Source organism: Oncorhynchus tshawytscha, linkage group LG22, assembly GCF_018296145.1.
Source record: "Oncorhynchus tshawytscha isolate Ot180627B linkage group LG22, Otsh_v2.0, whole genome shotgun sequence".
Lineage (NCBI taxonomy): Eukaryota > Metazoa > Chordata > Actinopteri > Salmoniformes > Salmonidae > Oncorhynchus > Oncorhynchus tshawytscha.
The window spans coordinates 6,569,940-6,627,401 of record NC_056450.1 but is presented as its reverse complement, the minus strand read 5'-3'; the positions used below and the strand labels follow the sequence as shown (position 1 = coordinate 6,627,401).

General features: G+C 42.7%; 1 protein-coding gene across 6 annotated transcripts; it reads right to left on the bottom strand.

The window, feature by feature from the left end:
* Positions 1 to 8,659: 8,659 nt before the first annotated feature.
* LOC112221637 (solute carrier family 41 member 1) lies at positions 8,660 to 34,920 on the bottom strand. 6 transcript variants are annotated; one of them, XM_024383822.2, is made up of 11 exons: positions 34,791 to 34,920; positions 30,985 to 31,304; positions 26,057 to 26,164; positions 22,903 to 22,974; positions 22,442 to 22,586; positions 22,121 to 22,267; positions 14,514 to 14,658; positions 14,171 to 14,250; positions 10,627 to 10,761; positions 10,192 to 10,340; positions 8,660 to 10,009 (listed from the first exon to the last, which is right to left on the bottom strand). In XM_024383822.2, exons 2-11 carry the CDS (start codon positions 31,276 to 31,278, stop codon positions 9,836 to 9,838), a joined length of 1,449 nt encoding a protein of 482 aa, XP_024239590.1. In that variant the 5' UTR covers positions 31,279 to 31,304; positions 34,791 to 34,920; the 3' UTR covers positions 8,660 to 9,835. The 6 variants fall into 6 exon arrangements, with proteins under 6 accessions (XP_024239590.1, XP_024239593.1, XP_024239591.1 ...); XM_024383825.1 differs by lacking the exon at positions 34,791 to 34,920 and adding an exon at positions 34,709 to 34,786; XM_024383823.2 differs by lacking the exon at positions 34,791 to 34,920 and adding an exon at positions 34,029 to 34,273.
* Positions 34,921 to 57,462: the final 22,542 nt, after the last annotated feature.

Genomic DNA, 57,462 nt, shown 5'->3' with positions numbered 1-57,462 from the left:
TATCAGAGTGACCATCGGGTTCTTGGTCACCTCCCTGACCAAGGCCCTTCTCCCTTGATTGCTCAGTTTGGCCGGGAGGCCAACTCTAGGAAGAGTCTTGGTTGCTCCAAACTTCTTCTGTTTAAGTATGATGGAGGTCACTGTGTTCTTGGGAACCTTCAATGCTGCAGAAATGTGTTGGTACCCATCCCCAGATCTGTGCTTCGGCACAATCCTGTACAGATAATTGCTTGGTTTTTGCTCTGACATGCATTGTCAACTGTGGGACCTTATATAGACAGGGTGTGTGCCTTTCCAAATCATGTCCAATCAATTGAATTTACCACAGGTGGACTCCAATCAAGTTGTAGAAACTTCTCAAGGATGAACAATGCAAACAGGATGCATCTGATCTCAATTTAGAGTCTCATAGCAAAGGGTTGAGTCATGCGTCCTCTGAAACATGACCCGCCAAATCGTGCTTCTTAACACCTGCCCGCTAAACCCTGAAGCCAATTGCATCAATGTGTATTAGGAAACACTGTTAAACTGAAGACCGAGGTCAGCCTGTAGGCGCCTGGCCCACCACGAGGAGTCGCTAGAGAGCGATGAGCCAAGTGGGGGAGGGTGCCCCCCCTCCGGCCAAACACTCGCCTAACCCGGACGACGCTGGGTCAATTGTGCGCCACCATATGGGACTGCCGATCACGGCCGGTTGTGATACAGCCCGGGAGCGAACCCGGGTCTGTAGTGACGCCTCTAGCATTGCGATGCAGTGCCTTAGACTATTTTTAATACATTTGCAAAAAAATTAAATACCTGTTTTTGCTTTGTCATTATCGGGTATTGTGTGTAGATTTGATGAGGTAACGTTTAAAAAAAAATCAATTTTAGGGCTGTAACTTAATAACATTTGGAACAAGTCAAGGGGTCTGAATACTTGCATTGTATTTACCTTTATATTGCAAACAGCATTTATTTGCTGACTTGAAATAGAAATAGCCTCTCCTAAGAGTTTCAAGTTTTAAAGTGTATTTGTCACTTGCAATAGGAAAAGGCAGGTGTAAAACAGTACAGTTAAATGCTTACTTGTATGTAAGCTCTTTCCCAACAATGCAGTATTCAGTATGAAGGTGAGTGGAAATAATATAAAGGAATAATATACAGTATAAATATAAAGTAAGAAAACTCATGAGAAGTATGGAAAAACGACATAAAAAAAACATGAGAATGCAAGTCATATACAGGTTCAGTGCTAGTACCGTAATGACAATGTGCAGGGGTACTAAAGTAATTGAGGTACATGTAAACAGCGGTAAAAAGTGACTGATGGCAGGATAAATAATAATCAATATAGCAGCAGTGTTTTTAGGTGAGTGGGTGTGTAAGTGGTGATATGTGTGGCGTCTGTGAGCGTGTGTATGCGTCATGGAGTGCATGTCCGTGACTTATAGACAATGACACTGAAACGAAAGACTATTGTATCTTCAAGGTATAGCCAAAAACCCTGAAACAAAAGATAATATGTTGGGTAGAGTTGTGCATTCCGCAAGAGAGTTGTTCCGCAAGAGAGTTGTGCATTCCGCAAGAGAGTTGTGCATTCCGTTTGACAAAAACTTTGACATAAGGCGCTAAAGTCGAGTGTTTGTTGTGTACGCCAGTTACTAAAACAATGTAACTTGTTAGATAAGTTTCTACTGTGTATAAAGCCCCCCATTTAAACGAACATGCTCTAGCAATGTGAAATGTATTTTTAGAATAGCGATCGAAGTGTTGGTAGAGAATAATCATATAATTTAACCTCATTGGTTTGTTTCCTTGTTGAAGTGCTGGTGTGCATTACACATTTCTCAAATTAGTCTACGAGTCTTCATTTTTTTTATTGGTTGACGGGAATAAGCAGCCATGGAACAAGTTATTGAAGTGTGTGTTTATGTAAAACTGTTGTTTACGCGTTTATGGTAGAAATGTGTTTTGGGGCTATCATGATGGAACATTCCTAGCAGGAGGGAGTTCCTGGAAGGAGTACTTAGGTGCTCAGTTGGCCTTTGCCTGGGGGAGAGCAGGCTGGGCAGGTAACAGGTTGGCTAGAGTAGAGCCATACTTGAGTTTGGTTACAAGCAAAGAGTTGTTGCCAGAATAGTTTACACTGAGAATATCTTAGATTTATTCAAGTCTTTGTTAACCTCCTGTTTGTTATTTTCTGTGCAAAGTTTATTGGCCAATTAGTCCTGCACCTGTTACTATTGTAAATAAAATCCTCTAAGAGAGGGGAGCACCAGAACATCCTGTCTGTCTCCTCACTGTCCGATCTGGTTTCTGCTTCACATATGGTGGCAGTGGTGGGATCCCATGTCATGGACAGTGAAGAACTGACCACAACGCTACCAAACTGGTGCGACAAGAAGGAGGCCAACTACCTGTGGGGGTGGCTACACAATCAACACTACTGGGACGACTCCACTCTTCTGGTAGAGTAACTACAAGGCTGTTTCCCTGACGACTGGCAAAGGTGGGCGAAGCTGTATCCAGCAAAGACCCTGGAAGAAGGGTTCTTCAGAGCCCAATGGTTTTTGCTGACGCTGTTGAAGTTTGACCTTCCAGTTGATGAGCCCTGCAGCTGTCATCTACAGTGCATCACTACTGAAATTACTGCCTGCAGACTGACCACAACTGGGCCAGCTGGCCGAAGGCATGACCTTTCTACATGTGTGTTCCATCAGATGTGGGCTGAGACAGAGAGTCCATGATCCAGATGCAGGCCGAGCCCATCAGAGAGCTACTGGAGACTGGGGCTGGAGCCATGGGTGGTCCTGTTCCATCTGAGGGGATGCCGGCTACTGATATCGCTACTGCTGCCGTAGGTACAGAGGAGCTGCCCGTTGGTGAAGTGGCAGTGGAGGAATCTGGCCTATCAGGATCGGAGCCTGAGTCACCAGAGCAGTTTTCCAAATCTGAGGTCACAATGTTTCCTGATGCATATCCTGTGTGTTGGACACCTCTCCAGTGTTTTCTGGCCCTGAGATATGGCCTACTACACCGCTGCCTGCTGAGAGCTGTGCTGCTGCAACACATCTGGCCGAACCTTCCATGCCCCATGCTACCCTTACCCCTGAGCCCATACAGCAGACTGGGTACATTGTCGTGTATCACCTGCCACTGTGGGTGGTGCTATTTCCCTATGAAGATGGCCAACCTTTTCCGCTGTTCTTGATGCTGGTTCCCTAAAGTTGCTGGTCATTTAAAGGGTGTGGAACTGACTACTACTGTACTTACTGTACCTGCTTAAGACACTTGGTGATGTCCTTTCCCCGAATGACGCAGCTTGTGAAGATGGAAGGTATGTCATGGAGCGCATGTCAGTGACAATGACACTGAAATAAATGATTGGTTGGAGAAAGACTCTTTGTTGTATCTCTTCAAGGTATAGCCAATAATCCTCATGAGGGAACATTCCTAGTGGAAGGGAGTTCCTGGAAAGAGTACTTAGGTGCTCAGTTGTGTGTATGTTTGTGTATGTGCACGCGCGCGCGGGAAAGGGAGGACAGCCGTTGTTTAGCTATTCAATCGTCTTATTGCTTGGGGAAAGAAGCTTTCTTGGACCCTGTTGGTCAGAGACCTGATGTTCCGGTACCGCCTGTCGGTGGCAGGGAGATCAGTCTATGGCTGATGTGACTGATGTCTTTGGCAATTTTTTGTGCCTTCCTCAGTACCACCTGGTTTGAATGTCCTGAATGGCTGGAAGCTCACCCCCAGTGATGTGCTGGGCCGTCCGCACCACCCTTTGTAGGGCCTTGCGGTTGAGGGCGGTGCAGTTGCCATACCAGGCGGTGATGCAACCAGTCAAGATGCGCTCCGATGGTGCACCTGTAAAAGTTCTTCAGGATCTGAAGGGCCATGCCAAATCTCTTCAGCCCACCCCCTTTCCTGTAATCCATGATCAGCTTCTTAGTCTTGCTGACGTTGAGGGAAGAGATTGTTGTGCTGGCACCACATTGCCAGGTCTCTGACGTCCTCTGTAGGCTGTCTCGTCACCTTCGGGGGTCAGGCCCACCACTGTCGTGTCGTCAGCAAACCTGATGATGGCGTTGGAGTCGTGCGTGGCCATGCAGTCGTGGGTAAACGGAGTACAGGAGGGGGCTAAACACACACCCCTGGGGGGGGCCCCATGTTGAGGGTCAGCGTGGCGGAGGTGTTGTTGCCTTCCCTAACCACCTTGGGTCGGCCTGTCAAGAAGTCCAGGATCCAATTACAGAGGAAGGTGTTCAGTCCAAGGGGTCCCAATCTTAGGGATGAGTTTGGAGTGGACTATGGTATTGACCACTGAGCTGTAGTCAATGAACAACATTCTCACATAGGTATTCATCTTGTCTAGGTGTGAGAGGGCTGTGTGGAGTGCAATTGAGATTGTGTCATCCGTGGATCTGTCGAGGTGGTATATGCACATTTTAGTGGGTCCAGCGTGTCTGGAATGATGGAGTTGATGTGTGCCATGACCAGCCTTTCAAAGCACTTCATGATTACAGATGTGAGTGCGACAGTCATTGAGGCAGGTTACTTTAGAATGAATTTGCGAAGCTCCCTGAGTGTTAAGGAGCCACCATCGAGTTATGTACAGACAGCCTGTTTCAGACAAACACCCGTAGACTGTGAATAATGTCTGGAGAGAACAGAGGTCGCACTCAGTAGAGTTGCATCATTCATGAACTCCTCAGCTGGGAAATGACACAACATTTGACTGTTGTTGACAAGTGGTCTGTAAAACCTGGTATTTTCTGCTACCAATTTAGCCTACAGAGAAACGAGCAGGTAGTTACACTATTTATTATACCAGTATTACACAGTTGTCTTACTGTTTTACTGTACATGTTGTCTAATGTTAGAGCCCTCAATGTTCACTTTGCAAGTGGCAAATTGTATTTTATATTAACAATATCCACCATTCAATATAAATTATACTTTCACACACTAATTTCTCAACATCCAAGCACACAGTAGTAGAAAGTGATGACATCTTGTATTGTCATTACCGGTTATCAACCATCATAGGACCATCATAGGATCAACCATCATAGGATACCCTTTTCCATGTCCTTATTTTCCATTATGAAATACTGTTGTTCTGTGACAGAAATATATTTTGTGGCTATGAAACTATTGTGAAGGAATTAAAGTTTTCATTCATTGGAGAATATTTTGCACAGGCTTTAAAAACAACTTTATGTGCTCATTGTGTGTTACCAACAAACTGTGAATTTAATACCAATGTACACTAACTGATACAGACCAGTGGTCAGTTGTGTTAAACCAATGGGACTGACTGACTGGAGCACAGGGAGAGCTGAGAGAGAAAGATTACAGGTTATGCTGTCACATACTGTTCAGTGTTTTTTATTACAATGCGACTGACCAGAGCCACAGACCACAGAAAACATATTGATGCTTGTTGTACATTTATGAAGTATTTGATACCATAATTTCAAATGTCTATGAAAGGTAATTTAATTAATATGATAGTTCTGCAATTGTGTAGAAAAAGGCATGTTAAGGCCAGGCACCACACCCTATCACAATCAACTTTTTCCAGTTACATGTAGACACAAATATAATACTTTTTTGTATTACAATATTTCTGAAATATTGTCTAAAACATGCAAATTTTGTGTTCTCATTAAATTTGCACATATTTTCATAAACCACAAAATCAAAATTTTTCTGGATGAAGTCAGCCCAAATATTTTGGTTTCATTTTGTTAAGACACTCCAGGACCGGATTTACTTAGACCAGATTAAAGATAAATAATGTTTTCATCTTTCTGTCTGTAAAATATTAAAGACATGTACAGGTAACTGCCAAAATAAATTAAACATCAACATAAAAAGTCTTAATAGGGCGTTGGGCCACTACGAGCCAGAACAGCTTCAATGCACCTTGACTCTACAAATGTCTGGAACATTCAAGTGAATGATGGCATAATGGGTGGACTGGCGGCCATTGCGAGTGTACCCATAAGAGCAAAGAATGAAGTAAAAGCAGGAAGTCCAACCATCAGTCTGTGCTGTGATTTGTTGATTCAATTCAAATGACATTTAAAAAGTGAATTCCATTCCATGAGCCAGTGAGCATCATCTGAATTAACATTATACATTACCATGGAAATGACTACATCACAAATGCCAGGGTTAGAGGTTCCAAACCCGTTCTATTCATTCTCATTTCTATGTGGAAAACGCTGTCTCAAGCGCTGCTCCAGAATCGCCCATAAGTGTGCAAGTGGGTTGAGATCAGAGTGGTGTACACTACAAAGTAAGCTAGATCTACTCAGGCATTTTTAAAGCTATCCAGCTTCAGTTAGCTTCACATTCCAGCTCAGGCTTCATCCGTACTATGACTGTGGATATTGCTCATCTGCATGCTGCTAACTCTAGCAGGCTTGTAACTATGCATGGCTAGTCAAATGCGTGACTATTCATTGAGCCAATGCTTAAACATCAATCCATGGGCGTGTCAGTGCCACATTTAAATTTTTGCCGAAATCAACACGAAAGAAAAGTTATCTTGCCAATTCAGCAGGCTCTGCTGTGAAATGGGCTATTACAAGTGCCATTTTTATGTTATTACGTGCTTATCAATGCACAGGCACCTTTTCCCCCATCTATCGATAAAATAATTTTATAAAGTCCTACAAAAGTTTTACTGTGCATGAACTTTCAAATGCATCCTGTCGTTACTAAATGTGTAATGTGATGGGTATTTTAATGTTACAACTTTTAAAACATTTGATTAATGAAATATTATCAGTCATCTTCCTCAAATGAAGGGGATGATGATGCAATATTTGCAACAGGGAGGGAAGCTGATTTCATTGGTTCTCAACTCGTGGCTCAGTCACTTCATTTAGGGTAAGTATGGACCCTGGGTTAAGCTAAGGACCCTGGGACTAAACACCTCTTTCTGCAACTGGATCCTGGTAGCCAACAACACATCTGCCACACTGATCCTCAACATGGGGTCCCACAGGGGTGCGTGCTTAGTCTCCTCCTGTACTCCCTGTTCACCCACGACTGCGTGGCCAAGCGCGCCTCCAACACCATCATTAAGTTTGCTGACGACACAACGGTGGTAGGCCTGTTCACCGACAACGATGAGACAGCCTATAGGGAGGAGGTCAGAGTCCTGGCAGTGTGGTGCCAGAACAACAACCTCTCCCTCAACGTGAGCAAGACAAAGGAGATGATCGTGGAATACAGGAAAAGGAGGGCCGAACATGCCCCCATTCACATCGACGTGGCTGTAGTGGAGTGGGTCAAGAGTTTCTAGTTCCTTTAGTGTCCACATCACCAACAAACTATCAAACACACCAAGAAAGTCGTGAAGAGGGCACGACTTTCTTGACAAAAGACTTTCCCCCTCAGGAGACTGAAAAGATTTGGCATGGGTCCCCAGATCCTCAAAATGTTCTACAGCTGCACTATTGAGAGCATCCTGACCGGTTGCATCACTGCCTGGTGTGGCAACTGCTCGGCATCCAACCGTAAGGCGCTACAGAGGGTAGTGCGTACAGCCCTGTACATCACTGGGGCAAAGCTTCCTGCCATCCAGGACCTATATACTAGGTGGTGTCAGAGGAAGGCCCAAAAAATGACTCCAGTCACCCAAGTCATAGACTGTTCTCTCTGCTACCACACAAGCGGTACCAAGTCTATGTCCGAAAGGCTCCTCAACAAGCCATAAGACTGCTGAACAATTAATCCAATGGCAACCTGGACTATTTGCTGCTACTCACTGTTTATTATCTATGCATAGTCACTTTACCCCAACCTACATGTACAAATTACCTCGACTAACCTGTACCCCGCACATTGACTCAGTACCAGTACACCCTGTATATAGCCTCATTATTGTTATTTTATTGTTACTTAATTTTTTTACTCTAGTATATTCATAAATATTGTCTTAACTTTAGTTTCTTAAAAATGCATTGTTGGTTAAGGGCTTGTAAGTAAGCATTTCACGGTAAGGTCTACCTACACCTGTTGTATTCGGCCATGGCATATGGTTTTAGTGTTTTCATGCTCATCAAACCATTCAGGGACCAATCGTGCCCTGTGGATGGGGGCATTGTCATCCTATAGCCATGGTAGCCAAAATAAGGACACTAAGCATAAGGACCCACACCTGTGTGGAAGCATCTGCTTTCCATATACTTTGTATCCCTCATTTACTCGTTTCCAATATTTTGGCAGATACTTGTACATAAAAAGCATTTTTGGAAAATGTGTAATGTCTATAATAAATATGTGACAAATCAACAATTCCCTCTGAGTAATTCCGGAGAATATATCTAAGGATAACCACACACACTTTGGTGAATTTAGATGCTTCTGAAGCTGAGAAAAATGAGTTGGACAGGGGAATCTGTCCAGTCTGACATTCGGGAAATGGCAGTTAAAGACAAGTACACTGAATTTTGCAAATGCCTATTTTGACCCAACAACCATCTCTTCAAAGTAAGTTACTAGATACAGTATAGTCCAGATTGTAATATTCTCTATGAAATAAGCTTTAAAATGTGTGATTCAATGTAGTGAAATTATGGATGCATGTACATTTTAAAGTGATTCAAATTCATGAAATGTTGATGACGGTAGGATAAACAAAATAAAGAATACATTTACATTAGTTTTTTTGTTTCATTTTTATGTTCAAGCCCCTTAACCATGTGTGAGGGCACTACAGTTGTAACGTACAGAAGGCATGTGAATGGGGACATTGCAATGTTTTAAATAAAGCTACCTTTTCTTTAAATAGACATTTGTGATTATACAAAACACACCCGACATGTAACATTCATGATACACGGACTTGACAGATACTGTGTACTTTAAGGTTTTGTTTTTGCATTTAAGATTGCTGCTGAACATTAAGATGTGACAAACATTAGTAACACTTTATCAGGCACTTTGCTATGATACCGTTTCCCGTCCTGTCATATGTGATAAGACGCCTAACACCTTGAACCAGATTTGAGAACAGTTTCAATGTTTTGCCCTTACCCCATCTCACATTACTGATGACATGCCAACGGTAACTTAACTCTGGTTTAAGAAGTGCCTCCCTTAAAAGTTTAATTTGCAGATATTTAACTTAACACTGTGACAGTAAGCTGCTCATAGAAAAATCACAAAATAATACTGATTGCCTTCAAATATGTTCGATCCTTGATACATTCACAGGTCCATTCCATTCACACCCTAGTTGCAATTTCAATGGGTGCAGTAGTTTCAAGCTACGCATTGGTGGTGATGTATGAAGATGATTCTACTTCGATCTACAACAGAATGTTCCTGTAGTTACCAGTCAAGTAAGGTTTTTTGAGTTATGTCTATAATGAAAGGGATGTTGCTAAGCCCCACTCTGCATTCTACATCCAGAAATACTGTAAACAAGTTAAAATTCATTTTCATACACCAACATACAATGCACCCATTATCGATCAATAACCATTCCCTAATTTCAGAAAAAGTTCAATTTAGTGTGTTGATTTTTCCATTGTCTCACATTCACAAGTGACATGCGGGGTGTGTGAAATAGGACCTGGATGAGTTTGCAGTTTGTCCCATCAACCCATACTTTCTGAGGTTTGAAATGACCCACACCTCCTGATGAACTGTAAGCTGAGTGAGTGAGTGTTCGTGCAGTCAGTCAGTCACACTGCCATCCCCACGCCCAGCAGAGTAACTCCCTCCAGTGGTGAAGGCAGAGGAGAGGCAGGGCAGGGAGATGATACAGACCCCTGGTCTGGGAAGGCACAGCACAGAGAGGCCTGTAGCAGACTGATGACCTCCATCCCTTTCAGAGTCCCAGCCCCTCCATGAGTGAGACAGAACGGAAGACCAAAGCCAGGAAGCCGGTCCCCAGTAGGTCTCCCAGGGCTGTCAGGTAGGGGATGGAAAAGTTGTCTGGGTCCAGACTCCTCCTCCACATCAGACGGACTATCAGGTCAGCCACATAGAGGAGGATACCCACCTGGAGGAACATCCCATACAGACAGACAATCCATCACACAGCAGATCTGAATGAGAAATCCACAAGTCCTTATACTTCAATAACTGTATAATGAAAAGTCCTTACAAGTCTGTATGAGACTTTACCAAACTCCATCAGTGTACCAGTGACTGAGGAGTAGCAGGCGAGGGGATAGGGCGTACCTGGAGAAGGGCAGCACACAGGTAGCAGACGGTGAAAGTGACAGTGAGGGCAGTGTGGCCGCCTTGGAGCAGAGAGATGGTATAGAGGAACACCAGGTGGCCCGGAACCACCAATAGGAACAACACCCTTGCTGACTTGGAGTTCACACCTGGAGAGACAAAGGCAACTAATGAATACTGTAGGTAGTTTTCTTATCTTGTTTAGTTACTGTGGCAGCACTGTCTGAAATGTAAATCTGTACAAATACTATGACAAAGAGAGGATACATATAACAGGAATGGCAAGAGAGGGGTTCCAAATAGTAAAGTTCATATTTGCTAAATCACAAACAGAGAGGAAGTAACTGGCATATATTCTCCTTTTTTTTGTTGTTACAGACATATCTACAAGCAATCCATGACCCTCTATAGAAAGACAGAGTGGAGGAGCCTTTCCTGAGGTGAAGAAGGTAGTAAAGGGGCTGGGCCAGTGCTGTCTCATCTTATAGGGCAAGACTCCAGGCATGCTCCAGAAGTGAAGGTAGGTTGAGATCCGACTAGCCTGGATGGCCACCAAGTTTCCTCCGACACCTGAGGGGAAGCACCGAGCATGGAAAGAATATCAACCACACAAGTCTCCTATTATACAGTCACCTGCTTTTCCATTGAAATATGACTCTCTATATGTAAAACACATGTTGCCCACCACATGCTTTTGACTTCAAAAATTCCTGAGTATATCCTCATGATTTATTTAATTTCTTATTTGATTCATCAATTCCACATTGACAGATCCCTGCTTGTAGAGGTCTGCACGGGACTGATTTCTTCATCCTGCAGCTTTTCATACCGCACCTGCCCGCTCCCGCTGGCTTTCTGTCGGACTCTCTTCTGCTCCCTGGTCTTGAACCCAACCGCAGTCCTGAAATGTTATTTCAGGCAGCTCACTTGACAGCCATGGTTCCAGCAAGTGTGCGCCCTATACTATAGGTAATATGCTCTAAAATAACCTAAGAAATAGGTTAGGTTAAATGACCAGAGATTTTCACGTAGCCCATTATATTAGGCGATCGGTATTACTGGGCTATATCGGCCAATATGCTAGACTAGACGTAGTTTGAAGAGAGCAGAGTTGAAGAGAGCAGAGTTGGAGAGAGAGAGCGGACACTTGCACTTTCTCTTCAGCTACGTTTAGCGTAGGCCTAATAGCCTACCTTTCAGGAGAGGGACACATTCCAGACGGACACAAATACGGGTGATCAATATTTATTTCTAGGCGATGTAGTAAACTATTCTGATTAGGCTATAGTTTACTACATTGCCTAGAAATAAATATTGATTGTGTCCGTCTGAAATTCGCCCCTCTCCTGAAAGGTAGGCTAAACGTAGCTGAAGAGAAAGTGCAAGTGTCTGCTCTCTCTATCCAACTCTGCTCTCTTCAAACTACGTTATTTAGGAAGTTAATTTCCCTGGAAAGATATCTACCCGTGCTTCTGCATAGGATATAGCCTCATACTCTATTTAATTGAGACCACAAGCATGTTTGATATTGCACGCCCAACTAAGAGAGGTATCGCTACTGCACTTGAAGCTGCAAGATTAATGAGACCGGACACTTGCACTTTCTCACGAGCTATGTTTTGCATATAGGATATAGCCTACCTTTTAAGAGCAGTTCATTTGTAGATTTGTAGACCGACTCGTTGGTTGAGGGCCCTCCACTTCTTTCCATTATCAATATTTATCTACCGACACTGTAAACTATGTAGCCTAATCATATTTAAGTTAATTTCCTTGAAAAGATACAATACATCACCAAAAGTATGTGGACACCCCTTGAAATGAGTGGATTCGGCTATTTCAGCCACATCCGTTGTTGACAGGTATATAAAATTGGGCATTGGCAGTATAATGGCCTTACTGAAGATCTCAGTGACTTAAAGGATGCCACCTTTCCAACAAGTCAGTTGTCAAATTCCTGCTCTGCTAGAGCTGCCCCGGTCAACTGTAAGTGCTGTTATTTTGAAGTGGAAATGTCTGGGAGCAATAAGTGGTAGGCCACACAAGCTCACAGAACGGGACTGCAGAGTACCCAAGCGCGTAGAAATCGTCTGTCCTCGGTTGCAACACTCACTACAGAGTTCCAAACTGCCTCTGGAAGCAACATCAGCACAAGAACTGTTTGTCGGGAGCTTCATGAAATGAGTTTCCATGGCCGAGCAGCTGCACAAAAGCCTAAGATCACCATGCGCAATGCCAAGTGTCGGCTGGAGTGGTGTAAAGCTCGCTGCCATTGGACTCTAGAGCAGTGGAAACACGTTCTCTGGATAGACAAATCTTGGTTTTGCAGATGCCAGGATAACACTACCTGCCCCAATGCATAGTGCCAACTGTAAAGTTTGGTGGAGGAGTAATAATGGTCTGGGGCTGTTTTTCATGGTTCGGGCTAGGCCCCTTAGTTCCTGGGGCTGTTTTTCATGGTTCGTACAGGTAACGTACAGCATACAATGACATTCTGTGCTTCCAACTTTGTGGCAACAGTTTGGGAAAGGCCCTTCCTTGCCTCAGACAATGTCCCTGTGTACAGGTCCATACAGAAATGGTTTGTCGAGATCAGTGTGGAAGAACTTGACTGGCCTGCACAGAGGCCTTACCTCAACCTTTGGGATGAATTGGAATGCCGACTGCAAGCCAGGCCCAACATCAGTGCTGCGTTCTCACTAATGCTTGTGGCTGAATGGAAGCAAGTCCCCGCAGCAATGATCGAACATCTAGTGGAAAGCCTTCCCAGAAGAGTGGAGGCTGTTATAGCAGCAAAGGTGGACCAACTTCATATTAATGCCCATTATTTTGAGATGTTCGACGAGCAGGTGTCCACATACTTTGGTATCTGCCACACTTTTCTCCGCCCATGCATAGGCAGTCTTCTCTATTTTATTGAGACCACACATATTGTAGCAATATATGATCCACGTTACAATTTCCACCAAGAGGTTTAACCCTATTGGTGCGATGTGTAGGATGTTTGCCTTTCATGCCAGAGACCAGGGTTTGCTTCCTGCCCCCTAAGTTTGCTACACTGGTGTCAGAAGTGGGATAGTGGCTGTGAGGCCATCAGAACGCATGGGTGAAGTGTGAAGGGTCTTGAAAGAACACATAAGTGCTTGTAATATGCCTACAATAGGTAGGCACATGCATACGATGCAGAAAGACGACGGTTTGCAAATAATCTGCGGGACAAAAACCCTTTTCATCCCAAAGTTGTCTGTCTGGATCCAAAGGTGCAGCCCTCTTCCTGCTTGAGGTCTTGCCACTGTTGCCACCAAGTGGAGAAACAAATTGCTATTGATACATTTGTCTTACTTATTTTGATGTAAAAAATATTACCTTTATTTAACCAGGCAAGTCAATTAAGAACAAATTATTAAGTACAATGACGGCCTGGCAATCCTGTGTGGACAGGGGCTACTGTTAACAGCACAAATGCAACAGCAAACAAACAGTAGATGTGTGTTTGTGTGCGTACAGGCATGTGTGTGGTGTGTGACGTGATTCTATGGTAACATCTACCAAAATACTGTTTTTGTCATATCCTAATCAAACACCAATACAGATGTGTATCTCAGACTTGACGAGACTTGAGGGGACATTGGTAAAACACAAAGTGCCGGGTAATAGTCATAGTACCAGGAGAGGGAAATTCTAACCACTGTGAGCAATATTTAACTGAGGTCCAAAGGCTATCCAATGCTCAGCATCAGGCAGCCAATATCAGCCTGGGACACTGCCATTTGTGGGTAAGAACATCTTACCGTGTGCTCTTAAACACTCTCATTTGAAAGGATTTCCCAGCATGTGTCATTTATAGACAGTTAACTGACTGAGCCAGGCACATGAATGTCCCATGGTCGTTAATAACTCAACTCTCCCCTTTCCATCCTTGTATAATGTGTTCAGAGACCACTTTCTAGTTTCATTTAACCAAGATGAGTCCACTCACCATTTATGACGGGTGTAAAGACGGCCATCCCCTCAAAGTTAGGGTCGCTAACAGTCTTGTCCAATATGAGTCCCCCAAAACTGAAAAAGGTCATAATGAAAAACATCAGTCAAACATCTACTGATCAGATACATGTTTTTAATAATATATAATAAAAAGAATAATAATATATGCCATTTATCAGACACTTTTATCCAAAGCGACATACAGTCATGCGTTTTACATATGGGTGGCCCCGGGATTCGAACCCACTATCTTGGCATTGCAAGCTCTATCAACGGAGTCATACAGGAATATATGATAAGGCTATGATAAGAATGATAAGGTGTCATGTGTGTCTTACCTGCTGATAGACATGGCTACGAGGACAGGCTGCCAGCCAGAGACGAGGACCTCCTTGATTTGAGGGCTCTTCCGGGCCACCACCACCCACAGAGGGATCAGAGCCAGGAAGAACACACACAACAGGGGAGACAGGTACCAGACGTCTACACAACAGAGAAAACACGTTAGAATAGTGTCCACAATGCACTGTTTACCACTCTCCCACACAAATAGAACACAATTCATCTGACATAAGAGCACCTCCAAAATTGTTAGAAATGTTCTGATATTTAAACATTAAAGCCATTTTACTTTTACATGTTTAAATTGGGCTTTGTAAAAGTAGCTAACTGTATAGTTCGTGCAGACCACAGGCAAGAGATGAGTGGGAACTTACACTGAACAAAGGAATTAATGCAACAAGGTACAATTTAAACGATTTTACTGAGTTACAGTTCCTATAAGGAAATCAGTGAATTAAAATAAATTCACTAGACCCCAATCTATGGATTTCACATGACTGTGAATACAGATATGCATCTGTTGGTCAGATACTTTTTAGAAAAAAGTAGGGTCATGGATCAGAAAACCAGTCCGTATCTGGTGTGACCTCCATTCGCCTCATGCAGCGCCACACATCTCCTTTGAATAGAGTTGATCAGCCTGTTGATTGTGGCCTGTGGAATGTTGTCCCACTCTTCTTCAATGGTTGTGCAAAGTTGCTTATTGGCTGTAACTGGAACATGCAGTCGTACACATCGATTCAGAGCATCCCAAACATGCTCAATGGGTGACATGACTATGCAGGCCATGGAAGAACTGGGACATTTTCAGCTTCCAGGAATTGTGTACAGATCCTTGCGACATTATAATGCTGAAACATGAGATGATGGCAGTGGATGAATGGCACGACAATGAGCCTCAGTACCTCATCACGTTATCTCTGTGCACTCAAATTGCCATCGTAGCTTATGTCTGCCCATACCATAACCCCACCATGGGGCACTCTGTTCCCAACGTTGACATCAGCAAATCGCTCGCCCACGCCACGCCCTACATGCTGTCTGTCATCTGCCCAGTACAGCTGAAACCGGGATTCATATGTGAAGAGCACACTTCTCCAGCATGCCAGTGACCATCGAAGGTGAGCATTTGCCCACTGAAGTAATTTACAATGCCGAACTGCAATCAGCTCAAGACCCTGGTGAGTACGACGAGCACGCAGATGAGCTTCCCTGAGACGGTTTCTGACAGTTTGTGCAGAAATTCTTTGGTTGTGCAAACCCACCCTCATCAGCTGTTTGGGTGGCTGGTCTCAGATGATCCTGCAGGTGCAGAAGCCGGATGTGGAGGTCCTGGGCTGGCGTGGTTACACGTGGTCTGCGGTTTCGAGGCAGGTTGAACGTACTGCCAAATTCTCTAAAACTACGTTGAAGGCGGCTTTTGGTAGAGAACTTAACATTAAATTCCCCCTCATAAGAGCGTGAGGGTGTCTGAGACTCCATCAGGCCCCTCCATCAGCCACTATGGATTCTACAGTTGGCTATGGTCCATCAGGCCTCTCCGCCCATCAATCCTTGGAGGGTCTGCAAGGCCACTCGAGATGAAAGAGCGGCCGCACCTCCTCAGCCTTTGCACCAGCTGTGGTCCTTGGTTCCCGGGGCAAAACATATTGGTCCCCGGAGGGAAGAAAACCCTGTGCTAACGAGTACTGGACATTACAAGACATCTTCCTACCGTTCTACAACAAATGTCGGGGGCTGACACTGTCGTAGTCCATGTGCGGGTCAAACGACATTAGGAGGGCTAGCTCGGAACTGCTGAAAATTGATTTTAAAGAACTGATCCTAGCTCGGAAAGCAGACAATTATTTCAGGCCCAGGCTACTGGCATTACATATCTGGCTAAAATATTACTGTAGCTCTGTTGGCATAACTTTTATCGATAACTTTGACACCTTCTGGAAACAAAAGATGCTCTACAGGAATGACGTGGTCCATCCAAATCATCTTGTCCACGCATTTCAAGGCTGCGTTGAGACAATTACTTATCAATGACACAAGCCCTGCGCAGATAATCCCTACCATTGTGTCGCTGAGTTGTCATAGTGCTGCAGTAAATGTAAATTGTCCCAGGAGTGTTGGAAGTCATAATGTAAGTAACCTAATTTACAGTGTATCCGGAAAATATTCAGACCCCTTCCCCTTTTCCACATTATTACGTTACAGCCTTATTCTAAAATGGATTAAAGAAATAAAAATTCTCAAACAACACACAATACCCCGATAATGACAAAGCAAAAGACAGGTTTTCAGAAAGTTTGGTAAGATTATTAAAAATTCAAAATAGAAATATCTTATTTAGATAAGAATTCAGACCCTTTGCTATGAGACTCAAAATTGAGCTCAGCTGATTGGACATGATTTGGAAAGGTCCCACAGTTGACAGTGCATGTCAGAGCAAAGCCAAAACCATGAGGTTGAAGGAATTGTCCGTAGAGCTCAGAGACAGGATTGTGTCGACGCACAGATCTGGGGAAGGGTACCAAAAATGTCTGCAGCATTCAAGGTCCCCAAGAACACAGTGGCCTCCATCATTCTTAAAATGGAAGAAGTTTGGAATCAGCAACTCTTCCTAGAGCTAGCTGCCCGGCCAAACTGAGTAATCGGGGGAGAAGGGCCTTGGTCAGGGAGGTGGCCAAGAACCCAATAGCCACTCTGGCAGAGTTCCTCTGTGGAGATGGGAGAACCTTCCAGAAGGACAACGATCTCTGCAGCACTCCACCAATCAGGCCTATGGTAGAGTGGCCAGACGGAAGCCACTCCTCAGTAAAAGCGTGGCCAGACGGAAGCCACTCCTCAGTAAAAGCGTGGCCAGACGGAAGCCACTCCTCAGTAAAAGCGTGGCCAGACGGAAGCCACTCCTCAGTAAAAGCGTGGCCAGACGGAAGCCACTCCTCAGTAAAAGGCACATGACAGCCCACTGGGAGTTTGCCAAAAGGCACCTAAAGGACTCTGACCATGAGAAACAAGATTCTCTGGTCTGATGAAACGAAGATTGAACTCTTTGGCCTGAATGCCAAGCGTCATGTCTGGAGAAAACCTGGCACCATCCCTACGGTGAAGCATGGTGGTGGCAGCATCATGCTGTTGGGATGTTTTTCAGCAGCAGGGACTGGGAGACTAGTCAGGATCGAGGGAAAGATGATCGGAGCAAAGTACAGAGAGATCCTTGATGAAAATCTGCTCCAGAGCACTCAGGACCTCAGACTGGGACGAAGATTCACCTTCCAATAGGACCCTAAGCACATTGCCAAGACAATGCAGGTGTGGCTTCGGGACAAGTCTCTGAATGTCCTTGAGTGGCCCAGCCAGAGTCTGGACTTGAACCCAATCGAAAATCTCTGGAGAGACCTGAAAATAGCTGTGCATCATTGCTCCCCGTCAAACCTGACAGAGCTTGAGAGGATCTGCAGAGAAGAATGTGAGAAATTTCCAAATACAGGTGTGCCAAGTTTCTAGCATCATACCCAAGAAGACTCGAGGCTGTAATCACTGCCAAAGGTGCTTCAACAAAGTACTGAGAAAAGGGGTCTAAATACTTACGTAAATGTGATATTTCAGTTAATTATAAAATGCACAACAATTTACAAAAAAATGTTTTTGCTTTGTCATTATGGGGTGTAGATTGATGAGGGGGGAAAAATACATTTAAAATGTAGGAAGCTGCTATAGACCACCAAGTGCTAAAAGTCAGAATGTGGATAATATGTGTGAAATGCTTGATAATGTGTGTGATGTCAACAGATATATATAACAGTATATTTTCTGGGTGACCTAAATATTGACTGGCTTTCATCAAGCTGCCCACTCAAGAAAAAGCTTCAAACTATAACCAGTACCTGCAACCTGGTTCAGGTTATCAATCAAGCTAACAGGGTATTTACAAACAGCACAGGAATGAAATCCACATGTATTGATCACATATTTACTAATGCTACAGAACTCTCCTGTAAAGCAGTAGCCACATCCATTGGATAGAGTTATCACAATTATGGTAGCCATATCTAGGAAATCCAAAGTTCCAAATTCTGGACCTAATATTGTGTATAAGAGTTCCTACAATTAGGTTTTGTAGTAGTGATTCCTAAATTGATGATGTAAAGAACATTTGCTGGTCTGTGGTGTGTAATGAGGAGCTTTCAGACCCTTCACATGACACATTTATGAAATTGCTTACTCCAGTTACTAATAAGCATGCACCCATTAAGAAAATAACTGTAAAAACTGTTAAATCCCCATGGATTAATGAGGAATTTAAAAATGTTATGGTTGAGAGGGATGAGGCAAAAGGAGTGGCAAATAAGTCTGGCTGCATAACCGATTGGCAAATGTACTGCAAATTGAGAAATCATGTCACTAAACAGAAACAAAAAAGAAGCAGAAACTATACTATGAAACAAAGATATATAAAGGATTATAGTAAAAAGCTTTGGAGCACCTTAATTAAATAAAATGTTGGGCAAAAAGGCAAACTCATTCACTGAATCAGATTCATCACAAAACCCTCTGATACTGCCAACAACTTCAAAACATTTTTCATTGGCAAGATTAGCAAACTTAGGCATGCAGCAACAAACGCCGAACCTACGCATCCAAGTATAATTGACCAAATTATGAAAGACAAGCACTGTAATTTTAAATTCCATAAAGTAAGTGTGGAAGAGGTGAAAAAAATATTGTTGTCAACCAACAATGACAAGCCACTTGGGTCTGACAAATTGGATGGAAAATTACTGAGGATGATATTTCCACTCCTATTTGCCATCTCTTCAATCTAAGTTTACAAAAAAGTGTGTCCTCAGGCCTGGAGGAAACAAAAGTAATTCCGCTACCCAAGAATAGTAAAGCACCCTTTACTGGCTCAAATAGCCAACCAATCAGCCTGTTACCAACCCATAGTAAACTGTTGGAAAACATTTTGTTTGACCAGATACAATGCTATTTCAGTGTAAACAAACAAAGTATAGACTTTCAGCACTCTTGTAGGGGAGGACATTCAACAAGCACAGCACTTGACAAATGACTGATGATTGGGTGAGAGAAATTGATGATAAAAATATTGTGGGAGCTGTTTTGTTAGAGTTCAGTGCGGCTTTTGACGTTATTGATCATAGTCTGCTGGTGGAAAAACATGTGTTATGGCTTTACACCCCTCGCTATAATGTGGATAAAGAGTTACCTGTCTTAAAGAACACCCTCAGTGTTCTGTTATGGTAGCCTCTCCAACATAACTGCGGTAAAATCAGGCATTCCACAGGGAAGCTGTCTAGGGCCCTTACTTTTTTCAATATTTACTAATGCCCCGCCACTGGGTCTGAGTAAAGCCTGTGTGTCTATGTATGCAGATGACTCAACACTATACACGTCAGCTACTACAGTGAGTGAAATCACTGCAACACTTCACAAAGAGTAACAGTCAGTTTCAGAATGGGTGGCAAGAAATCAGTTAGTCCTAGCATTGTATTTGGGACAAATCATTCACTAAACCTCAACTAAATATTGTAATGAATAATGTGGAAATTGAGCAAATTGAGGAGACTAAACTGCTTTGAGTAACGCTGGATTGTAAACTGTTATGGTCAAAACATATTGATGCAACAGTAGCTAAAAATAGGAGAGGTCTGTCCATAATAAAGTGCTGCTCTGCCTTCTTAACAACAATATCAACAAGGCAAGTCCTACATGCCCTAGTTTTGTCACACCTGTGCTTACTGCCCAGTCTTGTTGTCAGGTGCCACAAAGAGGGACTTGGGAAAATTACAACTGGCCCAAAACACTGCAGCACGGCTGGCCCTTTAATGTGGGGGCGGCAGGGTAGCCTAGTGGTTAGAGCGTTGGACTAGTAACCGAAAGGTTGCAAGTTCGAATCCCCGAGCTGACAAGGTACAAATCTGTCATTCTGCCCCTGAACAGGCAGTTAACCCACTGTTCCTAGGCCGTCATTGAAAATAAGAATTTGTTCTTAACTGACTTGCCTTGTAAAATAAAGGTTAAAAAATAAATAAATGTACACGTAGAGCTAACATGAATAATATGCATGTCAATCTCTCATGGCTCAAAGTAGAGGAGAGATTTACTTCATCACTACTTGTTTTTGTAAGAAGTATTGTTGAATGCACATGTTGAATGCACTGAGCTGTCTGTTTAAACTACTAGCACACAGCTCGGACACCCATGCATAACGCCACAAGACATGCCACCAGAGGTCTCTTCACAGTCCCCAAGTCCAGAATAGGTGCATAGTACTACATAGATACATGGAAATCTATTCTACATCAAGTAACTCAAGCAAGCGGTAAAATCTGATTTAAATAACAGATAAATGGAACAACGAGGACTATGAAGAGTCATACACAGGTACAAACACACGCATACAAAAACACACATAACATGCACAATATACACACACGTACATCTGGATTGTGAGTTCCAGTATTAACTTGTGGCCGGAGGGCACATACTTAATGTATTGTGAAATCTGTTGTAAAAATGTATTTTAATGTTTAAAAATTGTAATATAATGTATATTACTGCCTTCATTTTTGCTGGACTCCAGGAAGAGTAGCTGCTGCCTTGGCAGATCCATAATAAATACAAATACAACTACAAACTGCTCTGGTGGACATTCCTGCACTCAGCATGCCAATTGCACGCTCCCTCAAAACTTGAGACATCTGTGGCATTGTGTTGTGTGACAAAACTGTCCTTCTATTGTCCCCAGCACAAGGTGCACCTGTGTAATGATCATGCTGTTTAATCAGCTTCTTGATATGCCACACCTGTCAGGGGGATGGATTATCTAGGCAAAGGAGAAATTCTCACTAACAGGGATATAAACAAATATGCATAACATTTCAGAGAAATAATATTTTTGAGCATATGAAAAAATGTCGGGGACCTTTTATTTTAGCTTATGAAACATGGAACCAACACTTAACATGTTACATTTATATGTTTGTTCAGTGTAACTTCTGACCTCTGCCGGTTCTGAATAATACTACCACAATGTGGAGGTCTTAATTTGCTTAAATAGTTATTTACCCAGATACATGCACTCTACTGACTCTATTAATTGTTTAATTACTGCCATCTTTTTTTAGTGTCTTGTTTTTGTAATTTTTACCCCCATTTTGTGATTTACAATCTTCTTTCATCGCTGCAACTACCCAACGGCTCGGGAGAGGCGAAGGTCGAGTCATGCGCCCTCCGAAACATGACCCGCCAAACCGAGCTTCTTAACACCCACTCGCTTAACCCTGAAGCCAGCTGCACCAGTGTCGGCGGAAACACCGTTCAACTGACGACCTAAGTCAGCCTGCAGGCACCCGGCCCACCACAAGTAGTCACTAGAGTGTGACGAGCCAAGTAAAGCCCCCCCGGCCAAACCCTCCCCTAACCCGGACGACGCTGGGCCAATTGTACCTGGGATCGATCCCCAGGCTGTAGTGACGCCACAACACTGCGATGCAGTACCTTAGACCGCTGCACCACTTGGGAGGCCCTAATTACTGATTTCTAATTAAAAGTTGAATTAAACCCTTCATCCATTATTATAAAGCCATACCTCGGTACTGGTAGAGTATAGTACTGACTCCAGCCAGCAGGGACAGTGTGATTAGATCTCCCAGACTGGCAGCGATGGGTGTGGCCACATTGTCTGGGTTGATGCCCACTTTCCTGGCGCCAATGATCACCCCAATCATTACTAGACCTATGGAGGGAAGGAGAGAGAGGGATGGAGGGAAGGAAGGAGAGAGGGAAGGGAGGTAGAGCGAGGGATGGAGAAGTGAGAGAGGGGGTGACTGTGAGCACAACCGTTAACAGATACTACGGTCAAGACATTTGGAATCTCAATCTAATAAAGACACACTGAGGGTGAACGCACCTAGAGACAGTGCTGCCACGAATGCAGTGATGATGCTGCTGGCACAGAGCACAGCAGCTTGGTCCAGCTCCACCCCACCTCTAGACATGGCCCCCAGTAATATGGCTGCCACGGCAGCCAGGAAGCCCACCACCGTGGCTTGAACCTGTGGAGAGAATCGATCTTCATATCCCCTGGGTCCATCCATCACATCTAATGTACCTTATGGGCTTAGGCTACCTTCATTATTATGCCTTGGATAATGTGTGACCAAGAGCTATCTTGATCTCTTCCTAACCTTGGACGAGTCTTACACAGCTATTTTTATGGTGATCCTGTTGATCCTCGAGGTCAAGTTAGGCACTGTAACTGTAGCCCAAGGTTGTCTTTCAGATTTGGATATAAAAGGCCAAGTAGTGCCGTGGAAGACTTATGTTCATCTTCCTGTCTGCCTGTCTCCCAACAAATCAATTGGAGATTACCTGAATGAGAGCCAGGTTGCTGCACACCATCGTCCACTGATGCTTGGGGTCATCCATCTGTCCAATGTTAGCCTAAACAAGAGAGCTCATCATTAGTACAGCATACACCAAGATCAAACTTTGGCTTTTCAACAAGAGCGTTGCATTTGATTATGTGTGGGGAAATGTGTGTTTATTTACACTTTGACACTAGCCCCTAGGAGTTAGCAAGAGAGCATAGAGAGACCAGGTCATTTTGCCGTCCTACTTGGGCTAATACTACGTACTATATACAATAGTATGCGGTCCTATGTAGCTCAGTAGCTGGTAGAGCATGGTGCTTTGAACGGCAGGATAGTGGGTTCGATTCCGTACATAAAATGTATGCAAGTATGACTATTAGGATTAAAGCATATTCTAAATGGTATACAGTATATTGTTATATTTATATTAGGATGCTGAAGATGTTGATCTCATCCCGTCAGTAGAGGATGCCTGTTTATTCTTTAAAAGTGCCTTCCTCACCATCATAAATAAGCATGCTCCATTCCCCAAAAAATTACAACCAGGAATAGATATAGCCCTTGGTTCACTCTAGACCCGTTTGCCCTTGACCAGCACAAAAACATCCTGTGGCGTTCTGCATTAGCATCGAATAGCCCCCGTGATATGCAACTTTTCAGGGAAGTTAGGAAAGCTAAGGCTAGCTTTTTCAAACAGAAATTTGCATCCTGTAGTACAAACTCAAAAAAGATCTGGGACACTGTAAAGTCCATGGAGAATAAGAGCACGTCCTCCCAGCTGCCCTCTGCACTGAGGCTAGGAAACACTGTCAATACCGATAAATCCACTATAATTGAGAATTTCAATAAGCATTTCTCTACGGCTGGCCATGCTTTCCACCTGGCTACCCCTACCCCGGTCAACTGCCCGGCATCCTCCACAGCAACCCGCCCAAGCCCCCACCATTTCTCCTTCACCCAAATCCAGATAGCTGATGTTCTGAAAGAGCTGCAAAATCTGGACCCCTACAAATCAGCCGGGCTAGACAATCTGGACCCTCTCTTTCTAAAATGATCTGCCAAAATTGTTGCAACCCCTATTACTACCCTGTTCAACATCTCTTTCGTATCGTCTGAGATTCCCAAAGATTGGAAAGCTGCCGCGGTCATCCCCCTCTTCAAAGGGGAGACACTCTAGACCCAAACTGCTACAGACCTATATCTATCCTACCCTGCCTTTCTAAGGTATTCGAAAGCCAAGTTAACAAACAGATTACCGACCATTTTGAATCCCACTGTACCTTCTCTACTATGCAATCTAGTTTCAGAGCTGGTCATGGGTGCACCTCAGCCACGCTCAAGGTCCTAAACGATATCATAACTGCCATCGATAAGAGTCATTACTGTGCAGCCGTGTTCATCGACCTGGCCAAGGCTTTCGACTCTGTCAATCACCACATTCTTATCGGCAGACTAAACAGCCTTGGTTTCTGAAATGACTGACTCGCTTGGTTCACCAACTACTTCTCTGACATAGTTCAGTCTGTCAAATCGGAGGGCCTGTTGTCCGGACCTCTGGCAGTCTCTATGGGGGTGCCACAGGGTTCAATTCTCGGGCCGACTCTCTCTCTCTGTATACATCAATGATGTCGCTCTTGCTGCTGGTGATTCTCTGATCCACCTCTACGCAGGTGACACCATTCTGTATACATCTGGCCCTTCTTTGGACATTGTGTTAACTAACCTCCAGACGAGCTTCAATGCCATACAACTCTCCTTCCGTGGCCTCCAACTGCTCTTAAATGCAAGTAAAACCAAATGCACGCTCTTCAACCGATCGCTGCCCACACCTGCCCGCCCGCCCAGCATCACTACTCTGGACGGTTCTGACTTAGAATATGTGGACAACTACAAATACCTAGGTGTCTCGTTAGACTGTAAACTCTCCTTCCTGACTCACATTAAGCATCTCCAATCCAAAATTAAATCTAGAAATGTCTTCCTATTTCACAACAAAGCATCCTTCACTCATGCTGCCAAACATACCCTCGTAAAACTGACCATCCTACCGATCCTCGACTTTGGCGATGCCATCTATAAAATAGCCTCCATCACTCTAAACAAATTGGATGCAGTCTATCACAGTGCCATCCATTTTGTTACCAAAGCCCCATACACTACCCACCACTGCGACCTGTACGCTCACGTGGTACTCTCTTGTCACCAAACCCACTGGCTACAGGTTATCTACAAGTCTCTGCTAGGTAAATCTCAGCTGACTGGTCACCATAGCAGCACCCACTCGTAGCACACGCTCCAGCACGTAGTTGTCACTGGTCACCCCCAAAGCCAATTCTTCCTTTGGCCGCCTCTCCTTCCAGTTCTCTGCTGCCAATGACTGGAACGAACTGCAAAAATCACTGACGCTGGAGACTCATATCTCCCTCACTAGCTTTAAGCACCAGCTGTCAGAGCAGCTCACAGATCCCTGCACCTGTACATAGCCCATCTGTAAACAGCCCATCTTTCTATCTCAGTTTAATTTAATTGCTATATTGTAATTACTTCGCCACCATGGCCTATTTATTGCCTTAACTCCCTTATCTTACCTCATTTGCACTCACTGTATATAGACTTTTTTCTTTTTTTCTGCTGTATTATTGACTGTATGTTTGTTTTACTCCATGTGTAACTCTGTGTTGTTGTATGTGTCGAATTGCTATGCTTTATCTTGGCCAGGTCGCAGTTGCAAATGAGAACTTGTTCTCAACTAACCTACCTGGTTAAATAAAGGTGAAATAAAAAAATAAATACTGTATTTATTTATTTTGCTCCTTTGCACCCTTGTATTTCTACTTGCACATACATCTTCTGCACATCAATCACTCTAGTGTCTAATTGGTATATTGTAATTACTTTGCCACCATGGCCTATTTATTGCCTTACCTCCCTTTTCCTACCTCATTTGCACACACTGTATATAGGTTTTCTTCAACTGTATTATTGACTGTATGTTTTGTTTATTCCATGTGTAACTCTGTGTTGTTGTATGTGTCGAACTGCTTTGCTTTATTCTTGGCCAGGTCGCAGTTGTAAATGTGAACTTGTTTTCAACTTGCCTACCTGGCTAAATAAAGGTGGAAAAAATAAAACATGTTTAAATGTGGACTCACTGCAGTGGAGAGGCGAGCAGCCAGGGTCATCTCCAGGTTGCCCTTCAGTCCCACCAGAGCTGGAACCAGGATGAAAATCTCTGTGATGACCTTAAACACCTCCCAGTGCTGAAACACACAGACATCATCATCAACTGTATCCTTTCAGCCAGACCCCGACAGGGATAAACACTTATATTGTCCTTAAATACAACCATCATCCCAACACAAAAACAAATCATCCAACACCAGCAGCCCTTCTTTCAATTGTAAACTGTGATCTTCAAAATTAAATATTAGTCTCAAATTCTACTTGAGTTTAATCTCAGTGATATATTGGCAGCTATTTTGTCAGATAGACTTTGTCAGACAGAAAATTAAAATAACTTAATTGAGTGTCTAAGAGTTCCTCTTGACAACGTGTCTACAAACCCCCTACTGAAGATCTAAAAATAGAGGCATGTATAAATAAACAGATAAGTCAGCTTTGCCAGGATGGGGGTGGGGTAGGTTATTTTTAAACGCCGCTCTCAAGTTCTTCTCAAATGTCGACTAAAGGCTGTCACATTCGGGGCCTATCTTGGGAATAACCCAGTTCATTTTGCCTCCACTGGTCGGCGGTCCAGAGCCCTAGCTCCAGCTCAGAGCTCCGACTCTGTGACCAAATTGGCACCATAGCCCTTATATAATGCACTACATAGGGAATAGGGTGCCATTTTTGGATGCAAACCTCTGTCTCTCTCACTCCCAGTCTGATTCTCTTCAGTGGGTCATATGAATGAGTGTAGTCTGGCCAAGGAGTGGGAAGGTGAACGGAAAGGCTCTGGAGCAACGAACCGCCCTTGCTGTCTCTACCTGGCCGGTTCCCCTCTTTCCACTGGGATTCTCTGCCTCTAACCCTATTACAGGGGCTGAGTCACTGGCTTACTGGGGCTCTTTCATACCGTCCCTAGGGGGGGTGCGTCACTTGAGTGGGTTGAGTCACTGATGTGATCTTCCTGTCTGGGTTGGCACCCCCCCCTTGGGTTGTGCCGTGGTGGAGATCTTTGTGGGCTATACTCGGCCTTGTCTCAGGATGGTAATTTGGTGGTTGAAGATATCCCTCTAGTGGTGTGGGGGCTGTGCTTTGGCAAAGTGGGTGGGGTTATATCCTTCCTGTTTGGCCCTGTCCTGGGGTGTCCTCAGATGGGGCCACAGTGTCTCCTGACCCCTCCTGTCTCAGCCTCCAGTATTTATGCTGCAGTAGTTTATGTGTCGGGGGGCTAGGGTCAGTTTGTTATATCTAGAGTACTTCTCCTGTCCTATTCGGTGTCCTGTGTGAATTCAAGTGTGCTCTCTCTAATTCTCTCTTTCTCTCTCTCTCTCGGAGGACCTGAACCCTAGGACCATGCCTCAGGACTACCTGACATGATGACTCCTTGCTGTCCTCAGTCCACCTGGCCGTGCTGCTGCTCCAGTTTCAACTGTTCTGCCTTATTATTATTTGACCATGCTGGTCATTTATGAACATTTGAACATCTTGGCCATGTTCTGTTATAATCTCCACCCGGCACAGCCAGAAGAGGACTGGCCACCCCACATAGCCTGGTTCCTCTCTAGGTTTCTTCCTAGGTTTTGGCCTTTCTAGGGAGTTTTTCCTAGCCACCGTGCTTCTACACCTGCATTGCTTGCTGTTTGGGGGTTTTGGCTGGGTTTCTGTACAGCACTTTGAGATATCAGCTGATGTACGAAGGGCTATATAAATAAATTTGATTTGATTTTGATTCATCAGTCCTCCCTCTGTCAGCCAACTGCCCACTCTCTCTCTCTCTATACAATGAAAGCCTCCCCAAACCAACCTTTCCCACCTCCAAATCTGATTTGTATGGCAATGGAAGGTGGAGAAAGAGTTCAAAACTGATATCCAAAATAGAGAGAGGATATAAAAAGAAACCCCGTTTGGATTATCATGAAAAACTGATAAGCAAATCATAGGCATGATGACTCCTCTGTTTTAAGTCATTGTCCATCTTTCCAGTGACTAAAATGCATTGCTATTTCCCAGAGGGGTTACAACAGGAGGGAAACCATTTTCAAAACAATTCTCACAGATGTTCTAAAAGACAGTGCTGTAAGAGGTCCTGTCCCTGCTGGCCTTTAATGATCTGACCATTTTGATTCCTATCAAACTACATAAAAATAGGACTATAATAGGTTACGCTCGCTCACATACACAGACACACACACACACACACACACACACACACACACACACACACACACACACACACACACACGGTTATACAGAAGTAGGAGGAGATAGGAAGCCCATCACATAGATCCATACTTGAACAATATCCATGATGATGCCAGCGGAGACCATTCCCAGTCCAGCCACCAGGTATGGCAGCAGCACCTGGGCTGCGATCTGCCAGGAGCTCTCAGGCAGGAAGCCATGGGCAGAGCGGGTCAGCTTACAGGTGAAGCCACGCAACTTCTTCCCCTGGTAGCACAGCTCCAGTTCCAGCCGAGTCACCACCATGATTGTACACACTTACCCCATTACTCAAACCCTTGACTGGTAGGGATAAAGGTCCGGGGGGTAGACAGTGACAGCCTGAGATCCACAGACAAGTACTTGGTTCTTTCGCCAGTAAGCACCACAAGCTAGTGTCTCTGCCGCTTACCTCACAGGTGGGAGCTTGACTTCACTGCAATGTTGCTTTCTGTAATTCATGAAAGGTCATTACAACAAAGCTGGTGACTATGAAGTAGTAACAATGGACCCTGAAAAGTGGGTGAACTTGATTAAAGTCCTCTTAAAGTTAGACGTTGTTCTTCTTCTGTCCTCGCCATGTCCTTGACCTTAGAATACTCCTTTACCCTAGAAGAAATGAGAGTGAATGGAACAAACTCAGAAAACCCCAACAGTCTAGTCCTTTGATGCGTCAGTCCTGGTGAGGGGTCCAGATGTCACTAAAGTGATCACTCTCTCCATCATATGATACACCAACAGCTTGCAGGCTCCATCTTACTACCTCACAAACAAACAATTAACCTTTACCAAGAGGCTTTCACTCAATCGCCGGTCCTTGAGAGAGAAGAGAAAGAGGCAGCAGGTGCAGTTGATCCTTCTGCCCCATTAGATGCTCCTGTTCCATTTGTTTGACTTTTCGATGGTCCTTTGCTGGCTCCCTGACAGGAGAAGTGTTCTCTGTGTCCTCTGAGAAAACGGCAACGCAGTAGGTTCCTGGAGACTCATTCACCATCAAGGGAGGCCTCTGCAGGGGGAGGGCTGTCTGTCTGCGCCACAGTCATTCAGGAGGATGACCGGCTTACAGACTGAGACACACTCTCTCTATTCCTCCCTCTCTCTCTCTAGTGTCGTGACTCACTTACTCCATGCTCCCTCTCCCTCTTAAACGCACAGTTTATCCCCCCCTCCGACTTTCCTCTCGTTATTCTAGCACACAGAGTCTCTTTCCTCTTCGGTTGTAGTAACAGGTTCAAGTCCTGTCAGAAACATATGTCAGGGACCTGCTCTTTACTCTAACTGGTGGGCTTGCTTTGCTCCTCTCTGGGTGTAGTGTCACCCCATTTCATGTGACCACTTGGTATCTGCCCCTCTCGTATCCTCCCTCAGTCCTTATTTTCATGCCCCTCTGCTCAGGCTGCCTCTGTCTATCCCTCTGCATGCTGTGACTGTCTCTTTATGTTAGGGCATCCTACCACTTCCCTCTCTGCCGTCAGCAGTATACGTAGAGCTGATCTCACCGCTGTGTTTCCCCTAAACCACATGCACGATGCGGAGGGACGGAAAGAGAAGGCGAGACAGAGAGGGAGAGAGAGGAAGCGAGAGCCAGCATCTGATTACTCACCGGTGGGTAAGCCGGCTGCCAAATGCCAGGGACGACGGGCAGAGTAGAGGACAAAGCCAGCGCCATGCAGCATCAGAGCAGTGATTCAGCGAAAGAGACATGCAATGAGCCATACTTCAGCAGCATACCAACCCTCTCCTGTTGACACTTCTCTTTACTCTTCTAATCCAATAATGTTGAAATCATGGAATGCTGCAATCTAATAAAATATGCATCACATTCACAACCACCCTGAATATTAGATATATTGCCCAGCCCAACTTTAAGGACACAATGCATAACCTAAACCTAAAGTATGCCAACTTCTTGCATACTAACATTATGCCTAACATACTAACATGTCCCTGAATCCCATTTATTTCTAAACAACACCTAGCCCATGTTGATTTCTTCTTGATTCACTGCACTGCCACTGACTGTCATTCGCTTTTGAGCACTTTGGAGCTTTAGGGCACTAGATGGTAGCCTCGTACAAACCATCCTGATCTCGCAAGCTTACTGTCTGTTTCGCTAGCGAACATATATGTAAGCTCGCGAGATCAGACGGCTTTGCCAGTCTAAACTAGATGACACAATTGGGGTGGACATCTTGAACCTTTGAATAAATTAGTTGAAAATGTATTTCCCCAAAGGTAGCAAGGAATTAGAAAAATGATTTGAAACTAAAGCTGTAACCAGCTGGTTGTCATCCAAACACTGTCAAAAACAGTCAAAAACCTAATGCATATTTAGCAAGGTCTTGAAGGGTTAAACACATTTCGAGCTGGATCTACTTTGGACCGATGAAAGCATTACAGCAAAACAAATGACATGTTTTAACCAATCTGAGTGGCATGTTTTTTTAAGGTAATTTATGTTTTAAGAATCAATATTGAAGTGTTAATACACTTTTATTCCTTTGGAAGTATGAATTATGTCCTCAAATACTGATGAGATTAGACACACCAAGATGTTGGCATTATTACTTGATAGATCATCCAACAGCGTAAGCGTAAGTGACTGCCTACTGTATATACTTCATAGTCATGTGATGCATTCACTCGAACATGAGAAGGCTGGATATCGGGGTTCAAGACAACATGGAGCACTCACCTGGACACTGTCCAGCACCATCCCAGCCATCACCATCCCCATCCCAGCCAGCAGGTAGGGAAACAGCACCTGGAGACCGATGAAAATGGACGACTCTTCTTCCACCTTGGCCACGGCCACCTTCTCCTCCACAGCCTTCTTGACGGGCTGGATGGGGGGCAATAATGGCAGCTCATCTTGCCCATCTAAGGTTCCCGCCTTGGGGCTGGCACTGCCACCTTGGCCTTTCCCCTTGCCCTTTGACTTGGACTTCTTGGACTTCCCCTTCCTCTGGTGTACCTCCCCTTCTGGCATGTTGGTGGTGGATGTGATGTCTTACACTGAAGAGAGATAACACGTTCCACACAATGGTAATCAATAGTCTTACATATCATGCACCAAACCTGCTTGCTAGATACAGTGACATAGGGCAAATTGTAATATGTCTTGCATTGGCACTGGCATGCTCCAGCATGATGGCAACATTGCAGAAACATCCCAGTAAGCAAACTCATTATGAAAATACCTATCTTTTCCTGCCATTGACGTCATGTGCATTTTAGTGGCTGAAAGAAAGGTGAAAAATACTTTTCTGGATGTCGAATATATATATTATCTGAACATCAAAAATACGTATTTTCCGGACTATAAATAAATATGCATTTTTAGAACATTGAAAAGATGTCCATTTCGGATGTTGAAAAAAACGTATTTTCGGGACGTTCAAAATACGTAATTTACAGATGAAAATATGTAATTTCGGTCATTGATTTTTATGGCCAAATTTCAATTGCACATAATTAGTAAGCATTATATCACAATAATATTTTTTCAAGCCTCTTAATATAAGGAAAGACGAGCCACCTGAAGAATGCACCAAAATATTTATTATTGCTCCCATCTACCACATGCACTTACACTACCGTAAGTTTGGGGTTGGGGTCACTTAGAAATGTCCTTGTTTTTGAAAGAAAAGCTGTTTTTTTGTCCAGTAAAATAACATCAAATTGATCAGAAATATGTACATTGTTAATGTTGTAAATGTCTACTGTAGCTGGAAACAGCAGATAAAAAAAAAATGGAATATAGGCGTACAGAGGCCCATTACCAGCAACCATCACTCCTGTGTTCCAATGGCACCTTGTGTTATCTAATCCAAGTTTATCATTTTAAAAGGCTAATTGATCATTAGAAAACCATTTTGCAATTATGTTAGCACAGGTGAAAACTGTTGGTCTGATTAAAGAAGCAATAAAACTGTCCTTCTTTAGATTAGTTGAGTATCTGGAGCATCAGCATTTGTGGGTTCGTTTACAGGTTCAAAATGGCCAGAAACAAATAACATTCTTCTGAAACTCGTCACTCTATTCTTGTTCTGAGAAATTAAGGCTATCCCATGTGAGAAATTGCCAAGAAACTGAAGATCTGGTACAACGCTGTGTACTACTCCCTTCACAGAACAGAGCAAACTGCCTCTAACCAGAATAGAAAGAGGAGTGGGAGGGATGCTGGCCTTCTAGGCAGAGTTCCTCTGTCCAGTGTCTGTGTTCTTTTGCCCATCTTAATCTTTTCTTTTTACCGGCCAGTCTGAGATATGGCTTTTTCTTTGCAATGCTGCCTATTATAAATCCAAAAATTAACAAGCTATACATGCCACGCCCCACTCTCATAAAAAAAACAAGAGCAGCAGCATTAATTATACAATTTCTCTCCACTGCAGCAATCGTGTTTGGATCTGTATGGGCTCTACCGGACAAGACAATTCAAATTACACATACCCCAGACTCAGACCCTTTAAATCTATCAAAAGTGTGCCAGTTTGAGCATGTGTCCATTAGGCTTATGAATTTATTTTTTTAAATCAGCATGAAATAATTTGAGCAAAAAAAAGCTTCACTTTTATTCCATAGGCTGGGATCCACACTATGCAGCTGTTGCAAGAGTCATTTTTCACTTGGTGTGTCATCATAGTGGTCTCAGATTTATGGTCAGACGCTTACGTTGAATACATTTAAACTTGCTGCGTTTTTCAATGCTGATTTGAATGTCATTGAGAAAACATAATCAATATCAAAACATTTTTTTCGCAAACATCCCTTCTGAATTTAAAACTAAACCTCGAAGTAATTATCTAGTTTTTCAAAAGTATCTAATCTGATTACAATATATTTGCCTGTAACGGACTACAGTTACCGTTTTTGTAATCCTTTACATGTAACGGATTTGACAATGTAGTAGAGGCTCTTTAGTAGAAAGTACGCCAAGACCTTGCCAACGATTACATGTAATCCGTTACTCCCCAACCACGCTCCTAACTTTTGACACACACAGAGGCTCTATGAATGTAGCCTACTCCCGTTTTGATGACTCGTGATTGGCCAACAACAAGCTACACGTGCCACGCTCCACTCTCGTAAAAAACAAGAGCAGCAGCATTAATTATACAATTTCTCTCCACTGCAGCAATTGTGTTCGGATCTGTATGGGCCCTACAGGACAACACAATTCAAATTACACATACCCCAGACAATCATATCAGATCTGACCCAGACCCATGACATTAGCTGCAATTATCGGGTATTCAGGTGCTGGTGGATCCGTGAAATTGTCGTCCAGACCGGACAAAATCTGAATCAAACATCAACAACGTTGAAAATAAAAGCCAGTCTGGACTCTGCACCAAAAAATACTTAGTGGGATAAAACCTGACCCCTTGCCTTTTTGACAATGTAGTAGAGGCTCTTTAGTAGAAAGTATGCCAAGACCTTGAATGATACGTGATTTATGTTTGATAGCATGCATAAACAAAAACGGTTGACTGATGACAACCATAGATTTATGCATGACAATGACCCACTACTCCTGCCTTGAACCATTCATTATACTGTCAACAACGTCACCACCTGGGGTGTAAGCGTTACCCTAAACAGTTGCAAAACGTTCTGTTTTGCTACGAAAACTAGCGTTTCTATTGGACATAATTAGGTAGGTACCGCCCTGTTTACTAAAGCTGTCCAATAGAAACGCTTGTTTTCGTTGCAAATTTTGGAGTATTGATTACTTACACCCCTGATTCAACAGACAGCTATGTAGCAATCAAATCCGATTACCCCACTGCTCTGACGTTATGTCCAGGTATTCCCGCTGACTCTTTGCCTTCATTTTCCCTTTGATAAAGCAAGTCCCGATTATGAAGACGAAACCTCTGAAAGCTTGTTAAAATAAATTCATAAAGTAGTAAGAAGCTTTAGCCTAGCGAAAATGTTGACGTGTAGTTGTAGGGAATACCATTGTACAGGAAGCTGACGTGCACATCCCATAATGCTTGTGCATTGGTAACCAATGGTTACACCAGCAAAAGAGTCTGATTGGATCGGAATTGGAGTAGTGGAGTAGAGTAATGTATAACCCCGCCCATTAGAGAAAGTGAACAGTGGTGTGTGATGGTGTGACGGAAAGTGAAATTAAATTCCATCCATATTGTAGCTCTGGAAGCAACGACGACAGCAGTAACCTAAGGCATTATATATGCATCCATTAAAAACAAGATAGGCTATATCATTGATGACTGATGAATTAATTGAGGAACATACTATATTCTATTATAGTCTTCAATTTCATTTAATAATAAGCAAAACAATAACTTGTAACATCAGAACTATAATTAATCTATTACATTCCAATGAATGTACTTTGTCATTTGTTCTTTACAATAGCAAGTTTATACATTTTGTCATTATCTGACCTGTTGTTTCAATGCTGTGGATCCTGATGCAGTCATTCTAAACACAACACTCCTATGCAACGGTCATATTCAATGTTCTTACCTGTTGTTGCAGAAGCTCTTAAAGAAGAACATATGAGGCCGAGATAGTGCTCCAGAAAAATATGGTCACAAAGTTCAGTGGACACCAAGAATAACTGATCTATGGAGTGGGGGCTCCAGAACTGGTGGCTTAAAGAGGGGGTCGTCTTAAATTTCAGCCCGGTTGGCAAATTAGGATACCACCCGCCTGCCTGACCTCATCTGCCTTAGAGTATGGCGTCAGCAGCAGCCAGCAAGCACTTTCAAACACTCAAATCACTACATTTGTTTGTGTGTAAACTACAAGTACGTATGTAAGCAACTTGACTGAACAGAAATTCAAATTGCAATGGTTGCACCCACATCAGAGGAATTTGTTTGAGTTTACCCAGCATCAGTGCCAAGTCATTTACTCAAGTGCTCCTATGGTCAGTGGCAACAATTTTTTTTTAAAGACCTAGTGCAGTCCAAAATGAGATTTGCTTGTATTTTATATATATTTTTGCCTTATGAGGTTGGAATAATACTGTTAAATTGTGTAAATGCTGATAATGCCATTTTAGGTTAAGAGCTGTTTGAAATGGCCACCTGAAATTTCAACCTGTTTTGTTGGGATGGAGCTATGGCCTGCCTGGTGATATATTCATTTTATTTTATTGATTTATTTGACCCTTATTTTACCAATAAGTTGACTGAGAAAACGTTGTTATTTACATCAACAACCTGGGGAATAGTTAAAAGGGAGGGGGGAAGATGAATGAGACAATTGGAAGCTAGGGATGATTGGGTGGCCATGATGTTATGAAGGCCAGATTGAGAATTTAGCCATGACACCGGCTAGACCAATAAGAAAGAGATTTCCAATCCTCTCTGCCAATAACAGCTAGTTTTCAGTTTTCCCCTTCCAACTCAGACCATTCTCAGACAGTCCTAGCAAAATTCTTGCTTGATAAATTGATCTTTGCCAAGAAACTATTTTTGTTTCTTTCTGACCATTATAATTGAAACAATCATAGTAAGGTACTTAATTGTTACCCAGAAATGATTTGATATTGAGATAAAAACAGCTGCATTGGACCTTTAAAGTTGAGTGATATCCAACCCTCTTTTCATATTTTATTGAGCTTTGAGATTTCAAACACTGTAGCCTGCACTGTACCTATATGCTTAGTGTAAGGAGTGTTGAAACTCAACTACACAGAGGCATATAGTGACATCACATTTAAGACACTTTGAAATGTCACACACTGAACCAGCCCAATCAGAAATGGATCAAGGTAAGAAACCAGTGCTGTAGTGGTGCCTGGAGAAGTGGGTATACTTGTCACGTCCTGACCATAGAAAGCCTTTATTTTCTATGGTAGAGTAGGTCAGGGTGTGACTAGGGGTTTAGTCTAGTTTATATTTTCTATGTGGGGTTCTAATTAGTTTTTTCTATGTTGGTGTTTTGTATGATTCCCAATTAGAGGCAGCTGGCTATCCTTGTCTCTAATTTTTCCACCTGTGTTTTATGGGATATTATTTTGAGTTAGTGCACGTAGCATCTCTGTAGTCACGGTTCGTTGTTAGTTTATTTATTTATTGTTGTGTTTTTTTGTTGTTGTCTTTGTTAAGATTCACTTTATCTTTAAAATGATGTGGAACTCAACATACGCTGCGCCTTGGTCCGATATTCATTCCAGCGAACATGACAATACTCTAATATAGCAACAACAACAAAAAAATCCCAAACGGCCTGCCTGGCGAAGTAAAGCTGCCCTATGAGAAACAGTGACAAGTACTCTGAATGAACTAAAATTATAAATGCCATGTTGGTTTTTCTCAGTCAGGCCAACCCAAGCTGTACTAATACATGAGGCTGTCAACTAAGTCAGAAATTCAAAATTTTCAGGTTGTCGCTATCAAAGGCACACTTTTTAAATAGAAAAACAACAAAATTGGACATTCTAAATCCACAGCAATGCCACATCAGGAGATCACTTTCGAGGTCTGGAGAATTTAGTTTTTGTTGTTGTTTAGTTACCCTTTAATTCAAGCAAGCAGGCACCTAGCACTGTTTTTTTTGGTTAGCCATGTTTCTTACGAGATAGTTTGCAAATTAAATGGCAACTGGATTGATGCAAATAATCATTCTTCCGGGTAGGTATAGGCTAGTTTGTAGCTAACATTTAATAATTTCCTTCTATGCATCCTCATATATTTTTCCACTTCCTTAATTAATTGTTTTAAACCTGGACGTTTTACTTCATGTTATGAGGCATGTTATGAGGCATGTCAAAATTCGACAAATAGAAATGTTGATGGAAATATTTTATAAACATATGTGCTCTCCTGTTCTATTGGTTTGAAAATCAACTTTTATTGCCTAGCAGGCAAACGCATTATCGTAGTCATATTAGCAACCCATGATAGTTGTTGCATCTTTAGATCTCACCTCTTTCTAAATTTCTAATGGATATTTCCATCTCTTTCCATGAAACTGCTTTCATGTGCAGTGTGCATTTTAGAAAAGTGTTTTCCCACAAAATGCATTTTGTAACATTCATGCGTAGGCCTACAGTGCACATTGCTGCACTTCAAATGTGAAGATATAGTTTATCAACATTTTAAGCTAAACATTCTGATCGGTTCCATCAGCCTTATTAATGTATATGGCGTATACCTCCAGTAAACTACCTTTATACACATCAGTGGGGATTAAAACCTCTTAAATGTAACTAAATGTAATCTACATAATCCCCAAAAGTAATTATCATGAGAGGGCCATAAACAATAACTAGTAAATGCTGCGTACTCCAATAAAGGCTCAAATATCACCTTTCTGGTAAAAAATAGTTATACATTGCTGAGGTGTAGTCACTTTTGAGGACACAAGCTCAAGTACACAGTAAAAATATGAAAATATAAATATTTTACAAAAGTAGTGCACTGGGCCTTTACTAGTCCTGTATTACTGGACCGATATAGCCATCTGTAGTGCAGGCTAATGTTTTATTTATTCATTTGTTATTATTTTTTAACAAAAGTAGTGCACATGATTAGTAAAGGCCCAGTGCATTACTTTTGTGAAAAAAATCTAAATAAGAAAACATTTGCCTGCGCGACAGACTGCTATAACAGTCCGTTAATACAGGACTAGTAATGGCCAAGTGCACTACTTTTGTGAAAAAAAAATTACAAATTTAAAAAAGAAACATTAGCCTGCGCTACAGACGGCTGTATCGGTCCGCTAATAGAGGACTAGTAATCAGTGGCGTGTATTCATGAATGCCAAGAGAAGCCAGGCTCTCCCAAAAAATGTACCAATAAAAAAATTAATTATAACATAAAATTATTTATCTTTCGTCTCTCTGTGTTTCATAATTTTCCTTCAATTCGGAAGAGGCTGAATGTATCTCACAGGAGAAAGCTTCCGAGCGAGCGAAACAGACCCCCTCTGTCTCTCTACGTGTAGCCATCTATATGATTCTATCTGATCCAAATGATCACAGTATGACATTGTTCCCGCCCGTAGAGAATGCAAGGGAAGGAAGCCAGCTGTCCTCCCTTGACAAAAAAGTATAAATTTTTGCCAATCAGCCTTGAGCTAAACTTTGTGTGGAAAGCCAGCTTGGATTTGGCATCACTCCTATCAAATCACATTAAGAGCATACGTCATTGACAGAAAAACTTGCATTGATTTATCTCGTTGTGTTGTTGTCCTCTGGTGGCTAGCTAGCCAGCTAGCTAAAATTGCCCCTTTCCTAAATTAGCAATGTATGGAGATAGGGATTTGGACTTGTGGTTTTACTTAATTCTCCGTACTGGCCAATGATTATAACGACGATTCTGATCCAACCATTAATTTACACATTGTTGTGCCGCTGGCCTGAGAGGATGGAAGTTCAATATGTAGCTAGATGTAGAAGGCTAATGTTAACTAGCTAACGTTGTCCATGAATGGAAGTTAGGCTAGCGAGCAAGCTTTTGAGCCAGGTAGCTTAGGACAACAAAAAATAAAAGCGTGTACTGTATAACAGTGATAGACTGTTTCGTCAACATGAAAAAGAGGGAGGATGGCATTGGCGTTTCTCTACAAGTAGGGTGAGTTTTTCTACTTGCATAAATGCGCACGCGCACACACCCACACGCCCGCACACACAGAAATAGGAACCATGGACAGTCACATATTAAGCTTACGTTGATTGGACTAAATTGTTTTTGGTATCTTTTAGTTATCACTGTATTAGACTAAGCAGAGGTGATTTGATGATGTTGAAATGTTGAAGTTGCTGGAATGGTGGAGGCAGCTCCTGTTTTCTTTGCGATTTGAGGTAACTCTGTGGTTCTAAATCAATAGTTGTTTAGTCGGAAAAATTAACTTGCTTGATCATGCTGTAGGTAATGTAACTGTCTGTTTCTGTACATGCAATATGATTTGTGGGCTTCACTGGACAAAGGTTGCTGTCCGGTTTTGTGATAAAACAAAGGTGTGGTTGAATTTATTCTGCCATTGTGTCTCCTTGTTATTGTCTCTGCCTTTAGGCCTATATACCACGGTTGCAAGGTATATGAATTAACACGATTTATAGAACAAACAACACAATTATCACAACACAAGGTTCTAATATGGCTTTTTTGAATCAGGGGGAGGGGGGGCTTGGCTTCCCATGCACCGCTACTGATAGTAATGGCCCAGTGCCCCGATACTTTCCGTGGCTATGGGAGGGACATCCCAGCTTCAAGTGGTGTCAGATTTCACATCCTGCTTCAAATAGGCAGAAGAGACATACGGTGCATTCGGAAAGTATTCAGACCCCTTGATTATTTCCACATTTTGTTACGCTACAGCCTTATTCTAAAATTGATTAAATAAAATAAAATTCTCATCAATCTACACACAACACCCCTTAATGCCAAAGCCAAAACAGGTTTAGTCATTTTTGCAAATGTATTACAAATAAAAAACAGAAATACCTTGAATACATAAGTATTCAGACCTTTTGCTTTGAGACTCAAAATTGAGCTCACGTTCATCCTGTTTCCATTGATCATCCATTGATTCTCTTCGAATTCTCTTCGATTATAATCACAGCCGCATATATACCCCCCCAAGCAGACACATCGATGGCCCTGAACAAACTTTATTTGACTCTATGTAAACTGGAAACCACATATCCTGAGGCTGCATTCATTGTAGCTGGGGATTTAAACAAGGCTAATCTGAAAACAAGACTCCCTAAATTCTATCAGCATATCGATTGTGCTACCAGAGCTGATAAAACCCTGGATCATTATTATTCTAACTTCCGCGATGCATATAAGGCCCTCCCCCACCCTCCTTTCAGAAAAGCTGACCATGACTCCATTTGGTTGCTTCCAGCCTATAGACAGAAACTAAAACAGGAAGCTCCCGCTCTCAGGTCTGTTCAACGCTGGTCCGACCAATCTGATTCCACACTTCAAGATTGCTTTGATCACGTGGATTGGGATATGTTCCGCATTGCGTCAAACAACAACATTGACCTATACGCTGATTCGGTGAGCGAGTTCATTAGCAAGTGCATTGGCGATGTCGTACCCACAGCAACTATTAAAACATTCCCCAACCAGAAACCGTGGATTGATGGCAGCATCCGTGTGAAACTGAAAGCGCGAACCACTGCTTTTAACCAGGGCAAGGTGACCGGAAACATGACCGAATACAAACAGTGTAGCTATTCCCTCCGCAAGGCAATCAAACAAGCTAAGCGTCAGTATAGAGATAAAGTAGAGTCGCAATTCAATGGCTCAGACACAAGAGGTATGTGGCAGGGTCTACAGTCAATCATGGATTACAAAAAGAAAACCAGCCCCATCGTGGACCAGGATGTCTTGCTCCCAGACAGACTAAACAACTTCTTTGCTCGCTTTGAGGACAATACAGTGCCACTGACACGGCCCGCTACTAAAACTAAAACTAAAACCTCTCCTTCACTGCAGCCGACGTGAATAAAACATTTAAACGAGTTAACCCTCGCAAGGCTGCAGGCCCAGACGGCATCCCCAGCCACGTCCTCAGAGCATGCGCAGACCAGCTGGCTGGTGAGTTTACGGACATATTCAATCAATCCTTATCCCGGTCTGCTTTTCCCAAATGCTTCAAGAGGGCCACCATTGTTCCTGTTCCCAAGAAAGCTAAGGTAACTGAGCTAAACGACTACCGCCCCGTCATCATGAAGTGCTTTGAGAGACTAGTCAAGGACCATATCACCTCCACCCTACCTGACACACTAGACCCACTCCAATTTGCTTACCGCCCCAATAGGTCCACAGACGATGGAATCGCAACCACACTGCACACTGCCCTAACCCATCTGGACAAGAGGAATACCTATTTGAGAATGCTGTTCATCGACTACAGCTCAGCATTTAACACCATAGTACCCTCCAAACTCGTCATCAAGCTCGAGACCCTGGGTCTCGACCCCGCTCTGTGCAACTGGGACCTGGACTTCCTGACGGGCCGCCCCCAGGTGGTGAGGGTAGGTAACAACATCTCCACCCCGCTGATCCTCAACACTGGGGCCCCACAAGGGTGTGTTCTGAGCCCTCTCCTCCTGTACTCCCTGTTCACCCATGACTGCGTGGCCATGTACGCCTCCAACTCAATCATCAAGTTTGCAGACGACACTACAGTGGTAGGCTTGATTACCAACAACGACGAGATGGCCTACAGGGAGGAGGTGAGGGCCCTCGGAGTGTGGTGTCAGGAAAATAACAAAACAAAGGAGATGATCGTGGACTTCAGGAAACAGCAGAGGGCACCCCCCTATCCACATCGACGGGACAGTAGTGGAGAAGGTAGAAAGTTTTAAGTTCCTCGGTGTACACATCACGGACAAACTGAATTGGTCCACCCACACAGACAGCGTGGTGAAGAAGACGCAGCAGCGCCTCTTCAACCTCAGGAGGCTGAAGAAATTTGGCTTGTCACCAAAAGCACTCAAACTTTTACAGATGCACAATCGAGAGCATCACCGCCTCGTCTGACAACTGCTCTGCACACAACCGTAAGGCTCTCCAGAGGGTAGTGAGGTCTGCACAACACATCACCGGGGGCAAGCTAACTGTCCTCCAGGACACCTACACCACCCGATGTCACAGGAAGGCCATAAAGATCATCAAGGACAACAACCACCCGAGCCACTGCCTGTTCACCCCGCTATCATCCAGAAGGCGAGGTCAGTACAGGTGCTTCAAAGCACAGAGAGACTGAAAAACAGCTTCTATCTCAAGGACATCAGACTGTTAAACAGCCATTGAGTGGCTGCTGCCATACATGTAAAAATGTATCACTAGCCACTTTAAACAATGCCACTTAATATAATGTTTACATACCCTACATTACTCATCTCATATGTACAGTGGGGCAAAAAAGTATTTAGTCAGCCAGCAATTGTGCAAGTTCTCCCACTTAAAAAGATGAGAGAGGCCTGTAATTTTCATCATAGGTACACTTCAACTATGACAGACAAAATTAGAAAAAAAATCCAGAAAATCACATTGTAGGATTTTTAATGAATTTATTTGCAAATTATGGTGTAAAATAAGTGACTGACTAACTACTCTTTTGCCCCACTGTATATACTGTACTCTATACCACCTATAAGGTAGCTGTTGTGAAATTGTTAGGTTAGATTCCTCGTTGGTTATTACTGCATTGTCGGAACTAGAGAAGCACAAGCATTTCGCTACACTCGCATTAACATCTGCAGTCTGTTGCATCTGATTTCTTGTCCGAATCCTGACTCAACCATAACCCTAGCATCAATCCTACCCAAACCAGAAACCCTACTGTAGCTTTATTTTCCCATCCCAGCTCAGCCCTAACTCTAGCCTCAACCCTAACCCTAACTTCATGTCCATAGATTAATGCTCAATCCTAACCGTTCCACAGGGCTCTGAGATGTTTTCCTCTGTCACCTTTCACTAAACCTTCCCATTGCAGAGTGGTGTGGTCCTCCACTAGGTGGTGGTATGGAATAACGAATCAAACAGAACATACTGTAAAGTGAAAACCTAAATGTCTTTATTATTCCTCAGTCAGCCATGCAGGTAAAAATGTATTTGTATCACTCACCACATTATAGCGGAATTCTTCACTGATTGTTGGCTGTGGATTGCAACAGAGTTGCTAATGTCTAACAGCAGACAGCAGTGCTGTTTTACAGGAGCCACATACTGAAATGTACAATGGCATGTGGATCCATTTGAAAGAATGGTTTCTAAACATATTTCCATTCCTGTCAAAACAACATGGGAGTAATGGTAGTAAGGACACAATGAATGATTGTATTGTTTGTAGCAGTAGAAGTAGTAGTAGCAGTCGTATTGTTCTCATCATCTTTGTTGTAGTTATGGAGTTGAGTGTAAGCCCCCTCTGAGAGGTGGAAATGTATTTGGTATTTTATTAGGATCCCCATTAGCTGTTACTCTTTCTGGGGTCCACACAAAACACGAAACATAATGACATAATACAGGACATCAATAGACAAGAACAGCTCAAGGACAGAACTACATTTAAAAAAATGTAAATGCTCCGTAGCCTACATATCCATGTATACCCACAAACTATCTAGGAGATAGATGAATGGGATCTGGTTGACGGTCCACTGATATTTATTTTAACGTCATATTAAATCGAAACCAGTAAGGTGCAAATACTACCTTTATGTCTGTTTTCCCTTTATTCATTTTTTACAACTTTTTTTTGCATTAGGATTTTTGGCAGTGAATCCGCCGTCAGCATGAACTGTGATGTTTTCATCACTTCATTAACACCTCCATGCCGAAATCATACATACAGTTCAATATGGACTCCACACGTGCACTCCACAGGAGGGCCTAAGGGGCGTCACTGTGGACTCTGGAGCTGTCTAAAAGGCATGCGGATGCCTTAAAGGCATCCCACCCAAAACAGTTTGGAACTGTTTGTGCATATATTATATGGACATTTTGGGATGTTTTTGTTCGTTTTGGTCTTCGGCAAGTGTTTTCTTTCAGCTGTTCATGCACAATAAATGTTTCCTCAAGACAAGCCGAAGTTGGTAGCTGAAGTCTATGCCCTTTCATCTGCGATTGGCCAATAAAGTGTTTGCTGTCATTCCACAAGAGATGAATTGCTTTCATGTACATTTTTTCACTTGAGAATACTGCACCAAACATCTTAGTTAGATGCAAAATTGTGTGACAAAGATCTCCTCTAGTTGTGTGACAAAGATCTCCTCTAGTTGTGTGACAAAGATCTCCTCTAGTTGTGCGACAAAGATTTCTTGAGATATCTTGGATTAATTCTGACAATTTTTTTCAGACTACGGCGTCTCAAGATGGACAAGCAATACGATTTCTGCTTTAATCACGTTTTTGAAGAGGGGTTTTAAGGGAGTATGCCGAGCACACTTGTTCTCCTAGCCGAGTTCAACTAGGCGCCAGCTGAACCGAAGCATGCTGATGCCTTAAGGGGAAACAGTCCCCTCTAGCTAAAGCTGCTAAATCTGTGACTTGAGAATCAAACAGTTCTGCTGTTCACTGGTGAAGTTTTATTGCAATTTCCTGTCTTATAAATGTTTGGTATTTGTCATTTGGAGTATGAGACGGTTATATCAATGGTGGTGTGGATCATTGAATTGAGTATTTTGAGTTAGTGTCTAAACTCAACAGAGGGGGACTGTCCTCGCTTCTCTGAACCTGAGGATAGGTATTTCCAGACCCTCTGGCCAGCATGGTGGAAACTCACGGCTAAAAATACATGTCCCTGCGCCTGGGCTGTCTGTCTCTGGACACCTGTTGCCAGCCCAACAACCAACAGCTGTCGGCCTGTTGGCTACTTTCACTTTTCTCTTCTCCAACACTCCTGCAGCACCTCTGTGTGTGATCTCTGACACTGTCACCATAGGCACAACCCATGAGAAGAGAAAATGGGCTGACTGGTTGTATGCCAATGAAATCATGTGGGTGTCGTGTCACTCAAGGACTTCCATTGAAACAGAAGTGTGATTTATGATATTGTTGCAGGCATTTATTTATTGTTCATTCTCCCACACCATTCTCATACACTTTCTATCCTACACTTTTAGCATGACTTGTATTGCTTTACTCCTACTGTTTTAGCATGACTTGCATTCCTTTTACTCTGCCAAATGTAAATTTGATATATTTACACAATGACTTGTGGTGAAAATTCATTGCCCAACACAATACTCCGGAAGTATATCTACAGTGCATTCGGAAAGTCTTCAGACCCCTTCCCTTTTCCCACATTTTCTTGTGTTACAGCCTTATTCGAAAATGTATTAAATAAATAAAACATCTCATTAATCTACACACAATACTCCATAATGACAAAGCCAAAATAGATTTTTTTGTCATTTTTGCAAATTAATAAAAAATATAAAACACATATCTTATTTACATAAGTATTCAGACCCTTTGCTATGAGACTTGAAATTGAGCTCAGGTGCATCCTGTTTCCATTGATCATCCTTGAGATGTTTCTACAACTACACCTGTGGTAAATTCAATTGATTGGCCATCATTTGGAAAGGCACACACCTGTCTATATAAGGTCCCACAGTTGACAGTGCATGTCCGAGGAAAAACCAAGCCATGAGGTTGAAGGAATTGCCCTTAGAGCGCCGAGACAGGATTGTGTCGAGGCACAGATCTGGGGAAGGGTAGCAAAAAATGTCTGTAGCATTGAAGGTCCCCAAGAACACAGTGGCCTCCATCATATCATTCTTAAATGGAAGAAGTTTGGAACCACCAAGACTCTTCCTAGAGCTGGCCTCCCGGCCAAAGTGAGCAATCGAGGTAGAAGAGCCTTGGTCAGGGAGGTGACCAAGAAACCTATGGTCACTCTGATAGAGCTCCAGAGTTCCTCTGTGGATATGGGAGAACCTTCCAGAAGGACAACCATCTCGGCAGCACTCCACCAACCAGGCCTTTACGTTAGCGGGCAGACAGAAGTCACTTCTCAGTAAAAGGCACATGACAGCCCGCTTGGAGTTTGTCAAAAGGCACCTAAAGGACTCTCAGACCATGAGAAACAAGATTCTCTGGTCTGATGAAACCAAGATTGAACTCTTTGGCCTGAATGCCAAGCGTCACATCTGTAGGAAACCTGGCACCATCTCTACAGTGAAGAACGGAACATCTCTGGAGAAACCTGAAATAGCTTTTAATAACTTTTGTTGCTGAGAATTTTCTGCACAGTTGGAAATTCAAACTTGTAGTGTATTCAAGGTTTAAAAAGGCTTCTGAAGTTAGTAATTTCCACTTTAAAATGTCAGACTTGATTTGCCCTAATAAAAAATGTATCAACCCCTACAAAAAAATTGCCATTATGTTATAATCCACATAATAATTCACATTTCCTGTTTCTGCAGGACTGCTGTAGCAAATAGACTCAAATTAAAATCCTACATCTATTTGTATCTATTAAATCTAGTCGTAGGAACCAAATTCACTGTGAACACTTGTCATCACGGTTACATATGCCCAGATAAATTGTCACTTCCCCTGATAAGATCCTCAAAGCCTAATCTCACAAGGGCGCTAGTGTTCATTCACACCACTATCACTGAAGCTCGTCTTGAGCACTGTCTGCCCTTCAGCTGCTTGGGATACCTGTAGTAATAAAACCAATTTAAATAATATCCTAAGATGCAGTGGAGGCTGCTGAGCAGAGGACAGCTCATAATTAATGGCTGAAAAGATATGAATTGAATGGCATCAAACACATGGGAAATCATATGTTTGACGTATTTGATACCATTCCACTTCTTCTGCTCCAGCAATTACCACGAGCCTGTCCTCCTCAATTAAGGTGCCACCAACCTCCTGTGCTTAGATGTGTCCCTCAGTGCTGCCACCTGGGAGCCGTATGTGGAAGCTGATCTTGTTAAGCAGATGGTGGGTATAGTATTCATCAAGCTCTCACATGTATGGGGACACTCCAATCGTTGAGGAGTTTCCTATGTGTTTCTGTAAAGCAGTGGCAGTCATTCAAAGGGCTTGTTTGATATGAAGGACTTCCTCTCGTGCATTAGGTCATGACTCCTCCAGCCTGGTCCAAACAAAAGTCTCCATCTGTTTCCCCGTGCTGAGTTGTGGATGAAGTCCCGACCAACCTAAATGTCATAGATGTGAAGTAGATCTTAGTCCAGAGGGAGTAAACTGCACACCTAATAATTATTTAGTACATGGCTTATTTTACCCTTTGTCTGATGGTAATAACATTTACTGCTGAAGCCAGCCTTTGCACGACCCTATCAGAAGAAAACACGTGTGGGTGCAATGCATGTGTGTGTGTTTGAGCAGACACATATCCGCACCATGACTGAATGTGTTCAGATCCACCATCTGTTATTACGCTGCCTTCTGACCCTTTCATAAAAAAATATATTACATAATCGTACTGAACTTGATTGATGATGGCTTTGGCTTACAGTTGCGCTGTGCCAATACTTTCTTCTGTGCTTGTATTCTCAACCTTCCTTTTCTTCCCAGTCTTATCAAATTATAACACATAGGGAACCCGATATGTTGATTTTAGAGAGGAAGGGCAAAATATATTTACTTTTTTTTCTACCTTTATTTAACTAGGCAAGTCAGTTAAGAACAAATTCTTATTTACAATGACGGCCTATACCAGCCAAACCCAGACGACGCTGGCCCAATTGTGTGCTGCCCTATGGGACTCCCAATAACGGAATCGAACCAGGCTGTATCAAATGAAACCCTGAACCGTTTTCTTTTTTTGTTCAAATTGACATTCGATAAGATCAGAGTGGGTCCGCAGTGGTCAAGTTAGGGTCTAATGCTGGGCGGAGCAGTGTCAGCATGTTGGTTTGAGGCAGACTTTCTGACAGATGCTGCCAGCAGGAAATCAACCCTACTGTCCATTTGCATTCCTCTAGCCTCCTCAGTTTCACACCGTCCTCTGCTTTTGCACATGCTCTCCCCAGAATAACAGCAGGTGTTAACAACCCTTCCCCCTTTCACACACACTCACTTAGGCACACTTTCACACACATGTACATGTAATCCTGAGCCCTGACACCCCTGACCCTTACGGGAAAGGGGAATAGATACCTATGATCAAACTTGAATTACAGTAGGTGATTGAAGTTGTAGTGATTGAAGGCAGATTCATTTTCATTGATGGTGATTTAATATCTGCCTTACTAATTGCTGATAAATGTCCTTGATGAAAATTAGGCTAGTTTGTTCTATGTGTTTGTTCTGCAGGGTTTATTTGATTAATCTCACAGCAGCGTGGCAAGCTGTGAGCTGAAGAGATCAAAAGAACCTGGAAAGTAGCATGCTGGCAAGCATAATATATTTTCAAGATTGACCCTGGAAGCTGAGGGATTGCTTCATGTATTGCTGACATGTTCAAATCAAATAACAAGGCTGGATCTCTCTGGATTCCTGGCTCTCTCATTCCCCTCTCGCACTATGTAGACTAGTGTTTGACTATGTTCATGTCAAATTGGCAGATATACTTCAAGAATTTCCCAGGACTATGTTCTGATCTCCAAAATAGCTCTATTTATTTTGGGGGAATGGAGTGTTACATAACAACAAGTTATTTACAATCTAAACATGTAATGACATAATAATGTATAATATATTTATTCAGCTAGCTCTGTGTTCCTCCCTGCACAATGGACTAGTGTTCCTCCACAGACATACACACATGCATAATGATGTGTTCAATGATGACAATCTTTCAATAAATATAACTCTGACTAATTAAAGATCAGTTTGGGAAGCTGAGATAGGAAACTATTAAACACTGCCTTACAATCTTGACTCTGATTTCCTTACCCTTAAAGTATTGGGTGAAAAGTAATACCATTGGCCTTTTCCGTATTGTGAAGAGAACTAGCCATTAGAGCTTTGCAGTTGATTACACTAAAACATATACATTAGCATGATTATGAGTACAGGCTATGCACTATAAATATAAATGAATTCAATTATTCACACCCAAGGGAATTTCAGATAGTGCACAGGAAAAAGATAGGCCCCTACTTTACTTATTCTCAGTGGTTAGAATGGTTGCAGGGCTGTGGTGGAGAACCATTTACCCTGAACAAAATGTTTTTGTCCAGTCTACCGTGCACCTGGCAGGCTACACACCAGGAAACATGATGTTTTGGTGGAAAAAACGGGCCCAAGGGTGCTGCGACCTACGTGTGTTGGCTTTGACTGGGCTACTGTAGACAAGTACTGTGGAAAGATGTGGGTGGACGTCTGGATAGCCTGGGTATTGAGAGAAACCAGTGGTGTGTGTGTGTGTGTGTGTGTGTGTGTGTGTGTGTGTGTGTGTGTGTGTGTGTGTGTGTGTGCGTGTGTGCGTGCGTGCATGCGTGCGTGTGTACGTGCATGTTTGTCAATTTTACTTTTGTCTTGTGTCTTTCAGCTCCCAAATCTTCCAATAGAAAGTAGCAGAGGAGGCTGGTAGGAGTAGCTATAGGAGGATTGCCTCATTGTAGTGGCTAAATGGAATGGTATTAAACACATGAACCAAATGGAAACCACATGTTCCATTTATTCAATCCCAGCCATTAAAATGAGCCTGACCTCCTATAGCTCCTCCCACCAGCCTCCTCTGGTAAGCAGTTTGTTTTTAGATCTGTATTTGTGCTTTGGACATTTGTTTGATCACAACTTAGTGTAAGTGCACAGAATTAGATCACAATGACACCACAGCATGTCTAAATTATCTGGCCATTCTTAGTTACATATTAGACAACGTTCAAAGTGAGAGAGCCGAGGAAACGGGGACCTGGTCCTCATTTACAGGCAAAACAACACTGAGCGCCAGGACCTTGGGCTATGTTATTCAATATAATCAATGCTGATGAATCAAAGATTAAAACAAGATTAGGAGGAGATTAAAAAGGGAAACAAAGTCAACATCACAATCACAATTGAATGTTTCCCACACTAGCATTTCATTAATCGTGTGACCCATTGGCCCACAAGTTTTACTCGGACACACACCAAATGCATGACACCCTGAGTCAAATTGTTGGCAAGTCCTGCATCTACTATCACTATGATGTGTGTGTGTGTGTCCGTGTGTGTGCATATGCACGTATGTGTGTGTGTGCATGACATAATCTTCTGGGTTTGGCCCTTTCTGTCGGTACTTCTGGAATCCTCCACATTTTATGCTGCTCTTCAAAGGAATATCTTAATATCTTACATATGACTCTAAAATCCCCCCCCTCCCCATCTCACAAACACAAACACAAAGATATCCCTCTCTAGGCCTACAAGCCTCTGATCAGTCAAGGAAAATCTCCCCGAGAAATCTCCTGAATCTGATTTTATCAGCTCATTAAGGCATTTATGTATGATGTCGTGTTGGTTACTGGCTCTCTTGGAAATATACAGGGCTGTGCTGACAATCATAAAATGGAAAGAAAAAACTGAGAAAATATTCAGAGCATGGACGGGGAACGTTATCCTGGATCTAGTGGATGATGACAGTCTCTATAAAACACATTTCTGGCATCATCTTTAACACATTGCATAAATTGGTTTGAAAGACATTGTGCATTGTATTATGCACCGATGGTGTGCATTCATGTACATTTCCCTTTGCGTGCATACGTGCGGGTTTTTATGTTTATCAACCACTATCAGTCTTTGGCATTGGTACTTGTTGACTCAAAGCACTCAAGGCCTTTCAGTCCATCGCCAAGCTTACTCTAATCAGTCTTATAATTAGTCTAAACCATCAACACAACACTGGACAATACAATTGCAATCTGGTCTGGACTGTTGTGGCCACAGTCCAAATGGAGCTAGCTCCTTCTCTCGCACACATCTGGGATCCATCACCATGTGCTTCCTTGCATGTGGTAGTGTTTAAAATAACTCTTGACGCAGTGAGCAGAGGCAGCAAGGTCTTTCTCACTTTCCACTGCCAGCCATTTATCAAAGGTGGTCTATCTCTGCTTGTGCCGACCTGCAGCAGTGGAGTGACAAGGTCTGTCTTTGTAAAGTCCCCCTTTACAGGAAAAGCAGACTTCCTAGGAGCCATAGCACATTATTAATGTACACATAGTAAAAGTGTGAGTTGTGAGTCATGTCATCGTGATGCGCTGTGCTTGGCCACCTCAAAAAAAAAAAAAAAAAAAAAAAAAAAGAAGATACTTCGGGATTTTGCCAATAATGTATTTGATCTACTTCCCCAGAGTCAGATGAACTTGTGAATACAATTTTTATGTCTCTGTGTCCAGTATGAAGGAAGTTAGAGGTAGTTTAGCAAGCCAGTATGGCTTATCACCAGTATGTATGTGCTCTTAATGGTTGGAGTTGGCAAATGATAGTAGTTTCAAACCATAAACAATGCTAGGGATTCCACTGTTTTTTTATAAATGCTAGCAGATACCCATAGACTTCCAGTCATTGCGCTAATGCTAGCTAGCAACTTCCTTCAAACTGCATGCAGAGATATAAAAATGGTATCCACAAGTTCATCTGACTCTGGGGAAGTATATAAAGGGCCTCATTGACAAAATCTCGAAGTATCCCTTTAAAATCTGTCCGCTCCATTCACCTGTTCTGATCCAAGGACCCAGATTAACTGGCTGCATTGGCCTCCATTGATGACAGGGGGAGGCATTCATCCCAGCTCCAGCTCTAGCTCCAGTCTTAAATCAAGCTGCTTGCCGGAACCTACCGTACCGGGGGAAACAGATATTTCACTGTCCGGCACTCTGAGTTCACAGTTTGAGGGGGCAGGGAGAGAACATGTGTGATGCAGTATCAGTAAAGTGAATGCACCGAAGGTCCTTGTAATGACATATTTGGCAGAACACAGCACAATTACATAAAGAGCTCAAATTCTATCTTGTGACTAGGGTGAGTGTGTCCATGCGTCTGTGTGCATGTGCTAGATAGATAGATAATGAATGAGAGAAGTTGAAGAGAGAGATTGTTTTCACATATGCATTTGTCTGTTATTTACTTGTTTGCGTCTTTCATCCATGTACCGTATATCCGGTATTTCTGATTACTTCAGAGAGTACACAGTCTGAAATAAAAAGCAAAAGGCCTATAACCCAGATTGATACAGACTTGCAGAAAATCAACTTACAGCCAAATATTCAGGACACATAGGTTTAACAGTGACATAAAGCTGATACCCGATCAGCATCGGTGTCAGTCAGCAAGGGTGTGTGTGTGTTTATTAATGTGCATATCATATATGTCACAGTGAGCTCAGCTGTCCAAACAATCCAATAATTTCACCTGTGCTTCATTCATGCATCATATGCATGCAAAAGCTCAATCGTGTGAGGTGTGTTGGAAAGAAATAAAATAATTGCTTCACCATCACACCTCTTAGCATTCAGAATGTGCTGAACAAAGATCTCTTAGCATTCAGAATGTGCTGAACAAAGATCTCTAGCATTCAGAATGTGCTGAACAAAGACCTCTTAGCATTCAGAATGTGCTGAACAAAGAACTCTTAGCATTCAGAATGTGCTGAACCAAGATCTCTTAGCATTCAGAATGTGCTGAACAAAGACCTCTTAGCATTCAGAATGTGCTGAACAAAGACCTCTTAGCATTCAGGGTGTGCTGAACAAAGATCTCTTAGCATTCAGAATGTGCTGAACAAAGACCTCTTAGCATTCAGAATGTGCTGAACAAAGACCTCTTAGCATTCAGCGTGTGCTGAACAAAGATCTCTTAGCATTCAGAATGTGCTGAACAAAGACCTCTTATAGCATTCAGAATGTGCTGATCAAAGACCTCTTAGCATTCAGAATGTTCTGAACAACGACCTCTTACTGTAGCATTCAGAGTGTGCTGTTTCAAAGACCTCTTAGCATTCAGAATGTTCTGAACAACGACCTCTTACTGTAGCATTCAGAGTGTGCTGTTTCAAAGACCTCTTAGCATTCAGTGTGCTGTTTCAAAGACCTCTTAGCATTCAGTGTGCTGAACAAAGAACTCATAAGGAAAATGATCTGCTACAGTACAGTGCCTTGCGAAAGTATTCGGCCCCCTTGAACTTTGCGACCTTTTGCCACATTTCAGGCTTCAAACATAAAGATATAAAACTGTATTTTTTTGTGAAGAATCAACAACAAGTGGGACACAATCATGAAGTGGAACGACATTTATTGGATATTTCAAACTTTTTTAACAAATCAAAAACTGAAAAATTGGGCGTGCAAAATTATTCAGCCCCTTTACTTTCAGTGCAGCAAACTCTCTCCAGAAGTTCAGTGAGGATCTCTGAATGATCCAATGTTGACCTTAATGACTAATGATGATAAATACAATCCACCTGTGTGTAATCAAGTCTCCGTATAAATGCACCTGCACTGTGATAGTCTCAGAGGTCCGTTAAAAGCGCAGAGAGCATCATGAAGAACAAGGAACACACCAGGCAGGTCCGAGATACTGTTGTGAAGAAGTTTAAAGCCGGATCTGGATACAAAAAGATTTCCCAAGCTTTAAACATCCCAAGGAGCACTGTGCAAGCGATAATATTGAAATGGAAGGAGTATCAGACCACTGCAAATCTACCAAGACCTGGCCGTCCCTCTAAACTTTCAGCTCATACAAGGAGAAGACTGATCAGAGATGCAGCCAAGAGGCCCATGATCACTCTGGATGAACTGCAGAGATCTACAGCTGAGGTGGGAGACTCTGTCCATAGGACAACAATCAGTCGTATATTGCACAAATCTGGCCTTTATGGAAGAGTGGCAAGAAGAAAGCCATTTCTTAAAGATATCCATAAAAAGTGTCGTTTAAAGTTTGCCACAAGCCACCTGGGAGACACACCAAACATGTGGAAGAAGGTGCTCTGGTCAGATGAAACCAAAATGTAACTTTTTTGGCAACAATGCAAAACGTTATGTTTGGTGTAAAAGCAACACAGCTCATCACCCTGAACACGCCATCCCCACTGTCAAACATGGTGGTGGCAGCATCATGGTTTGGGCCTGCTTTTCTTCAGCAGGGACAGGGAAGATGGTTAAAATTGATGGGAAGATGGATGGAGCCAAATACAGGACCATTCTGGAAGAAAACCAGATGGAGTCTGCAAAAGACCTGAGACTGGGACGGAGATTTGTCTTCCAACAAGACAATGATCCAAAACATAAAGCAAAATCTACAATGGAATGGTTAAAAAATAAACATATCCAGGTGTTAGAATGGCCAAGTCAAAGTCCAGACCTGAATCCAATTGAGAATCTGTGGAAAGAACTGAAAACTGCTGTTCACAAATGCTCTCCATCCAACCTCACTGAGCTCGAGCTGTTTTGCAAGGAGGAATGGGAAAAAATTTCAGTCTCTCGATGTGCAAAACTGATAGAGACATACCCCAAGCGACTTACAGCTGTAATCGCAGCAAAAGGTGGCGCTACAAAGTATTAACTTAAGGGGGCTGAATAATTTTGCACGCCCAATTTTTCAGTTTTTGATTTGTTAAAAAAGTTTGAAATATCCAATAAATGTCGTTCCACTTCATGATTGTGTCCCACTTGTTGTTGATTCTTCACAAAAAAATACAGTTTTATATCTTTATGTTTGAAGCCTGAAATGTGGCAAAAGGTCGCAAAGTTCAAGGGGGCCGAATACTTTCGCAAGGCACTGTAGCTATATTTACTTAATTATAGTGTAAATGCTGCTGTATGTGAAACAGCCAGAGATTGAAAGTGCTTGTTTCCACATCCAAAGTGGCAAAGAGTTGAGTAATGAAGAGAAGGTTCAGTTCATTAGTGAGCAGGGAAACATGCTGGGCGCGTGACTGATGGGTCACAGGGTTAACCAAGGTTAATGTAAAACACATTAGATGACCCAGGTATTATGCACAAAATGATCAAGCTACTACATTATGCCAAGTATTTTACTCTTACTTAGAAAGAGAATGAGAGCGAGAAAGAGAGAGAGAGGGAGGGAGGGGGGGGGAATAGGTTTAGTAGTGTTTGAGATGACAATGTATTAAATGTAGGTATTTTCAGTCGTAAAGGGAGGTGATATCAGAGTTGGACAGAGGCTGCCTGCCACACTCAAGCCACATACCAAACCCAAAGCGCTGGTGATAAAACTCCATGCGGTGCTATGGTCAGATTACTGTACATGAAAATAGAGCTCCTTGGCCAAGAAACACCAGTTGTGGATTTGGCGTTAAAAAAAACTGAAGCATATGCAGAAAAGTATCTCATACTTTACCCACAGTAAAATATGGTGGTGCAGCTTTGATGTCATGGGGCTTAACTCCAAGCACACATCAAAATTGTTAATTGAGTCTGCGGACGTGGACCTCATTGAAAACCTGTGGTTTGAATTGAAGAGAGCAGTCCAGCGCAGATGATGGATATCAAGGATCTGTATGGAGTATTCCCAAAGTATTCTCCAATCTCAGAAAACATTTTAGAAAAGCTTTAGTGTCATCCTTGCAAAGGTAGTACTGAAAACAGGGGTGCCAATAATTTTTTAGATTTAGTTCTATTACTTGTTTTTATTTAATTTATTTAATTTAACCTTTATTTAACCAGGTAGGCTGGTTGAGAACAAGTTCTCATTTGCAACTGCGACCTGGCCAATATAAAGCAAAGCAGTGTGACACAGACAACAACACAGAGTTACACATGGAGTAAACAATAAACAAGCCAATAACACAAACAAGTCAATGACACAGTAGAGAAAAGAAAGTCTATATACAGTGTGTGCAAAAGGCATGAGGAGGTAGGCAATAAATAGGCCATAGGAGCAAATAATTATAATTTAGCAGATTAACACTGGAGTGATAAATGAGCAGATGATGATGTGCAAGTAGAGATACTGGTGTGCAAAAGAGCAGAAAAGTAAATAAAACAAAAACAGTATGGGGTAGGGAGATTGGGTGGGTTATTTACAGATGGACTATGAACAGCTGCAGTGATTGGTTAGCTGCTCAGATAGTTGATGTTTAAAGTTGGTAAGGGAAATAAAAGTCTCCAATTCGTTCCAGTCACTGGCAGCAGAGAACTGGAAGGAAAGGAGGCCAAATGAGGTGTTGGTTAAACAAAAGCTCTTTCTCTGAGCAATTGTATTAGTACAAAATAATATAACTTTCACATTTTTTGGAGCATTCAATATAGCTCAGTTGTTCCGGTTTTCAGGGGAAATGTGAAGAGAGCCTGTGACGTGACTTCCGCTTTTGGATGTTAACAAGGCAACACATCTTAACTCCTCCTCCATATTTACTGGATTGGTTGAACAGTGCAGAAGGGAACCTCCCCCCGACTGTTTTTTCCATTTCTCATCAAGACCGGGCAGGGATCATCAACTAGATTCAGTCGTGGCCGATTTTTTTTCTCTTGAGAGTATGGTCAGGGGGCCAGAACACAACTACAAAAATGTATAGACTGCAAATTGACTGAAGCATCCTCATTTCAAATCTAGCTTACATTTGTATACAATCACATATATTTCTCTATTATCCGTAGGAATACTTTGGAACAGATTTCCAAAATGAAAATCATTTGGAGCTGATTTGCTGATGTTTTTAAAGTACTTCATGTCCAACCATAAAAAAAGACATTATTATTTTTTGCTCAGAAAAATTGGAGTGCCTAATACAGAACGCGGCCACCAGTTGGGGAACCCTGATGTAGGCTATCTAGTTTATCTAGTTGTAGCTACTAAAGAATACATTTGACAGATTGCAGCCCTGGGGCATTGTGACTTCTAAAACTGAGCCAACATGCTGAAGGGACTGGAATATGGTGGCTGATTTAGGATCCCAAACTGCACAATGCCTTGGCATGGGTCTCTTGTGGTGAAGCAAATATTTTCAGACACCCTGAGACATGCCCTCAGTGCTTTTTCCACCTGAAGTCACCTAGTGGAATCGATCAAACACTCTGTCAGCATAAAGTTAAGGGAATACAAATGCAAAAAATGTACTGAATTTACTGTGAAATGTTGAAACAGATCCATTGAATCAGTGCCCTGTCTCAACTGATCAACACATCTCTTTTATACCCAGGTGCCCACAATGGAAGAAGAAATTCTTGAATCGGCATCCTGAACATACCATACCTCCCCAAGCATTTCAACCAAAGGAATCTCTAATAAACAAGTGCAACAAAAAGAAGGAAAAGAAAAACAGAAGCCTGTCTTATGAATGTGTTCCCTCAGCATTCTCTTTATTTAGAGTGCTTTTTCTTTTACGACCGTTAGATCTGAGGACATTATTTTCTCCTTTCTTTGTTACTTGAAACCCCCCTCTGTCCTCCCTCTTCCCTCCTCACTCCCTCCCTCCATTCCATTCTTGCAACAATATAAGTCTGTTTACCATCCCACCAGAGCCCGAGTTGTTCAGAGGCCCAATTTTGAGATTCCACCACAAATTATATGGTGCCAGTGAGCAAACCCATGTGTGTGTGTGTGTTTCTGTGTTTACTTTCACATCCAGAGGCTCTTGTGGGGCAGTCAATTCTGGCACAGAGTCCTTTCACTGTCATCAGTTGGGTTTCTTTCCTCCTGTTTTCGACTGCATATAATGTTCTTTCTTCTTTCCCTCTGTCCCTGCTGTGTCCCTTAATATCTCCATTACAAAGACAAAGCGAGAGAGAGAGAGAAGAAAATATGCTGCTTGATACAACAGCAACAGTATTCTTGCAGGGAAGAACTGATGT

Coding starts and splice junctions, on each gene's coding strand:
- LOC112221637 (XM_024383822.2), bottom strand. CDS start 31,278: ATGCCAGAAGGGGAGGTACACCAGAGGAAGGGGAAGTCCAAGAAGTCC. Junction 10,341..10,626: donor TACTACCTTCTTCACCTCAG/GAAAGGCTCCTC, acceptor TTGTCTCTCCAG/GTGTGAACTCCAAGTCAGCA. Junction 10,010..10,191: donor TGTGTGCTGCCCTTCTCCAG/GTACGCCCTATC, acceptor ATGTTCCTCCAG/GTGGGTATCCTCCTCTATGT.